At 36.8% G+C, this 66,363-nt stretch overlaps 4 protein-coding genes and 1 long non-coding RNA gene across 16 annotated transcripts; 1 reads left to right on the plus strand and 4 right to left on the minus strand.

Moving 5' to 3' along the window:
* Window positions 1-1,545: 1,545 nt before the first annotated feature.
* LOC135649332 (kinesin-like protein KIN-4C) lies at window positions 1,546-15,345 on the minus strand. Its single transcript, XM_065167594.1, has 28 exons — window positions 15,229-15,345; window positions 14,984-15,154; window positions 14,442-14,588; window positions 14,198-14,350; window positions 13,710-13,948; window positions 12,459-12,643; window positions 12,245-12,369; window positions 11,595-11,631; window positions 11,412-11,503; window positions 11,210-11,323; window positions 11,037-11,150; window positions 10,656-10,742; window positions 10,412-10,574; window positions 9,041-9,141; window positions 8,476-8,574; window positions 8,297-8,410; window positions 8,108-8,224; window positions 7,947-8,027; window positions 6,823-6,894; window positions 6,647-6,737; window positions 6,532-6,563; window positions 6,288-6,373; window positions 5,157-5,228; window positions 4,841-5,068; window positions 4,512-4,653; window positions 4,009-4,107; window positions 3,047-3,670; window positions 1,546-2,183 (listed from the first exon to the last, which is right to left on the minus strand). The coding sequence occupies exons 2-28, from the start codon at window positions 15,119-15,121 to the stop codon at window positions 1,875-1,877; spliced, it is 3,861 nt and encodes a 1,286-aa protein (XP_065023666.1). The 5' UTR covers window positions 15,122-15,154; window positions 15,229-15,345; the 3' UTR covers window positions 1,546-1,874.
* A 3,534-nt stretch (window positions 15,346-18,879) lies between these two features.
* On the plus strand, window positions 18,880-21,162 carry LOC103999266 (uncharacterized). Its single transcript, XM_009420967.3, has 2 exons — window positions 18,880-19,814; window positions 20,672-21,162. The coding sequence occupies exons 1-2, from the start codon at window positions 19,355-19,357 to the stop codon at window positions 20,719-20,721; spliced, it is 510 nt and encodes a 169-aa protein (XP_009419242.2). The 5' UTR covers window positions 18,880-19,354; the 3' UTR covers window positions 20,722-21,162.
* A 2,582-nt stretch (window positions 21,163-23,744) lies between these two features.
* LOC135580939 (RNA-binding motif protein 25-like) lies at window positions 23,745-30,233 on the minus strand. Of its 7 annotated transcripts, none has more exons than XM_065167447.1 (8): window positions 28,933-29,072; window positions 28,727-28,804; window positions 28,211-28,467; window positions 27,921-28,073; window positions 26,158-26,560; window positions 25,361-26,047; window positions 24,685-25,280; window positions 23,745-24,184 (listed from the first exon to the last, which is right to left on the minus strand). In XM_065167447.1, exons 3-8 carry the CDS (start codon window positions 28,463-28,465, stop codon window positions 23,933-23,935), a joined length of 2,346 nt encoding a protein of 781 aa, XP_065023519.1. In that variant the 5' UTR covers window positions 28,466-28,467; window positions 28,727-28,804; window positions 28,933-29,072; the 3' UTR covers window positions 23,745-23,932. The 7 variants fall into 7 exon arrangements, with proteins under 7 accessions (XP_065023519.1, XP_065023520.1, XP_065023518.1 ...); XM_065167448.1 differs by having other exon boundaries at window positions 28,211-28,488; XM_065167446.1 differs by lacking the exons at window positions 28,727-28,804; window positions 28,933-29,072 and adding an exon at window positions 29,672-30,233 and having other exon boundaries at window positions 24,685-25,229.
* A 6,902-nt stretch (window positions 30,234-37,135) lies between these two features.
* Window positions 37,136-52,048, minus strand: LOC135648895 (diacylglycerol O-acyltransferase 1-like). 4 transcript variants are annotated; one of them, XM_065166902.1, is made up of 16 exons: window positions 51,710-52,047; window positions 51,214-51,294; window positions 50,999-51,072; window positions 50,857-50,932; window positions 50,272-50,339; window positions 46,381-46,504; window positions 44,364-44,462; window positions 42,988-43,089; window positions 42,771-42,907; window positions 42,511-42,592; window positions 42,356-42,376; window positions 39,887-39,949; window positions 39,291-39,338; window positions 38,382-38,444; window positions 37,409-37,462; window positions 37,136-37,296 (listed from the first exon to the last, which is right to left on the minus strand). In XM_065166902.1, the coding sequence occupies exons 1-16, from the start codon at window positions 51,941-51,943 to the stop codon at window positions 37,195-37,197; spliced, it is 1,428 nt and encodes a 475-aa protein (XP_065022974.1). In that variant the 5' UTR covers window positions 51,944-52,047; the 3' UTR covers window positions 37,136-37,194. The 4 variants fall into 4 exon arrangements, with proteins under 4 accessions (XP_065022974.1, XP_065022975.1, XP_065022976.1 ...); XM_065166903.1 differs by lacking the exon at window positions 42,356-42,376 and having other exon boundaries at window positions 51,710-52,048; XM_065166904.1 differs by lacking the exon at window positions 39,887-39,949.
* Window positions 52,049-53,547: 1,499 nt separating this feature from the next.
* Window positions 53,548-60,584, minus strand: LOC135648376 (uncharacterized). Of its 3 annotated transcripts, XR_010500944.1 has the most exons (10): window positions 60,299-60,584; window positions 60,046-60,202; window positions 56,828-56,967; window positions 56,661-56,724; window positions 55,248-55,309; window positions 54,918-55,004; window positions 54,472-54,708; window positions 54,135-54,385; window positions 53,768-54,043; window positions 53,553-53,691 (listed from the first exon to the last, which is right to left on the minus strand). It is a non-coding gene; the product is annotated as an uncharacterized LOC135648376 (long non-coding RNA). The 3 variants fall into 3 exon arrangements; XR_010500945.1 differs by having other exon boundaries at window positions 53,548-53,691; window positions 54,135-54,708; window positions 56,828-59,964; XR_010500943.1 differs by having other exon boundaries at window positions 54,135-54,708.
* Window positions 60,585-66,363: the final 5,779 nt, after the last annotated feature.

The following is a 66,363-nucleotide window of genomic DNA, read 5'->3' on the forward strand; positions in this document are numbered from 1 at the left end:
CCGTGAACCCGAGAGATTACACATCTTTTTTTCATCTTCTCTCGTATCAACACATGTGTGTATGGTCGCACGATGGGACGAACCATCGACGACACTCAATCACCAACACACGGACGAGGTATTCCATCGGTGATGGTTGACCCAAATCTTAACGAGCCTTATTAGGTGAATGATTGGCCTAAATTTATGAGCCCCAATTTTAGGCTTATCCAATTAAATAAGATTGACTAATCTAATTAAGGTTACATGCGAAATTTTAAAAAATATATAAATTATGATTTTCTTTGATAGTTTCTCATTTGACATATTGATAAATTTTTTATATGATAAATAAAAATATAATTATTGTTCTTGCATATTTGTTTGATTATTCACATACATATGTTTGAAATTATGAATAATATTTATTTTTCATGTAAAGATATGATTTATGTTTCATCATGATTACAGTTATTATTATTGGACAATAATTATTGATTAATGCTCAATAATTATTATGATTATTATTATTATTGAACAATAAAAAGAAAGTTCAATTATGATATGATTCCTTTGATTTTGATGGAAGAAATTCTCCTAATTATTTATCTTATATCTTCTGCTCTCATTTATAAGAGATATGCATATATGTGGATACATAAATACGTAGATAAGATGATATAGGGATATGTAATTTTGAGATATTACGTATCTTCTCTCATCTCCCTTTCGTCATGTAAATCAATTAATACGAGATTATATATGTTCTTTCATCTCCGTTTATCTCTGATCCATATCTAGTCTTATAATTTTTCTTGTAGATCGACATCATTATAATTTTTAGATTCTGACAACGGTGCACTCATAGATCAGAGCTTTTTGAATGACATCGAAAGGTATTTATCAGAAATTTAATATATTATTATTTGATTTCAAATTTTAACATTAAAATTTTTTATATAATAAAAACATAGGAATGATTTTTATGCTGACAATGTCATGTGCTATTACTTTTTTTTTTTTTTGTACATTACATATCTATTATATGTGAACAAGCATACAGTTAGACTCATCTTTCTCCTTACCACAGCCGACCTTTTTGTTTTCACCCTTGTACACATGTACAGTACAATGTACGATATGATCATTTGATTGTATTGGTATAAACTACAGATTAGCCAAGATCTAATTTATCCTTCATCGAAGAATCTATTAATGAGATTACCGAATCATAATCTTCTCATGCTTATCATAATGAGTTTTTCACTTGAAAATTAAATAAGATTCTAGCATGTCATAGAGTAAAATAAGAAAAATTAAATAACTTAATTTACACTCCTAATTCAATTAAGATTTTATTTAAACTTTCGCCTTCACTTTTAATCAAAATATATTCCGAACCTAATTAGAAGGGATATCATGTCTAAGTTGAATTACCAAAATGTTCATAATAAATTTTAATCTAGATTTAATTTCAAAATTCTCAAATTCTAGCAATCAATTGCATTATGTAAGAGATCAATGTCAAAAAGATTTCCAGGTCAAATACATATGAAAATGATCCATACAGTTAACCAAAAGAATATTTGTATTTTTTTTACAAATTACATTTTGCAAGGATCAAACATCTTGGTCTTGCAATCAATGATATTTGGATTGGACAACCTATATAGATGGGGCATTATAGATTGTGCTCGTCACGAATGTTTTGATTATTGAGAAGTTTGAATGCCACTGGGAACTAATTACAGGATCCAAAACAATCATTACAATCCATTATATTTCTTGAACCACGAGATCCATGAAATTGGCAGTATTCGGATTTAATCAGTACAAGGTTTTGAAAGGACTGGAAGGAAGCACAGGAGAGCCAAGCCAGAAACTCACCAGCCTGATTATATCATATGGTTCTCCTTCTCTTTAGATGCTTTCTTACGCAACCCCTGGGAAATAAGACCTCTGATCTCCTTGTTGGTGCTCACAGATTCATCAGCTCTGATGGAATTCCTATCCACGAAAGGAGGATTATTATCTAGGGCCATAGAATCCATTGCTCGAGGCAGTCTTAGGGGAACATCCTCCCTGATGGTTGTAGCTTCATTGTTTTGTAGCATTGAGGGCGGAGAAGGTCCAGTTGGAACAAGCTGAAATGTTGATTTACGCCATTTTCTCCTCCTGCCTGGTTTCATTGCATTTCGGTTCATCTGGTTGACAATGCTAAAATTAGTACTTCGGAGGCATTATGTATGATTGAAACATGAAAGATAGCAATCGAGAGAATGCATGAACTTGCACACTTGTTTGCAGATTTCACACCTGGAGTTAACTACCAAATAATCTTTAGGAAGCCTAGTAGCAGTAACTCACGATAAAACATAAAATGATACCTGATATTCTTTTATTGTCTGTTGAAATGATAAAAATACAAGTACAAAAGAATGACAGCTCTTGTCCTTCTACTTAATAAACAATAGTCTTTGATAGGAATCCAAAGAATCTGAGTAGATAACAGTGGCATAAAATGAGATTTTCTTATAGAAGATAAACTCATCATCGTTAATATTTCATACATTAATATCCATGTTTCTAGACACACTACAGATAAACCAAAATATTTAATAGGATTCATATCTCATACATTAATACCCATGTTTTCAGACACCACAGACAACCAAAATATTTAATAGGTTTCTGATGGAGAATATTAAAGACAGAAGAAATCAAAGAAAGCCTTCTTACAGTCGAAGTGCCTAATACTGTCTAAGAAGAAAAGTAAAGAAAATAGAGACAGATAAGCAATAATTTGGACAGAAGAATAAGTTCACAAATAAGTATGATTTTGTAAATATAATAAATCTGGATAAGTGAATTGTGTTTACTGCCATTATTTTAAGAAATTAAGTTCATTAGATAAAAAAGTGTCAAGCTTATTGTTTCAAACAAGCAGAAATATTATATTGGGTCGAGACAAAATGGAAAATAACGTTAGTTATTACTCGAGTGCAAACACAAGGATTAGTTATGGGCCATCCTAACCAAAGAAAGAAATTTGAAGAAACATACATACCGCAGTATTCCCAATATTAGATAAGGGCTTTCTTGGTTGTACATCATTCTCTACAGTTTTCTTGCTCAGTGCACTCTGCAGAAGCATTGTGCCCTCAGATACCAATTTTCTATTCACATCATCCGCATGATCTAACGAAGAATGACTTCCACCACTTCCTGCTGCTTCTGAGTTGGTTATTTCATCCATATCAGTATTAATCAATCCACCTTTTCTGTTAGTACATTTTGAAGGAATACACCCACAATTAGTGCTGCAACCACTGCCAAGAGCTAGGCACTCACATCTCATGGTCTTACAAGATGATCCCTTTGAACAAGAGCAGCAATGATCAAGCCCATCCTTTTCAACCTCGATCCTTCCCTTTTCATTTGGTACCTCCGACAATAAGTTCTCCACAGTATGACTTTCTTCTGTTGTAGACTTTCCATTTTGATGGTTTCTAAATCGCTTCTTTATGTTCTTTTTTCCAGATTGTACCCAGTCTTCATCATTCAAATCAGAATGAGACTCCTCTGATGCCTCATCATCTGACTTGAACACATCTGACATGTCAGATTCTGATGTATCCATATCATCTAGATTATCAACACCTTGACTGGAACACTGGGTTTCTCTTGGATCCTTTGCCAAATAAGACATTTTTTCAGACAAGAAAAATTATGTAAAAGGACAGCTTATTAGATTAAAGAAAAGTGCATCAATACTAATAGGACAGCTTATTAGCCATAACATGTTAGAATAAGATTACAAAATCTGCTAGGCAAATGCAGGGTGCCATATAATTTCAATATAACTTTGACAATAGAAAAAGGTAGTAAATGACAATGTCAACCATGTTAATTTAAACTTTCTCAACAATTACTAATAGGAGACAAGCATCATAAATGAAAAACCACTGGAAAATACCATAACACCGCAAAACAAGTGACAGATGAGAGCTGTTCAGTAGAAGCAAGCACCTTATGCATAGCATTGGAAGGTCCATCTTCCTCATAAACACAGATATCAGTTCCAGAACTTCCAGCAGGATCCTCATTACGTCTCTTGGCAGTTAACCTCTATTTACATCATAAAAATGAAAATGTCATCAAACATGGAAACAATCTATGAAGGACTTGAAGTCGTGAATCAGAAAGCCTAAACATCAACAATAAACAAAAATATATTAACAAAAAGCCAGTCCAATCTATAAAGTGAACAAAAGTTCACCTTAAGAGATTCGGGAACTATACAATATTAAATGTACAAGCGAAATTTCTGATTGTCTGGTGTGGGGAAAAGCTTACTCTAAAAACTTAGCCATGTCAAAGGTTTATATAAATCAGCATAAGCTAACTTCTTCCATGTAATGCTTGTCATCCAAGCATTCCTAAGTTGCACAAAAAAAACTTACACCAACTAGAAAAAAATGTTATATAAACAAAGTGCATTGTTCACCAATAAAAAGAAATAACTTATTAACCTGCAAATTCTGGTTACGTGCTTCCATCAATTGTTCTTCCAATTGTCTCTTTGAGATATTGAGTGCCACCAACTTGTTCTTGAGTTCAGTTATCTCAGAATCCTGTTCTCTGCATTTCACTTCTTTATCGTGCAAGTGGCACCTACAGAAGAGCCGATACATTTGGTAAGCAAAGGTGGTTTATGTCTTTGAATAGCTTGCATAGTAAACAACACCTGACTGGATCTAACTAACATATGACACATGCATTAGCATTCAGTTTTCCTCTTACAAAGATTTTGCATCGAATTCATATTATGTTAATCAGTGTACTACAGACACTTGAGTACCTTGATGATGATGCCAAATTAAACAAATAGTTCATTAAATTTTTTGCTTCAGCAAGTGATCTGACTTGATTCCATCGTCCTCTGCCACTAAAAACTCGTTCACGCTCCTCAGCTTCTGACAATTGTGAAGCCATGGAAACCAAGGCACCAGATGAAGTTTTCAACATAGTTTCAAGAGCTAAAATTCTTGAATTTCGGGCACTTGGAGACATTGTCTGAGGACTTTCACTAAGATGTGCAATTAAGTCAGGTTAAATTCAAGTACAAAAATTAGGAAAATTAAGTACAAGGTCATATACAACTAACCAAAACAGACCTTATAATTTTCCGCTTAAGCATTTCAGATTCTTCCTTAAGCCTTGATACCTCTTTAGCCATGGCAGCTCTCCTGCACAAAGAAAAATAAATAGAAGTTAATGATGACGGTGAACTACAAATTACATCTTACAGCTTATCTAGTTTCAGGTTAACTTAAATGAATGAGAAAGTTTAACCAAACGACAGACAAAGAACTTAAACCAAACTTCTGACAAATTCCAGGAGTAAAATTTGAATTCTTCTTGGTTAGAGACCAACCTTGTCAAAGCCAAATGTTAGATTCTCCAAAAAAGACATATATATACACATATAATGTATATATATAATGTGTGTGTGTGTGTGTGTGTGTGTATATATATATATATATATATATATATATATATATATATATATATACACATATATATATATATATGTATGTATGTCTGTATGTATGTATATGTATATATATATGTATATATGTATATGTGTGTGTGTATATATATATATATCTGTGTGTGTGTGTGTGTGCGCGCGCACGCCAGCTCCGCACTACTCATATCCCTTCTTTTGTCTCTCTTCTCTTACGATCTCACCCAGTTCACCTAATTATTTAGTAGTTTCTCGTTAAAAAAAATATTGAAAACCTACTGTCTTCATTAATAGTTGGCACACCTACAAAATTATTGGGTGATGGTAATTCTGGTCGGTTGCCCAAATTCAAATGACAACAGGACCACTGAGAACAACAGTGTCTGGTGGGCTCTCAAGATGGACAGTTATGGAGCTACAACTAATTGGAGAGGATCAAAATTATGAACAAAAGCAGTGTCTTGAACTCAACCGACGTAAAATGATGTTGTTTCTTATCAAGCAAAATCATATAAGCTTCTGGTTTTCAGTATAAACAGACTCTATTTCTTCATATCAGCAATCTACACCATATTTTGCAGCCTCTTCTTTTCTCAGGACTACAAAAAACCCATAATGAATAGCATCATAAACCCTGGCTGTACTTTTGAAACCAAAAGTAAATCAGCAGTAAATAAGTGCAACATCTGAACTTATTAGCTTATGGATTCGACATACTAACCCTGATGCAGATGCAGGATGAGCATAAAAATAAAATAATATAGGACTCGAGCCTTACTCTTGCATCTGCCTGTCATACTCCGATCTTACTTCATGAACCCTTAATGTTACTTCAAGTTCGTGCTCTATAGCATGCACCAATGCCTTCACCAAAACAATATGTAAGAGCTCATGAATATAGCATCAAATTAGTGTTATTAGGAGGCTGCACATTACGAATGATAGAAAGACCATTAACTTCCACAAAAGAGGGGGAAAAAAGAAAGAAAGAGAAAACACCTTATTCTTCTATTATATATTACCTGAATACCTGGACCATTTGCATTGCCAGTTGCTGAATATGATAATGAGAAGAGTTCAGTCAGATAAGAAATAGACAAGAAATGGTAATAACAGTTCGTGAATGGACAAACCTACCAGATGCCTCACGAGAGGACTTCTTCACTTCAAGTAGCTCCTTGAGTCTTTTAGTTGCCAAAGCAGCTTCTTCAGTCTTTCTTTGCAAAACCTTCCAGCGGTTACAAATAACTTAGAATTTTTTACTTAAATAAGAAAACTAAATTCATGAATCACTAATAAATGTGCACCATTACCATTTTTTGCCTCTGATTCAAAGCCAAGAGCTTGTGCATTTCATATTCATTCCTTCGACCTTCTTTCTTAAGCTAGTTAAAGATCACATTAGATTTTGTCAACAAAGACATTATATGGCAAAATCTATCAGAATAAATAGCTTACTAAGCTCCAGTAGTTTGAAATAAGACCATCATAGAGAATATATATATATATATATATATATATATATATATATATATATATATATATATATATATATATATATAGAGAGAGAGAGAGAGAGAGAGAGAGAGAGAGAAAAGAACATTGGCAATGTCATGTTCAAGATGTAGATATTAATAATATATAGTCAAACAAGAAAAAGAAAATGAAATGTACTATGTTCAAAAAACTAGAAGACATGTTTCTTTCAATGCCCGTGCAGTAGAGGGAAGAAAAATATCCTAGAACCTACAATCATCAGTATTAACAAGAGCATCACAAGAAAAAAGGAACACAATTTAAGGTATCAAGAAAATTGATGGAAGAAACATTAGCAGATTGTTCAAACTTCTCTTGCTGTTTAAGCTTTAGACAACACAGAGGAATGATTGCAAAGTTGAAGCGTCTCCAATGTCTATGTTGAACTCAACATATATGACATTCTCACAGGACAATATTAAAAAGGTCTTCTGAGCGAAACAAATCATGAAAAATTTTCTAATCCATTCCTTCAAATATAATAAGAACCATAGACTTCCATTTAAACAGACAAGACATAGGACAGAACAGACTACACAAAAAAACAAACTGATAATATCCTAGTTTGTTGTTCTAAGTGTAATCCAACAATAGGGAAGATGTTTACTCCCAGATGACAACATTACAAAATAAAGTAATTCGCCACAACAACACCATGTAGCTCGTGGATAAGAAATTTACCAGCTACACAAAGTCAGGCATTTAAATACATTAAAAGATTTCAGCTCATCACAGCTCAAGCAATCAGCTGGAAAATGCATTCCACTTAAATACTTTTCTATACAGTATATTTCTCTTCCTAGGAAGTGAATAATTTATGCCAGGAAGAATCTGCCTGACAAACCAAATGTAGCAAGCTCAACAAAATTGGAGATAAAATGCATCAAAATCCAGAAAGTACCTGAAGAACTTCTTTTTCTCGTGAAGCCTTCCAAGACCTAAACTGTTCAGAATCTTGCTTCATTTTATGTTGCAATTGAACCTATTTAATCAATCCAATAAAAATTAGCATTCAATTTATTTGGAATATATTTGTGCAGCTTACATGTATCGGAAACAGACCTTTTGAGACTTTATCCTCTGAATTTCTTCCTGTAACCTTTTAGATGCTTCATCACTCTTCTGCTTTTGCCTCAGCAACTGAGCTTGTGCCTCTTGCTTCTTCTTCAACTCAGATACCTTCATATGTTATTTAGATTGACGCATAAGTAACTGAATGAACCGCTCACAAGTAATCTACCAACAGCAAACCTGAGTTTCAAGCATGTTCAGTTTTTGAATATAGTCTGCCTTCAGCTTTTCAGCACTCTCATCAGAAGTATATGACAGACTTGAAAGGTTGAACCGAAGATCTTCAATCTCCTTCTGCGATTACAAAAAGTGTATGAAAAGGCATGATAAAAGCCACCAAGTAAAAAATAAAATTTTACCATCAATAATTTCTTTTCCTGCTCCAGCTCCAATAATTTCTTCTCATAATGTTGTTTAAGAAATGCTGTATCAGATTTTGCAAATTGCTTCATTTCCGCCTTCAATGAGAAAAAAAAAAGGCTAACAGGCATGAGAACTTTACCCGTCCTAACAATCTTTTAGAAGCAAGAATCAGAACTAGAGATTGTCAAGAATACTTGAACCAAGGTACTCACAGAAGTTGCGAATACATTACAACGTTAGTAAACTAGATTTGGAACATAAAAGATACAGAAACCTTGACTCTGCTGGCTATGATCATCCATTCACTTAAAGTAAAAAACTTGAGATATATAAAAAAAAAGTTACTTTTCCTCATAATCTAATGTAAATATTGCATTCAAAATAATTAACAATAAGAATAGAGATTTATTTCTCAGATTCTTCATAATACTAAGTCTTCCTGCACATATGATGTTTGAAAAATGTATGTTTAGCAGCTAAATTGTAGGACTTAAAAGAACATTGTGAAGTCCATCATAATAATTACACAATCATCAACATTGGCATCATCAAATTACGTACCTCCTTTTGTTCCAGCCGTTTGTCCAACTCCCGAAGCTCCTTATCAATTTGATCTTGTAACATGGAGTGTTCCCTCTCTTTTTCATCTTCTTCCACTTCCACTGCAGCATTTGTGACAGAGAAAATTAACTATGCTGAAATCCTAGACTTAGAGTAAATGATATGAGCAAAAACATATTTTGGTAGAAACAACATTATTCTTCTATACCTAATATTCCATTTTAGTCATAAAAAGTAGTTCCATGAATTTTTTTTTTATACAAATGCAATTGCACAACCAGTCCACCAGGTAGCAGTAAATATAAATAAAACAAAATATATAATGCCAGTCCAGGTATAGAACTGAACTGCTTCTTCGACAAATAATTCTGGCATTCTTATGCATCAGCAAATGGTATAAAAAATAACAATAGTATTTTTGTCGTAGGAAAATTGAATTTCAAACACATCTAAAAGACTAAAACAAAGATCCAATCATTTTAACATCACCCACAAGCTTGTCAAAGTATTCCCTCTCCATCAGATAACTCGTAGAAATATCTAAGGGATGAAGCTCTTTACTAGAAAGATTCAGAATGATCTTTAATCCATCATTTATCCAATACTCGGAAATCTTGTTCATTAGACTGCATTGATGTCAACATATGCATATAAAGTACAGTCATATGACCACATCACATAGGGCTTTTATGGCCTCTATATGGGGTTTGGCTTCATATTGCCATCCTATGAGGGACCACATATATGGTCACATATGTCTATGGAGCCACCTACATGATCTGGTAAGACTGCATATACAGCCACAACATATTCACATATAGGTATACTGCTATGCCAGATATGCAGTCCATGTATGCAAGAATATGCAGCCATCATATGTGCTATACATTTTTTTCACTAGTGCTATTAATACTTCTGCTTAATAAAAATTGCATTACCTGTTAATATTATCTTAGAAGTATCGAACATGTTCATTATAATACTGCAATCTCATATATTTTTGTGTCTACCTTACAACTTATCACTCAATGTCATTCCGCATTTTAATCACATACACCTTTGATTATCTTTTCTTGAATGATTTAAAATCTACTGTATATGCTTCTACATATCCACCTACATACCACATTTTCACAATGCAGTACCTTGATCACCTGCATACCACTTTTTAAATCAATGCATCTATACCTCATTTTAAAGAAAAAAAAATGTATAGTACAATTGGACAGATTAAATAAACAGTGTTTAATAACACAAGGAACATCAGCGGCAAACAATTAGAGAACCATGCTAAAAGTTTATTTGTTGGAACCTGATGTTACCGTGTTTAACATGTAAAAATCTGATGAGGATGGTATTCAGCTACTTAACTGGAAAAATCAAGAGTCCTCTCAATGCAACCTGAGGCCATATCAACCAAAGCAGGGCAATTCATCAAATAATTTCCACAAGGACGAGAAGAACTTCGAACCCGTAGTAACTCTGCTTCCAACTCTTGAATCTTTTTTATATAACCATTTGTAAGATCTAAGTCCTGTTCAAACACATTTTGCATTAATTTAAGCAGGATGTCGAACATTTAACAATATAATCACTAGAAACTTTCATTGTGGACCTTAATTTTTTCCATTTCATCAATCTCATCCCAGGACGTTCCACTACGGGCTGATTCGATCTTCAAAATCAACTTATCTTTTTCCACCTGATCAAATGATGTGCATTTCCATGAGATAACAGAATACAAGCACCTCAACTTATAAACTGAAGACGCAACAGATCAGTATCTGCTGTGTATGTCTCAATATTATGATATCCTACTGAAAGAGTTCAATTTCAATTTCCAGATAGCATAATATTTGTTTGAACATGCAACTTGAAAAACCTTGAGCATTCATTGATATTATAAAATCTATCACAATTGCAGTCATAGGTTTCACAATCCTAATTTCACAATTTTTTATAACTACAAATGTAATAAATCGAATCCACTGGTCACCTGTGCATCAAAAGCACATTGTTTTAAGTGCTCACAGATATCTTGGCGCTCCTTTAGCTCCTGGCGGAGATCAGCATTGCTTGCTTCAAGCAATGATATTTTATGCCGGAGAACCTAAAAGAGATCATTATTATTTCTATGGACAATTAGGCAGTATCAATAAGATTTTGTACCTGAAGTTCCTCAAAAGGCGCACCTCCACCACGACAAAACTGTAATTCGGCCTGCAATTGCTCTAATTGACTACGCATTCTTTGCATCTCAGCAGCCACTGGGTCACGGTTTATCTATAATTTGATAAATGCAGTGAATTATTATTTCCAGTGACTATGCAGTTTAAATTGACAAATTTTTTACGCTTATGAGGAAGCATACCACTGCTTTGTTCTGGATATTGCGTGCACGATTGGCATATTTAAGAGTATTAATGGTCTCTTCTGCATTTGAATCAGCAGGGCTAATGCAAGCTATCCACAGATATAATTAACGGCAGATCAGATGCAAAGGAACACAAAAAAAACTTTAACCGAAAAGGAAAAGGACAATTTGGATACTCACCTATCATAACTGTTTTGCTATTACCACCAAGAGAATCCTACAGATCAGCGACCAATAAGAACCCACAAGAAGGCTTTCATAGACACGCATTAATACACACATTCATATATCCTAAATGAAAACTTGGATAATGAGTATCAATATCTCAACTTGAAAGTTGGAACATCATAGACTCCTAAGCTTATTGAAGCCTGTTCACTGGTATGCTTGATGTTAACTTTAGCAAACATAATGAAGATGATAAATCTTAAACAAAGACAAGCAACTGTCATGTCATCTACTGTTTCCCAGTGTTCAACTATAGGTGAAGTAGAACAAATCATGAAACAGAGCCACAACTATATAAATACAAAAAAAGTCCACATACTAATAGAAGTAATTTTATTCTACTTTCTAAGGTTCAATCATCATAGCCGCCCAGAGTTCGCAAAGCATTCCAACTGATTACCATAATTTCTTTAAACAGCTCCCACAATTTATTCAAGACTAGGGCAAAATCTAGATTAATATGACTATTTTCCAAAACTAATATACGAGAAAGGTCGTTGAGAAACCATGAACTATTCCAAAGCCAGAATCCCTCACTCAACAAAAATATCATTCACCTAGTAGTCACTGAAGAAGGAAAACAAAAGGCTAAAGTTTCATGCCTGCAAGAGACGAGTCAACTTGCTATCACGATATGGGACATGTCCCCCATCTTTTCGCTTTTTCTCATCTCCAAGTGCACTGATAACGTTGCCAAGAGCTAACAAACCCCTATTAATGTGTATGCCTGTGTAGGATGTTACATAGTTAATCACCCACAACCATTGGCTAAAAATTAAAATGAAAAATCATCAGCAAAGAGTAATTTTCCATCACCTTCTTTCAGTCGGATTCCATCAGCTCCAGTTCGTTTTGCTCGTTCAGAACCAGCAAGATCCACTAGGTGAAACTTTGCAAACAATATGTCCTCCCCAGCTACTTCATTGTTACCCATCCCACTACAAGATCCATTATTGGCTTTCTTTTGCTCCACATATATTGTGAAAATGGCATGTGAACGACTACATAACAGAAACACAGCAAAAGGAAAATTAATATAAAATTGTATACAAAACAAATAGGAGCAATAGGATAAAGATTTCAACATAAATCCATAAGGAACACAATGTCCCTAATAACCAACCAGGTCCTCGATGAGCTTACGACTACATGAGAAGTTCAAGATAAATGTATGTATGTATATATGTAGTTTAATCACTTCCATACATTCAGCCACGAATTTCCTATTATTTTATTCCTGATAAGGTATCATAAGATGAACAACTATTGATGTGCTAGTCCAAATGGCACCATGTATTATGGAATTACATTATAATGATTGGCTCTTGAATAAAAGTAGTAATTTCTAGAAAAAATTTCTTATGCTATTGGGTATCTTATAAAACATCAAGATGAATGTTAGCAAGCAATGTTGAAATGATATGTTAAAATCATCTTACAACATGCGAAGCTTAGATGAGAATCTCAAAAGGTAGGACCTCTAAACAAAGCACACAACAATATGAAGTCATCCTCCTCATAATGTTCTACTGCTAATTCATTGCATCAAGCATAAAATTGCCACCACAAGTTGACAAAGAAGCATGAACCATGCATAGATGACGAAGGAAAAAATCATCACCCTATTTACAAATTTCAGATGGATTAATGGAAATCCTATGAAGTTGTACATGACTAGATTCACCAAAGCAATGCTTAAGTCAATTATTATAGTTCTTGACAGTATATAGATTTTGTCAACCAAGAGGTAAGACAAACTATACAGCATTGCTTCGAAAATCATCTGATATTTAAATTTTTAAAAAATGCATATTGGATGTGTCAACTAATATTTACAAATTGGTATTAAGTATGGATTGTTGTACCAAGCATACTGTATCGGCTGACCCGTATGCCATTATGGTGGGTCTTGTACCATCCCAATGGTGCACTGATACAATTTTGGCAATATTACTGGCTTGTACCAGCCAGTACAGTCTCATGCATAACACAAGTCCAACCAAGAATGGTCTGACTGATACATGAAATGGAAATGATTGGTCATAAAGTTGTTTAATAAAATCCAACCTTGATTGATTATTCATATTTGTACTTCCGGTTGCACGGCAAATGGACCCACGAGTTAGATAAGATGCCATCTCCTCCTTCGACTTCACTTCAGCTTCAGTAACACCAGCAAGGGTTATCCCACCATTTGCTGTCTCTCTAATTTGTATCGGAGCTCTAGGCACTGCTGGTTTGACTACAGAAGTACCATCAGTTCGAGATTGTGGATCTAACAAATCAAAGACTTCCTCCTTAAATATCTGCATAGTGAAAAATAAAATTTTAGAAAATAATTCGGTGAGAAGACTAATCAGGCATCTTCCCTATTTGAAGAAAGCACTGCAAATGAGGTGCAACAGGTCACAATATTACATGAAACCAAATAAACCAATACTGTTTTTTGTTCGTAATTGGTAGACAAATCATGGCTGAGACTGGTGCAAGGTCAAGTTAACCAATACATGGAGGAGAAATCAAATGGTGAAAGAAAAGGACCAACACTGACATACCTCAATAAAAGATACTCGAACTAAAAATTCTGTTGTGTCCTTCATGGCATCAATCTTTCTAAATATCATGTCCATTACTTCTGGTATAATACCCCCACTATCACCTTCGCCTGTATAGTTAGTTCCCATTGTGTAGGTCTTGCCTGAACCTGTCTGTAGACAAAACAATCAAATCACATGTTAGAACAAGGTGAAGAAACATCAAAAATGGATCAAAAGTGAAATTAGATATATAACAAACTACCTGTCCATATGCAAAAATGGTGGCGTTATATCCATGAAATAGTGCATCAATCAAAGGTAGAACACACTCTTCAAAAATGGAGGAATAGAGAGATCCTGAACTCCCATAAACATGATCGAATGTAAATGCATGTGCTCCTATATGAACCTGTATGTTGCACATAGTAGGATCAGCAGTTATTGATGTTATCATGAAACTTGATCATACAATCCTAAAGAAGCTCTGCTGCTAGGATTAAAAATTAGGATTAGAATCAGCGCCAGTTAAAACCACCTCTACCTAGTGGAAAAGGTGAAACCTTTATCGGAAGTGTAGCACAGACCAACTAAAAAGAACATAGAGGGAGGAGGACCACCATTAGAAAACCACAAAATATTCTGGAAATACAGCGGTCTATCACAAAGCTACTTATTCACCACTAGAACTTGGGGAAAAAAACACATCCTTCATATTTTTCTCAGGCAATGACACAAACAAACAAAAAAAACAATAGAACTTTTCTCTCGCAAGGACGTAAAGTTCATGGTTTGCGAAATCAAGACCTGGGGTTCCCCAGGAACGACGGTGACGCAATCGGTGCAGCCCATGAGGAGCTCCGTGGTGACGAGCGGCCGGACGTTGACGGCTACCTTGACGCAGTCCTTGTGCAACGCCTTGGCCTCCTCCGAGCTCTCCATCATTGGCAGGATCACGAGCCAAGAAACCTCGAACACCTACGAGCGAAGAGGCAGGATATCAGACCAGAAGAGGAACCACAGGGACGAAAACGTTAGGGGTTGATCGTCACCTTCGAAGGAGTGGGAGAAGAGGGGGAATGAGACTGGGAATTAGGGCTTCGCGTGTTCGCCCCTCTTCACTTCCCGACCGGAATGTAAGAGCGAACGCTTAACGAATTCGAAAATTAGGACCGGAACGGGCGGCAGGTCAGTCGTCGGTCTCCATTTAGTTCGTGTTCGAAGGAACCAAATGACGATAATACCCCTAATACGAATTAATATTTAATTGGCGTTTTCCCACTAAATGCAAATTCAAATGAGATGAAATTATCTCAATGCCCGTCGAATGAGGATTTGCTTATTTGCATGCTTGAGGGCGGAATGGTAATTTGAAAAATCATGTGTTATTCTTTAAACTAATAAATTATTTTTTAGGTTCTTCACATCAAATCGATAGAGGAATTATTAATAGGAAGGTATTGAAGAACATAAGGAGGAGAATTCTAAAAACAAAGTATGTTGCTCATATGTTTTGTCATTAAAACTAAATAAAATATAATCCCATAGTAGTTATCATCATTTATTTTATTGCTTGTTTTGAAATATAAAAGCAAAAAATAAAAAACTCTTTGCATTATCCATACGCGAAAATTCTAGTTTCATCCATCATGCCAAAATAGATCCTGACAAATTTTCAAGAAATTTCTATGCATGTAGATACTTTGTTCACTGTTTTTTAATACTCCAGCATGTTGTTTTATGAGTGCAATGGATAGTGGGAGGTGGAGTCTGCAAATTCTGGTTCTCATGAATCACATACCTTTTTTTATAAAGACTTTAGAAACCTATATTAAGTTTATTTTGACTAATTTCTTGATTTAAAAAAATACCTCCGGTATAGTTTTGTAGGATTCATTAGCTAAAAAAAAAGTTTGGAAAAGTGACTCAATTTTCAAATGTGACAATAGATCGGATTGAGGATTATTTTGTTGTTAGCGAACCTTTAGGCCATGAGCAAAGTGCCAACACGGCTTAATCTAAATCTAGGATGTACAAGATTACCAATGTGGATGCTCAAGTGGTAGAATCGAATGTCGAGTTGAGTTAAGTTTGATTATTATCTCTCGAGTGTGGTCTTCTCTATTGGTGAGTGGCCTGTTTTTTCGTCGTCAGCCCCTTGCACACAGGTCGAGATTGGAAGAGGAGATTTTCTGACGTCGATCAGAGGTTTGACTTTTATACCTGGAGGATCGATCGTATTTGATATGTTAATGACAACCAACTCCTCGGACGACCGACTTGTACCTCCTGTGTGAGCACCGATTGACCTGCACTAATCTGCGTCGCACGACACTATTTCAAACTTTTCGGATTAGCTTTGTGCTATGCGCTCATCATCACATATGACCTCGGACGATATCGATGCAATGCATGGAGGCTACTCGTTAGCACTGACATGGCTGCTAATTGTTACAATAAGAGTTGTACCAGAATATACCATATCATTTCCAACACTAATAATTTATATTCTAAATGCGACATCTAATCTTTCAATTTTCATTTCTTTCTAAATGCCATTATCTTCTAAATGCCATTATTAACACGTTAAAAATAGATTCGGTGAAATGTTTGACACTGGATGAGATCAGGGCTGCAAAACTTATAAGCTTCGGTTGCTTAATATTCTAATCCTCCATCAGGATAGCAAACATGGATCATCCTATCAAGCTGGGCTGAGAATTATGTTCTTCGCTTGGGAATGACAGAAACATAACAAATGGAAGAATCATGGATGGATAGGACAAGTGTTTTCTTTCCTTTCTCCATCATCCTTTCAGCGATGGTGAGAGAGCTACAGGAAGAGAGACTGACTGAATTCTCCATGCATCTAGCATGATGAAAAGTGGGTCAAACGACAGCTCTTGCACGCAGTAGATGGAGACATGGCTTGCATTGAGTTGGAAAGCAATGAGAGGATCACATCATAAGAAATCTGCCTGCAGCATTAATCCGCAGGCATCCACAGATTGGAGGCCTCGAGGTAACTTGGCGTATCAAACTCATTCCACTCAATGCATTGATAAATACATAGAAAACAAGAAAAAAATTTCCTCGTAGAAAAGAAAATTTAGGATAATCATATCAGAGCAAATCATATTTTCATTGACCAACATAAACATAAAGTTATTATTGATATTATCATTGTCAATTTCTTTTCCACTGCAACTTTCTCCCTGCTACTAACACAGGAGAAGGCTTTTAGCTACCAAAAACACAAAGTTTAAGTTACTGAAAAAGCAATAGAAAAACCCACAAATTCCATAAAAATACTAAAACAGTGAGTCAAACACACTCTAGTTTGCAAAGAAATGTGCCTTACTCTTTTGATTTGGTCATTGACGTGTGTAGATGCTGATAAGAATCCATAACGTACAAGCTACAACAATGTTGAGTTATATTGATTTATATTCACCACAAGTTCTGAACAAAGGAAAAAAAGATTTTGTGAACCAATTCAAGTGCAAAGCAATTGATTGCCAGTAATTAAGATCAGTGGGGTGTCATCTTGTGCTATTTATTCAAATATATTCATATACTATTTTATCGTGCTATATACCTCGCTGGCTAATGTGGGTCCCATAGGCGAAGCCAGGTGGGCGGGTCAGACGGGTGAACAGAAACTGGGTAAGCAAAGCGTTGATCTTGTTCTTAGGTGGGACCGGGTATTCAAACACTCACTTACCGTCGGCTTTACCTGGCTTGCTCCCTGTGCAGGCCCCACACGAGAAGCTATTTCTTTGACCAATCAAAAGGCGGGCACGTGTGACGGTGACCGAGAAATGAATAGCTAAAGAGTTCCATCTTATTCTCGGGTGAAACGTATGAGCCGAAAACTGACTCATCCTCCACGTTTCCGTGATTGCTTCGTATGGGCCCCATAGACCAAGCCACGCTACTGTGTAAGACAAAGGCGGGTAACGGAACGGGTAACGGGGAAAAAAGTAGCGAAAATATTGATCTTATTTTTGTATTAACGTCAGGCGAGGCGCCGACGTGGCAGTTCCTTGCGTCGCAATTCTAAGCCGTGATTGGACGGGCAATCAACTAAAATATTAGCTACATCGGTCCCACCACAGTGAACCGTTGATCTCAAAAATCAAACGGTCGAAAAATCGTCGCATATGGTCGTATATGCGCGACCTTTCGTGTGCTCTACATGCGACCCGCTGATTGGACGGGACAGATCACCGGGGGAGCGCGTTTTCTGGGATAAGCTCGCGGTCAGAAAGCCATACTAATTTCCTTACCTGGATTGCTTTATGTGGGTCCCCCGAAAAAAGCATCGTGGCTTCCAATCAAAAGTTGGGCGGCTGTTTGGCTAATCTAAAAATTGGTAATTGATCTTAATTTTGAATTAACGTTCGGCGAGGCGCCGACGTGGCAGTTCCTTGCGTCGCAATCATACGCAGTGATTGGACCGGTAATCCTGCCTTCAAAAAATACGTTGAGTCGGCCTCATCACATATCTACCGTCGATCTCAATATCGGACGGATGAAAAAGCGTCGCATATGGTCGCATATGCGCGACTCCACGGGAAACGACATAGTCCACCTTCCAGATTCGTGCAGCCTTGACGGGGCCCGCTGATTCGACGGGAGCGATCACCGAGGGCAGCGCGTTCTCGGGGAAAAGCCACGGTCAGAGAGCTATAAACCAGCGGACAGACGACGACGCGGTGGGGAGTCGCACCCCACCTCAATCGCTAGCCTCTCTCTCTCTCCCTCTCTCGCCTAATCACTCTTCGTCCGAGGCTCTTATCCTCATGTGGGATTGTGACTCTAATCAGCACACAATAAAGCTTGCTTTTTGATTTGGATTTCTTTTCCGAGACGCATCTCTCGCGGTTTCTTTAGGAGTTCTATTTCCAATACTTGTGGATTTATATTTATTCTTGTTCTATTCGGAAGAAGATCTTTTGTGGATTCATATTTATTCTTGTTTCGATTCGTATCGTTCAGAAGATTTCGATTTTGTTGATGGTTAGCGTGAGAAAAAATTCAGATTTTTCTGATCCTAACGAAGTGATTTTGTTGGAAAGTCATTGATTTTGATCTTTCTTCGGCAAAAAATTGGTCTTTTGATGGTCGAGTTCTCCAAAAGGTGTCTTCTCTTAGTTTGGGCAAGCCAAGAAAAAAATGTCGGTGTCTTTTACGAGTTTCGCCTTCTGGATTTGGGGTGGGAAAGATCAGGAATCCCCAAATCCGTCCCTAATTTCCTCTCCCGAATTGCCTTGGGGATTTAAGGAGCAGGATTACTTAAGATTTCCATCAGCTAATGGTGCCGGAATAAGAACCAGTTCGAGGAGAGTTAAGAAGAAGCGGCAGAGCCGGGAGGAGCGGCGGATCGATAAAGAGTATGACATCGTCCTTGTGCCCTCGGATGGCGGATGCATGTCGGGGTCCGACTCTGATGACTCGGATTGGTCGATTGGGTGGTTGGAACCTCATGACCCCGAGTTCCAGAGCGACAGCGACTCGGAGAACTGCAGCTTCGCCGTCTTGGTCCCGTGTTATGGCCGTGGTCGTAGTGAGCAGGCGGAGAGCTCCAAGTCCCGTTTCTTGGGAGCGGTCGATCGCATGGATGATCGTCATTCTGGTGAGTCAAAATGCTGATCTCATTCGAAGATCTTAGACCAATCCAGGAACCATTTGGTTGCACAAACAGCATTCCTTTCCCTCTGTTACATTGCATCAAAGACAACATTTTTTTTTGGTGCTGATGAAGTTACTGCATCCTTTCTTGTTGTTTCTGCCCTTAGTTTATGTTGGTCTTTTTCTCCTAACAATGCTCAACTGCATCACTATTGCAGTCTATGCCCTCTTTGCATGTCGAAATTAGATTGGAATTTCCACATAGTCTCACTACATCCAATACACCACTAGTACAATCATTGTAGTTCAACTTTTTCTTGTAAGAACTATTTGATTTTTTCTTCTTCTTGCGAAGTTTTTTTGTGAATGGCATCTAATATTTTTCTATTTGGTACAATGTTGATTTATCCCTGTATATCTTTATTTTTCTTTGAATTTAATGAAAATCTTGCTTATTCTAAATGCATGGGATCTTGCTGTAGGCTTTTGGGAGTTAATAACTCATGACTAAAATTTTATTCCTAGCTTAAGTAGTTAGATATTTTACTAGTGGATTTCAATTGAAAATGATATATGTTATTGATGGTTATTCTAATGCTGTTTCCAATTTAGTTGTTGCAGATGGCAAGAAGTGCATAGAAGAATGTCTTTCTTCTCTCCAAAGCAACTGACTTTGTGGAAACTAATCATGACTAATCTTTTTCTTCTTCGCTTGAATTAGATAGATTTTTGCTAGATTTGTAGCAGAAATGCGTATTGATCGCTTTCTTCTGTCCCTGATGCATACTAGATGATTTCCATTGAAGATGCTATATGTTATTGGTTCTTATTCTGATGCTGTTTCCAATTTAAATGTTGCAGATGGCAAGAATTACATAGAAGAATGGCTTTCTTCTCTCCAAAGCAACTGACTTTGCGGAAATTTACTGATAGCTTCGCCTTATAAGGTGTGTCGCCTTATAAGGTGTGTCGAAGACCATAAGCTGTGATTAACCTATAGTTAAACCGAGCGAAAAAAAAGGAAAAGTTTCATGGCAAACAAAAATTCTGCTGGAATCGATTCGCGATGTTGTTTATTACGGCGTGGTAGAACATCCCAAAGGTTCAGATCATTTTGAATTTGGTTTATTCTTTATCATCCCCTTGCTCGCGATATCTAGATTGGTGATTTTCACTATTGCATCATGTACATATGGGTGTAAATAATGTAAATACTGCTGTAAATATGGAACCATCCTTTGCCAATTTTGCTGTGAATGTAATGCTTTAGGAAGGCCAAACTGGTTGAATTCCTGTTGCTGAGATGGTTCATTTGTCTGTAAAATAAAGAACGTTTATTATCATCTTTTGTACCTTTTCTTTGCACGTAATTGGTTGTGATGACGGTCAAATTTGTTCTGCTAGTGTTGAATCTATTGTTTGCACAGCCTCTTGAATTGGACATGGTCAACTTGTTTGGTGCAGTGCTACGTTTCTTATGTGCTGAAATCAGAAATTTCAATCAGCTTTATGGCCAGTTTTTATAGTTACGACGATGAAAACATGAAAATGATAGATAAAAAGATAATTTTATTATCATAATTATATTTTTGGTGATTGCATATTATGATGTCGTTGGGAGTTATGGGTGATTGCTGTAGATGAGAAGGGATGAGAGATGACAAAAATGACAATATAGATGTCGATGCTATGTTTCTATCTCGGCACCGGATACTAAGCAATGTCGTCCTTCCCCACATTGTTGTCGGCACAAATATAAATGTAGAATGATGCCACTCTACATCTGCATCAGTGTCGATATAATTATCGAGTGACGTTGATGTATATGTAGAGCATGTCGTCCTTTTCCTTTTTTCCATTTGTCTCACCTCTCGTGATTATTCTGATTTCTTATTTATCCGTATATTCCAATAGTATTATTGTCTGATCATGATCAAAAATATAATTAGGACGTTGAAATTATCTTTTTATCAATCGTTTTTATTATTCTATCAGTAAAACCGATCATTCGGTCAAACAAGTGCTACGCTGTCCAAGAGGATTTGAATCTATAGCCTCTTTAAAGAGACTCGAATGCTTTAATCGTCCAATCTAATCGACGTCAGCTTACAATCCATCACGATTGACCAGATATGCTATTCTAAGGTGGCGTTCATTACTTGTGGGGCATTTTGTATTATGAGATATGATGGTTTGACTTGTTATAAGTGTTCGATGAATATATCTTGGAATAAATATTTCGATGAATATGTTCATCGATTAGAATAAGCATTCCGATGAGATGAATAAGCTATAATGATGTGTCTTCAACTATTGTCGATGTGAAACTGTATTTTGGAAGTTAAGCTCGAGTACAAAATCAAACTCAAACTCTGCTTGAGTACAAAATCAAAGATGACACCTAACTCAGATGAGGCTAATTATATATTACCATTTACGGTTAGTTACCTTTAGTATTTCGATTTCTATATTTTAAAAAATTATATTTGTATCTCTATAGTTATAAAAATAAAATATTTAAATTTATTTATTTTAATATCATAAATTTTACTAATAAAAATATAAAAAAATAAAAGATAAAAAAGATAATTTTAATATTTCAATTAGTGATGGTAGATAGCATTGGTGGAGGTAGACACGATACCACTGGGAGCTACAGATGATTGTTGTGGATGAAGAGAACGACGACAAGAGATAAGAGCCATCGATAATTATATTAGAGTCGACATAGATGTAGAACGACTCTCACCTCTTATCATCACTCTCATTATCAATAACAATCACTCGCGGTCCTTGATATCATCATCCACCACTATCAACATCATTCATTATCATCAAATAGCATGTTAAAATTATCTTATTTTTTTATTTTTTATTTTTTTATTTTTTTATTTTTATTGATAAAATCAATAATATTATAATATATATATATATATTCATATTTATACGGATATCAATATAACTTTTCAAAATATAGAGATTGAGATATTAAGGTTAACTAACTAAATGAGATGATATATAATTAATCCCTCAAATCAGAGAGAGAAAGACTACTATAGGGCCGGGAGCAACGGAGGAGAGAGAGAGAGAGAGAGAGAGAGAGAGAGGAAACAGAGGAGAGAGAAAGACCGAGCGCCAGCTGATCCGACGACAGCGTACGGATTTCCGGTTCTCACAAGCCAGGAACAATAACCAAGTTGGATTCTGATTTGATTTGAAACCAACGAATAGTTTGGTTCCCATTTGAATCGAACTGTAGTGATCAAGAATTAGGAATCCACAACGAGGAAGTTAGTACAATGAAAAACTGCAATGATAAATCAAGGCTGAACCAATTACTTCCTCCAACAAGTGAATTCAAGAGCTTGCTGAAGTCGCAAGAACTGGGAAGCTCCTTTTGTTAGATAGGATCTAAATTGAAAGCCGAGTAAAAGCTCCTACTTCTGCGACATCATCTACAGAAATACTATTTGTTTCTACCCAACAAAATTCACAGTTGTGCATAGAATTGCATGTTCATATTTACCAAACACTACATACATACAACCTTTTCTATGGAATACAAACTGATTCGCTAAGAGACATGAATAGGTTTGTCAATTTAGCATCTCTTTTTCACAACTACTGATCACAACAATACCACGAGGAGACATCACAACCATGTTGCAAGAGATGAACAAGATGATAAATTCACCAGCAACACCAAAGTTACACCGATGAAAATGATTGTGCAAGTGAGACCCCAATACAGAAGATTTGAAAGATGGTCACTATCAAGCCATGCACTAATGTTTAATTGCACAATGCCGCTATAGTTTCTGACCTCATTATATGACTACAATCACAAACTACTGCATTTTTTTTAAATGAATAGGCATCAGAAACACACTAAAACTTGCTTTGTGAGATGACGACTGGAAACATATCGTCCAGAGAAAAAAAATGAAAACCCCTTTTAATTAGAGGCATAAATCCTTGTTTGATTGCCGTACAAAGTGATTAGTACCGGATACGCAATAACTCGGAGAATATTGTTGTCTACAGACACAGAATCTAAGGCTACTGAAGAAGATTTGACAAACATTAACAATTTACGAAACTGAGAGAGATATAACCTGCAGCCTAGGATTTTGATTTCACAGATAAACCGGTTTCGACTTTCTTGATTTCGAATATCAACATTCTCCACATTTTGAGGACGAACATTTCTGCCTCGTCATCCAGAATAGACTGAAGCATTTCTAGCATTGTCGATGCTTGTATGTGATCTTTGATACAAGAAACAATATAGTCCACCAAAGTAGCTTCCTCCTCTCCAAGAAACTCGGTTATCTTCTTTGAAATCCATGGTCTCATCCTCTCATGCAACTCATGCTGTGGAGATCAAGGTATATATCATTAACAATGAAAAAAACCAAGCAGCTAGAGAACTGCATAATGAAGACAAACAAAGGATCGTCCGAGTTCATCTATGATAGGCATAAGTTCCCTTTAACTCCAAATATTTTTTGCTCCATCTATTTCAAACAAAATATTGTAGTACTGAAACAGGCCAGCAACCAATATGCACCAAACTTTCACTCACCTACTTAATCATATTCTAGACAAGTGAAGCATAAAGATCTTTTGCTATATCTATTTCAAACAAAATACTATAGTACTGAAACAGGTCAACAACGAAGAAGCACCAAAACTCACTCACTGACCTAATCATATTCTAGATTAGAGAAGCATAAAGACCATGTAATCCCCTTATCACCATGAATTAAAAAAGATAATCTAATAAGAATTTACATTCACAACATCCGAGAGGCACGCAAAATCTCTTCAGCAAGAGCAATTCTATTAGGATATCATATAAGATAACATCTTACCTTGTCGTACACATCCCAATTAATTTCATAGACAAACAGCTCTTCCTTAGTCTTCGGGATCATGTCGATCAACTGCTTCGCATCCAAAAGCTTCTTGTTTTCAGTTTTTTGCTTATCTTCTCGACCCTTTTCCCGATCAACATTCTTTTCATGCATCTTCTCCCTGCTTTCATCTTTGAAACGACTACTGTCATCATCATTACGATCTCGCTCTCTCAGGCTCAGTTTGTCACTAGAACGTCTATTTCTTTCCCTATCCACATCAGACTTCTCCTCTTTTGGGTTGACACCAGAGATGCGCTTTGCGAATTCAGAAGCAGCCACCAAATTTGGTTGTGGTGCAGATGCATTTATCTGGACAGCCTGTAGTTCCTCGGTGGAGTAATCAATTGGCACAAGTGGTCTCATTTTTTTCTCATCCACATCCTCATCATCCTCCTCATGGAAAACAGAGGGAACAGTTGTTCGTTTTCCTGAGCCTATTAGACCAAACCCAAGTTTCCGAGCTGGAATATTGTTGTTCTGCTTGGTGTCTGAGGTTGCAACTGGCACCATATTAAGGTCATCAGCACTGCTGTTTCTAAAAATTCCATCTACTGTCATAAAAAATAATTTTGTAATTATAAAGGACATACAACAGTAAAACAACCATAATAAATAAAATTCAAAAACTAACCATTATTAATAGTGTTTCCAGAAACCTCAGTAGCTTGGACTGAAGCAATTTGCTTTATTTCAACAAAATTCTCTTCTTCTTGCACAATAGGATTTTCATCCTCAATAATCATCTGATCAGGAGACCTTGAGTCAAGTTTTAATTGCTGCTCCTCCAATGCCCTCCTCTTAGCCTCAGCAATTTCCTCCTCTTCTTTCGATCTATCATCCAAATCCTCTTCCTTCTCCCGCTGCCTCTTTCTCCTTCTCTCCTCAAGTATAACACTCCTGCGTCTTCTTTTCCTTGAGTCATCATCGTCATCACCACTACTTTCCTCTTCCTGCCTCAAAATCTCTCTCCGACGTTCCCGTTCTCTTTCCTTCTCCCGTTCCTTCTCATACTGACGCTGGTACTCTTTTTCTCGCTCTCTAGATTCCCACTCCTTCAGACGGTCCTTGTACAATCGCTCAGCCTCCCTTACCTTCAATTCCCTTTCCCTCTCCCTTCTAACTCTCTCTCTTTCTCGTTCTCGCTCAACTCTCTCTAGCTCCCTTTCCTTATCCCGTTTCAAGTCACGCTCTCTATCTCTTTCTCTGCTCCTATCATGCCTCCTGGATTTATCAGGTGAACTGGTTTCAGGCTTGTCACTTTCAGTTCCAGGCTTGTTTTCACTTGTGGTTTCATCATCATTTTTATCTTCAGCAGCATCTGCATTAACACGTTTTCTTATTTGTTGCTAAAAGAATACCAACAAGGATAGCAAGTAACAGGAAATTCTCCAATTATACCAGCAAAACTACACATTAAACTAAACTTACCACTTCTGACAACATCAATATCAGAATCCCCATCCCTCGATTTGGAACCTACTTCACATGTCGACTTAGCAGACCCATCTATAGGCGGGGGAGGCAATGGTTTGTTCTTTAATCTCTCCTCTATCATATTTGTTAGCTTCTCTAGAGCTTCTCTGTCAGCCTCACGGTCTTCATCTGTGACGATACCAAATTTCTTGCTGCTATCCTGGTTTTCGTTATCCCCAGAATCTTCTGAATCTTTCTTGGTTCCTTCTTCAACTGGTTTTGCAGGATCTTGTGTTTCAGAACCTTCTTTACTATTACTTTCCTTTGTAGGACCTCCAGTTTCTGCTTCTTTAATCTTCTCCCTTTTCTTTTCAACATATCGCTCAAGATATTCCCTGGTGGCTTGGTTTATATTCAGCTGAACATGTAAGAGATCACGTTAATCAATCAAACCAGGATTTAAATTATGGAGAACTAGAATGCATGAAAAATGCAAATCATGGGTATGAATGCGACAAGTCATGTATAAATCTTTGTAACTCATCCAGCACAACTCACACCACTTTAATAGTAAAGCACTGTAAATCCAACAAATCAACTACTAGTTTACTTCACGGCCACAAACTAAGCTCAAAAGTTATCATAATTTTAATCTCATACTAAATACTCAGCAACCTCTAACGAAGTTATACAAATCCATCCAAGTGAATGGACTCCAGCATGGAAGCAAATTCGCCATCTAAAACATAAATAGAATAAGACGCCATGACCATGTGCATGCTAGTTTGTTTTTTCAAGACCTTGAAAGAATTATAGAATTTAATCTAATTCGTGGATATTCTATAAAGATGCTAGAACCAAAACAAAACAAGGGAATATAAAGCAGCACACACATAAACACTAGCTTATATATTGCTTTTAACCTTCTTCATTTACTTTAGCACTCACGCAAGAAACTGCTCCAGGAATTCAACAGGTCGGTTATAATAAAACAAGGGTCATCAAGTATTAGCTTATATGGAAGAATATATACACCAACAAATTCAAAATATCACATGTAGCTTTCAAATACAACAAAATAGTCCATCAAGCTAATTTCACTAAGAACATACATTTCTGGTGTACTAACATGTCGAATACAAAATCAGTTCAAAAGGTCAGTAACTTTTGTAGTGAAAAGACAATCTCCAAGTGATAACACCCAAAGTATATGGAAACTAGAAAACTAAAAACATTATCTTCTGCTAATGGATAATCAAAACACATAATAGCAAGAAAATTGTATTTCTTTTTTCCTGTTTTCTTTTTTATAAATTTATAAACACTGAGCAATATTTGCAGAATTTTCCACTAAAGCAACCAAACATCTACAAAGAAAATTCAGATGCAATAAGAGGAGCAAACAGACAATGTTATCTTGTTAAATTAGGTTTCAAGGACTATCCTTTGGAAGGGTGAGTAGATCCCCAGAAAACTTGATCACAAAAATAAAAGAAACAAATGGTGTCAGCAAGGAAGATAATGCATGGACATGATTAGAAAATAATCAATTATAAAACCTCCTGACAGTCATGATGAGCCTTGTCATGCATTTGCCTCAAAATTATATTACAAGGGAAGCAAGGATGTAAACTTCGACTTGCATCCCAATTAAAATATCAGATAAATTGAAAAGTCAATAACAAGTGCCACCAGAGTTGAAAGAACAAGAAAGGGAAAGGATAACATTCCTAAAGGTATATTCATCTGAAAAAGGAACACGCAGGGTCAAATCATACCACCAATTCTTGCCCATCAATGTTCAATTTACTAAGCAAGCGTAATGAACGAAGAACTCCTTCAGCAGACTCAAATTCGCAAAATCCAAAACCTTTAGGAGTACCATCAGAAGGATCTTGAGCACGTTTCCAACTCTTCACAGGTCCACAAAGCTTCAAAGACACATCAAACAAAAGAAGAAAGTAAAGAACATCAAGCATTAGAAAATTTTGACAGATCCACATCTTGGTTCTAATTTCATTGCAAAATATGTCATATCTACAAATGCAGTTATGGACACATAACGTACCGTGAGAATTGAAAGGAGAAATTCATTTTCTACTGTGGAAGCAATCTTGCCAACATAAACAGTGGTTTGTGGCTTCTCTGCAGGTGCAACAATAGGTATAAAGGGCCGGATAATAGGAGTTACTACAGGTGGTACACCACGAATACTTGGAATAGGAGGCCTTGGTATTTGTGGAATCACGCCGGCTGGTGGAATTGGACGTGGAGGAAATCCAGGACGAATCATTGTTGGGTAAGGTGCAGGGTACCGGGGCATTCCTGCAGAATAGCAGAAAATATCTATGCAAACTTATCAGATAGAATCCTTAAATTTATAAACAGCAACTAAAATTTCACAACATGAGAGCAAAATAAACAAGAAAACTTAAAAACATTTTTACCACACAATAAAAGTATACAAAGGATCACACCACAAAGATAGCATATACGACCAGCTGTAAGAGAAACCTGGGGGGGGGACATGCAAATAAATGTAATCTATCTCAAGTAAACTGGAGATTTGTGAAGACGGCCTTACCTTATCTACATCCTCGAAAACAATCTTCAGAAGTTACACCAGGAACTATATTTGCTGATCTCAGACCATGGCATTGTGCTATTCAATTTAGAAGCACTATGAACACATTGCTATAACTTAACTTATTTAAGAAAAAGTAAAACTAGTTCATTTCCAAAAAAATAAGAAAAATAATAAGGCCAAATGCACAAAGAAGATCAGTGTACCTTAGGAAAATGATGCAACCATCACTCAGATGCTAACAAGATCCACTGTTGAAACATTTAGGAATCCATGACAAGCGGAAGGGAGAGGACACCGTTTCATCCAACAAAGCGAAAGTATGTAACATGAAAAAGCACAAACACTAACCAAAATTTATATTTTTTGTATTAACCTAAATAACAACCTCTAAGCAGAAAATAATACTTAATAGACAATCTGGTGCTGTAAATCCAACGTAACTAGAAGTATTTAAGCATACCAACATAACTGGAAGTGATCTTTTAAGAACCGCAAGAGGAAGCCTGCCAGTCTTTTCACCAATAACCTTTGGATGAGGCTGTAGGAGAAAATAAGATCATTGGTATCGGATGCAGCCAGTTTCTAACCCACCAATGGGTTCTTTTTTTCCATTCCCATTTTATTCTTCTAATTACCAACACCACTAACCCCAATGATCAACTCAGTATAGCACATCCACTCGTTAATATCCTAGAGAAAATGCTAGTGCAAGCAAAACTACGAAGCTCCACCATTTACATAATGCACTAAATATACTGACTATGTCAAAACAAACCCCAGGAAACATTTTTTCCTCAAAGAAAAGAATTATCAAGCCAAAAATGAATTATTACTACCAATGCTAGATTTCACATAAGGCGATGGAATCTAGCCAGATCAAAGAATAACCAAAGATGACGTTCAAACCAAATAGTGAGCTTTGTGATGATCAAGACAACCCACCCGGAGGAGGCATCCCCATCGGACCCTGTGGTGTAGGCATCGCCATATAACCATTTCCGACTTGACCGTAGGGCATAGGCGCCGCCCCCGGAGGCTGGCCGTGCACCTGGTAAGGAACACCTGGCCGAGCTGGCAGCCCTCCGCTCGCTGCACCGGGAGGCATCATCAAGGCCGGGGCTGGGACCCCCGGCGGCTGGATGCCAGGAGCCTGGAAAGTAGGGTTCTGCGCCATCGGATTCGGGACCGCGGAGTAATGAGGGACGGGAGGGGCGCCCAGGGGCCGGAAGGACGGCGCGAAGGACGGGACCGCCGGCGGCGGAGGAGCCACGGGGGAGGGGCTAGGGATGGGGTTGGACGGATTCGAGGCGGGGGTTTCTCCGGGAGCGCGAGGAGGTGCGGAGGAGGGATCGGCGGGGGCCGAGGAAGGGACGTTTCCAGCGTCGGAACTGTCGGCGTTAGGGTCTAGGGTTTGGGGGGAGGAAGGGGAAGCGACCGCCATGGTAGCAACCTTTCTTGAGGAGGACGGTGAGCAAATCGGGCGAAGAGCGGATGCAGGAATCGAACGAGAGGGGTTTCTTTTATTGAGCCCTCACGGAAGCACCCAACTTGGTCTCGAGCTTCGGGTTGTGCGGATCCGAAAAGAGATGAGTGTTGTCCGGATCCGAAGCCCAAATTCCAATATAACATATGGCGAGTAACTTGACAAAATAGAGGAATCTTGTTCGGATCCGAAGCCCGAAATCCAATAAACCTTCGTTTAATTATTTATTGCTTTGACATTTAAGCGTAGAATATTATCTGCCTTGCGGATCTATCTATCGACTTGCAAATATATCATTGATATTAAACTGATAATTAATTTAAACTTTAATTTTTAATAATAATTGATGGGGGAATATTTAGACCCGAGTTGGATAGGACGAGAATAATTGAGTTGAAGTGAGCTCAATAGATCAAAGAGTAGGTACAGAGGCATGTTTCGACTAATCTAACTCGATTAGAGCGAGCTAAGGTGCGAATCGTCCAACCCAACAAGTTAGTTCGATTGGATTAGACATATATCCTTGAAAATAAAAAAATAAAAAAATAAATTATGAGCGAGTGAGTAAAATAAAGGGGTTATTAGGGGCATGTTATGATCAATTCGATTAGGTTAAACCGAGCTAGAGATGAGTCGTCCAACCAAACTAAACAATAAACTAAGCAGTGTAAGTTGACCCAATCGAACTAGGCATATATCCTTGAAAATAAAAAAATAAAAAGTTATTGTCCGTAGTAACGTAATATATCAAATTGTGCTTTAGCCAATCTAACTCGTTCAGATCGAGCTATAGATGCGAATCGTCCAACCCAACGAAGCAATCGAGTTAGCCCGATTGAGTTAGGCATATATAGTTTGTATTGTCTATCAAGTATTTACTAAAATATCTATTTATGAGATCCTGAGTTAATTTTTTTTTAAATTTTTTTTCTATTTTATAGGTTTTCAAAGGATCATAAAATGTTTTAAATAGATTGACTGAGCTTCCCTAATGAATAGATTTCATAAGGTGCCAATTGGTGCGATGGTCAATCTCCAGAGGCAATAATAATGATGGCATATGTTATATTCTTAGGCACTAAGGTAACTCTCCATGACATTAACTATGTTGTCGGCTTCTTTTTCTTCATTAGTTGATGCTATATCCTTCAAAACTTATTCATGTGACACATATTTAGCTAATTTTGTTGGTTATCAGTCTTGGGATCTGATTTCTCCCAACACCGTAATGGGCTCAATCATGGTTCATGGATATGAGGTCCAATGAGAGTACGTATGAAGTGTAAAGAATTAATCCCAAACTAATGCAACTTAATTGGGATATTGCAATCTAATAGGTTCCCATGTTTCCATAATAATCATAACAGGATCTATTTTCTCCATGCAAATCTTATGCACAAACAGCAAATCCACGTTAATACGGAGACCGAGTCAACTATGTGTTTATAGACGATCTATATGTGGAGGACAACCTGATGTAGTTGCTGTTTTCTTCCTCCTCCTGTCAATTTAATGTCTTCTCTTCGCTCATATAAACCCTACTTTAGTGAATTCCAGTTGGAAGAGAAGCCCAACTTACCTATAACCATCAGAACTGGCCCAAAACCATTTCCACCCCATTGCTCCTCTCTCTCTCTCTTCTCTTACCTTCACCGTTCAAGAAAGAGAGGTAACTTTTCTTATCGAAGCGTAAGAATTAATCGTTTGATCGGAATGAAGATTTCGCTTTGTTCATAAGGAGGCGATGGGAAGGAGAATAGCATTTCCATCGGAAGCCAACACCTCACTCCACCCGTCACTCGTCGTCTGCCTCGTAGTTGCATGGATCGCAGCCGTCATGGCCGTCGTCCTCTCCTTTTGCGCCACATGCAACCGCAAGTCCTCGAGCAAGCAGTCTTCTCCGCGGTCGTCACCGTCGAACGAATCCGTCGCGAAGCCTGCAGCTGAAACTACGCCTGCGGCTGCTGCGCAAGAACAAGACGAAAGCCCGGCACAAGAGATGCAGCAGCAGAAGCAGGAGGAGAAGGAAGAGGAGCAAGTGACAGTCATCGAGATGGCGCCCGACGTCGCGACGCATGGGCCCCTCCCTCCGACGGTGCTGCCGGCGTCGGCCTCGAAGCGGAAGCTTTCACTAAGCTTCGGAAAGGTGCCGGAGCGGCTGAGGACCAGCAGGAGGGAGCGGCACGGGAAGGGGAACGACTCGGAGGACTCGTTATGGAAGAAAACCATCATCCTGGGCGAGAAGAACAGGATCTCCACCGACGACGAGGAAGAGGTGGTGGACGAGAACGGGAACCGGCAGAGACACTACCACCCGAAGACGCCACGGTCGCGGCAGACTTCTCGGAACAACTCCTTCGCGCACCCCGACGAGACGCCGTCGTGAGCCACGGTCACCCGACGGAGAGTAGCCGGCGGCGATCGTTTTGGAGGCGCAACCTCCTGGGAGATGGGTGACCCATGCAAAACGTTGAATTGGTATAATCTCGTACGTGACGTACTTTTTGTATCGGTTTCTCTTCAACGAGTCAAGAATGGATTGTGCAAGCGTTCGTCAATTACAATACGAGTCGATGACACCTTTTGGTCGATTACTATAATCATCGAGTGAGAGTGAACCAAAATAAACAAAAACTTGTGATTTGATGTTAATAATACAACAAAAAGGAAAAATCTAGTAGGAAGTAAGCTAATCATCATTCGATATCTAATCCTCATATGATGTACAAAATATAAAATGAAGATGAAGGTCATCCTCCACCCGTGAATAAGGGTTCAAGGCAGATGGTTATAGATTGTTCCTCCTTTGTCGCTCATATGGATAAGAGGCAAAAAGAAAACTATTGAAAGTAATTAAATATTACCTCTCCACATAATATTTCATGAAATATTTTATTCCTTTACAATAAGATATAAAAGCTCACCTATAATACAAAGAAAAAAAGAGGGCTTGACCTTTTCTGATAACTCACGTTTGCACTCTTAAACTTTGGATTATTAACTTGGGTGCTGGAAGGATCAGATCGAGAAACTTCTCCCGACCTTAGTCTTCGTGTGGATGGCATCTCGGGAGCTTAGCGTTTCTACGTTGGAGGCACCTCGGGCAACTTTGCATATATGAATCTGAACTACTTTGGGCTGACTAGGATGTCAATAACTTTTTCCCCTAATAGGAGGGCTCAATGTTATAGTAACAGACCCGTCCATTGACTCTCTCAATGAATACTCGATAGAGGAGGCTCTGCCCCTAACTCATAGTACTTTCACTCAAGCGGGACAGCAACCACCCTTTTCGCACATGAACACATTCACCTTGGCGCAAACGTCAATGTGATACTAACGTCTATTTAATGACCCAAGTCTCTCACCCCCGGGGGTGACCCCGAGCCACTTGCTCGTCCTTGTTGAGGTGTTCTTGAATCTCACCTAATAAGTAGGCATGTGAGTTGGGAAAACCCAACCTGCGTGAGAAGAAATTCGTCACAACGGAAGGACAAGACAAGATATACTTGAGGCACGAAAGTTGAGCAAACTCGACCTACAATAAGAGAAATAATGTAAAAGACAAAATGTGTCCAAGACACATGAGTTAGAAAAACCTGACTTGTATGAGGAGAAATCTATCACGATGGAAGTACAAGGTAAAATGTGCCCGAGGCATGTGAGTTGGGAAAACCCAACCCACATGAGGAGAAATCCGTCAAGATGGAGACACAAGACAAAATGTGCTCGAGGTACGTGAGTCGAGAAAACATGACCCACGTGAGGAGAAATTTGCTACAATAGAGGCACAAGACAAAATGTACTTGAGGTGCGTGTGTTAAGAAAACCCAATTTGTGTAAGAAGAAACTCGTCATGACGGGAGGTATGAGGCGAAATTTGCTCGAGGTATGTGAATCGGGAAAACCTGACTCACGTAAGAAGAAACCTGTCATGGTAGGAGACACAAAATAAAATATGCCCGAGGCACGTGTGCCGAGAAAACCCAACTTGCGTAGAAAAAAAGCTTATCATGGTGGGAAGCATAAGATAAAATATGCTCAAGATGCGTGAGTCAGGAAAACTCGACCTATGAAGAAGAAACTCGCAACGGTATGAGGCACAAGACAAAATGTGCTCGAGTCACATGAGTCGGGAAAACCCAACCCGCATAAGAAGAAACCCGTCATGGCGGGAGGCATAAGACAACATGTTCTCGATGCACGTATGTCAAAAAAACCCGACTTATGTAAGAAGAAATCTACCATGATAGAGGCACAAGTCAAAATGTGGTTGAGGCGCGTATGTCGAGAAGACCCGACCCACGTAAGAAGAAATCTGTCACAGCAGGAAGCACAAGATTAAATTTGTCCGAGGTGCATGAGTCAAGAAAACCTAACTCGTGTAAGAAGAAATCAGCTATAACGGGAGGCACAAGACAAAATATGCTCGAGACGTGTGTGTCGGAAAAACTTAACCCATATAAGAGGAAACTCATCACAGCAGGAGGCACAAGACAAAATGTGCATAAGGTGTGTGAGTCGGGAAATTTGACCTGCGTAAAAAGAAACTCGTCATGGTAGGAGGCACACGATAAAATATACTCGAGACATATATGTCAAGAAAACCTGACTTATGTAACAAGAGATCTGCTACATGATAGAAGGCATAAGACCAAATGTGTCCAAGACGTGTAAGTCAAAAAAATCCGACCCGCATGAGAGTAAATCCACCATGGAGAAAGAATCTTGAAGTAGAGAGGTTGAGTGCTGGCTCATCCTTTACTCGAGATGGGTAGACCACTACACAACATAGCCCATTGGCCTCAATGTTCATTAGTAAACTATTTAAGAAAAAAAAAAGGAAGAAGAAGAAGAAAGAAAGAAAAGGGACATGATCACATTAAGCAGAGACGAGCCTCCACCACCTAAGGTGGGTTCCTCATGGACTAGAAAAGGAGGAACCCACCTCTACAACCCACCATAGCTCCTTTTATAGTCGAGGTGAAGAGGAGCAAGTCGGCGATAGGGGAACGAGCAAAGAAGGAACCTACCTTCGCACCGCCTGTTGCCCACCTCATCTCCTCTACCCTGATGGCATGTGTTGGGAAGCCTAACCCCCACCTCTGCTCGAGGTACAGAGGTCGGGAAACTCAACCCTCTCCTCACCTGCGATCATCGTCATGCCATAGAGGTCAAGAAGCTCGACCCTCACTTGCGCCAGAGGCATGTTGGTCGGGAGGCCCGAGCCCCGCCTCCATCCAAGGCATGGAGGTCGGGAAGCCCTAGCCACGTCTTCGGCCAAGTTGCAGAAATCGAGGGGCCTGACCTTGCCTTTGGTCAAGGCATGGAAATCAGATCCGACCCCCACCTTCGCTCAAGACAAGGGGTCAAGAAGCCCGATCCCCATCTCCACCTAAGGCGTGGAGATCGGGATCACCTCTATTCGAGACATGGGAGGTCAGGAAGCTCGATTATTGCCTCCACCAGAAGATGAGGAGGTCAGAAAACCTGACCTCGTTTGACCAATGTGAATCCTTCGATGATACGAGGGACATATCGATAATGGAGCGCCACTAGCAACGCCGGGGGAAGCGATCCCGAACGGACATGCCGAACGAACTCATGTCGGACGAACTAAGCATGCCACTAATGCACCAATGGATTGAAGATGTATAATCTTGATGTGCCAAATAAACTAGACGTTGCACTTTGAACCCCTCTCACAAGAGCCTTGAAACATGCCTTTGAGGGGGCGACAAATAGTGGAGAGTACACTGTTAGCTAATTATTATTTGACACGTAATCGTCATGTGATGTTCAGGGTAGAAGGGGAAGATGAAGGTCACCTTCCATTTGTTTACCCACATAAACAAGGGTCTAAGGCAAGCGATTACAAACTGGCCCCCCTTGTCGCTCATGTGGACAAGAGGCCAAGGAGAGATTGTCGAAGACGATTAGAGACTACCTTCCCACAAAATATTTCATGAGATATTTTGCCCATTTACGATCTAAGTATAAAAGCTCGCTTTAAACAAAAAAAAAGAGGAGGCTTGACCTTTTTTTACCACCAACGTCTACACTCTCAAACTTCGGATTACTAACTTTGACGTTGATGGTATAATGAGTACCGTCGATCGGTGAATCGGCACAGTTGGTCCATTACCGAAGGTGCAAGCTCACCCAGGTGTCTCTTCCTTACTAACGTAGGAAACTTGGTGAGGTGAGACTGCGTAAGCGGTCTGGTCGAAAGCCATTCTATTGGCGAGGACTTAGTTCTAGATAAGTAGATAGGCGGTCTGAGATCTTCCTGGTTGCAATGTTCCTCCCTAAGGTTGGGTTGTCCGAGTGTCCTCAGGTGAAGGGTTGTCTTGTGGCTACGTCTTGATAATAGGGTCGCCTCCTGACCGTCGACGATCTTGTATGATAGGCTAGCGTCGAGAGTTGCCCGCTATGTCCCCTCCGATGCTTAAGTCAACAAATGGGAAAAGACAGTAGTATAAGCTATATGATTGAGTTAGTGTGCGGAGAGTCCCCCCCTTCAACATGAACTGATGGGTACTTTTTTATACTTGATCCCTGGGCTTCTTATTGGCGGGCCTTGGATAAGATTATGTGAACCGTCTAAGCATTCTTTGATCTTGATAAGATACGACGATTATTGCCAATCATCGATGCGGGACACATTGGGATGTAATGCAACGTCATATTGGGGCTGATGACCTGGAGCCTTGTTTAGGTATTACCCTTTATGATAAATGAGCTGACATGAGACAAAATCGTCCATATTAGACATCAAAGGGATCGAATCGAAAAATCCTCTACCGATATTAGCCTTCATGTAGGTGATACCTTGTGCATTGAGGTTTAAACTACGTTGGACTAACCAAGACGTCAACGACTTTTCCCCTAATAAGAAGTAACCTATAATTACCTTAAGGTCAGGTGCATAAGGATGCTATGCATTGCATTCAATGGTTATCAATTTAGCAACTATAAGTGATTACAATTTCACTTTCCTGTTCATCACATCATGGTAATACAAGAGGATACACATTGGTTGTCCCAGAATGCAGAAGAATAGCCAAAAAATCATGTTTCCGACCTGGCCGATTAACATCAAAACAAAATTGTAGATTAGGTTTCTTAAAGTTCAACATTACAAAAATAAGATACAGAAAACCGATTTATCGACGAGTATTATGAACTCAACATACCTTGGTGTTTTTGAATTTATTCTGGAGATATTTTGTCAACACGATCAAGGGAATCTGGCAAGCAATGACAGAAGAAAAAAAAAGATCATTATGAATAAGAAGCCATGGTGTGGATCTCTGGCCATCTTTTACAATATCTCTTATGATACCAACAATAGTCACGCATTTGTTTTCTTTTCGTTTCAAATTATTTTCTTAGGTCTTTTCCTTTTGCATCTTAATTGATTCAATTTATCTAACCATGGGATCAATAGACAACTCACTATTTACTAACCCAAATGAATTTACAGTCCCTACCTAAATTTGGAAGTGTATGGTTCAAATAGCTGGAGCATGAATCTTTTCTAAGGTCCATTATCTTGAATTAATCCAGGATTTTATATACCGTGTTATGCCCTCAAAGGATTTTATAATACCAAAGGGAATAAAAGGTCTATAGTTATCTATCATGTGTTTTCTCTATCAAAGTTGGAACTAGTAGAGCGAAAGCATGAAATTTAATATGAATGGGAATAAAAGGTCTATAGTTATCTATCATGTGTTTTCTCTATCAAAGTTGGAACTAGTAAGCGAAAGCAAGAAATTTAATCATTTTAACAATTGGCATGAAACTATAGATGCTAAATAATATAGTCAAGTTGAGGAAGACAATGACAAGGTTATGAACTGAAAGGTGAAACTAAACAACGGTTGGCGGGTTTTGGTAGAGATTCCTAATCACATGGTGCTTGATAAAGCCTACATGAAAAGAATAACTTAAGAGTCTGTTTGCAGCCACACGTCGTGATAACATGTGAGTACCGAGTCAATGAAATCAAAATTCGGTATTGTATCTCCAAGAAGTTATGCAAGTTTGAACTTGTTTTTCAATGCTGGTCAAGTTCTTGTGCATGTCAGCTAATTATAGCATCTTCTAAGAAAAGGATAGTTCAAATTCAACATGCTGTCAAAAAGTTGACTTGATGGATGTTACCTGAAACATGATTCCTATGAATGCCCAGAACTTGAATATTTGGCAGGGAACAGCAACACATATCTGTATACGATTTAAATTTTGTCATAGAATTTAAAATAGCAACTAAACTGAAAAATGAAAAAAAAAAGACAAGAAGACGAGCAATAAACATACAGCATGAGTGCTACAACTTAATTCCAACAGCTATTTTTGCCATATATTTTGATTTTTTGAGACCAACATTATATAAGGCCTAAAAGTGCAAGTAATAAAATAAACAAAAGGTTGCAAAATAAAGAAAACAGAGGAAGCAAAGAGTAGGAATTATGCATCTTCAGAACAATACTAGTGCTACAAATTATATGAAAAAAAAGCAAACTAACGTAATCTAAAGATACCAATCTGTTCCATCCAAGATGTGAGAAGGAAAGGAAAAAAACAGATCATATCCCTGTTTATTCAAGAATTGATCAATAGTTTAAGTTGCTGGCTCAGGCATTTGCTAACTTTGCCACCACCACAAATACATTCTACTGACTCACCACGGGTTAAAACTCCAGCTCACCAACCACATCAGTTCATCGATCATCATTTGCCATTAAGCGGGTTGGATTCCTCACCATCCATAAATGATCGAAAATGTGTGTTGGCAAAGTGAACTCATATATAGTGACAAAACCTAACATCGTTATTCAAATAGTTCAACCATATACTCAGTAGTCACAAATTATACATTAGCCTGTGCCTATGTGTCATAGCTTCCTATGTGTTGGTTAGCTCAATTAATTCCACCAAAGTAGCATAACCAACACATTTTCCATTTCACAAAGCTAAAAAGCTCCTTTGGTAGAATAACAGAGCTACTAAACATATGAGATACTAATCCAAAGCTTCTAAGAGGCAAAATCATGTAAGATAACAATTTACCTCGTGGAATATGGCAGATAAAAAGAAGGCTATCATAAGAGCAACACCCTGCAAGGAGACATTTGAATAAAAGATAAGATCCAGCACTCTGGCAAGAACAGTGTGAAAACAATAACAAAGCTTATCCAGTCATATAATGCAAATGCCTCAAAGCAAAGGACCTAAAAGCGATTCCAGCTCAAATAAAGTATTTAAGGCATTTATCCTTTTTTTCACAAAGGATTACAATTGCAAAGAAGTCTGTTCAGTAAAATGTAAGCAATGCAATCCTCATTAAATGAAAAGGTCTATAAATATAATCTACTAAATCAAATTATTCTTTGACCTCCCCAGATATGGATTAGTATTCAACATATAATTTTGAGGAATGGCTCAGAAGGATTTTGAGAGATGTTTTTTTAAGTCTTCTGTCTTTCAAATGGTGTATTGTCAATTCAATTGACTTTTCACCTCTAACATACACATGATCAAACTCTTACATAGTGTTGAGTTGAGACATGTATGGATCAAAGTTTCTTGGTAGAGAAAACACCTTAAGAAGATGTTCATCTAGGAATAACTATATCAAAGGCCAATGAATATAACAGAAACCTTACCTTTGGTAAGCCATTCTGCAAGCAGGGAAAATATATATGACGAATCATCCATTTGTGGACAGGCTGGGAATGATCAATTTTCATCAATGACCAGAAAAATGATAGACTTCATAAATCATTGTCATCAGTCAAAGATGTAAAATTCCAGAGGGAAATAAATAAGTAATGATAGTAAAAGATATAATACATTTGATTTTTGTCAAATATTAAAATTATGAGAATTAACAACCACAAATTCAAATGTACCAATGAGTTATCAGCCATAATTTTGTGGAAAATCATTTCTTTCATAAGCATTGCCCCAACCCCAATGAACCAGTATATACAAAGTATCTAATCATACAATTTGATTAATGGTTAAAACATACGAGAGTTAAAAAAAGTTGAATCTTAAACTAGTTAACCTAAATCAACAATAATCTTGAAGGACATGATGGATAAAAAATGAAGCATAATTTAATAAACTATAACCCAAGTGGACGAAGAAAAAGATGGGCATTTTATGGAATTCTGTCATATGACATTATCAAAAGATGGACATAAATCATTGTATATACACATTATGGAATTCTGTCATATGACATTATCAAAATATGCATTTTGAAGCTTAATGCAACTAATAATTGATGAGTTACTTGTTAGCGAGAGGTTTGGAAGGAAAAAACCATCTCGTTGCCAAAGCCAATTTTCAAATTGTGACTTTTTGAAGTTAAACAAAAGGGACATATATGTTACACTGACCAAATAATAATCAAACAGATCTAAATATTATTGATATTGATGGATTTTCACATAGGATATCTTTGGTTTTGTTTCTTAGCTAAAAATCAGATTTTACAGTGGATTGTCAAATGAGGGGATTTAATCTCAGCTAAGTTCTGAAATAGTTAAATTTTGCACAATCCTCTAGCATACTTGTGATGAAATATTTGCATGCAGTTCTTCATTCTTCTACCAAAACTTTTTCAGTATATCTATAACATAAATGGAGAACTTCGACTGTACAGTTGAAACAAGTTGGCTGACAGTCTTTGGCAGTTAAAGTTGGCCATTAAAGTCCAACACTGTCATTTTAATATTAGCTAATCATATGGTCTAATTGTTTTGTCTATGGATAGAACTGTCTGAAGCATTAGGATTGTCTTAAACTCATCTAGCCATCTTCGAGTAGGTCCTTCAGAAGCACTACTGACATAGTAAGTTCTCATGCACAAGTAGGCTTGAAGCATCCAGAACCTAATTCACATTATTACTACTAACTAATGTAGAAAAGAATCTTATTACTTAATTGACATTGTTTAAGAAGCCAAATAACAGTATTCAAGTCGTTGGTGGGGTACCATATTTCTTTGACACAGTGATTTAAAAAGCGCTAGGCGCCAAGGTCCAAAAACGCCCGAGGCGCTAGGCGCTCGCCCAAGCGCTCGCCCGAGTGAAGTGAGGCGCTAAAATATAAAAATATATAATATAATTAATAAATATAATTATTTAAAAATTTAAATAAAAATATGCTATTAAATTAAGAAAATATAAGATACAAAATCACAATATCACATTAACAAAAAGTTTCAAAATTCAAAACAATAAAATTTTACATCAAAATAAAAATTAACAACATTAAAATCAAAATAATATATTATTAATCTATTAACAGTATTAAAAATTAATCATTTCAAAATTCAAATAAACTTAATATTAAGAGTATACTGTATACTGAGCCTGACGGAGAAACGGGGAAGCAGCGGCGAGCGACGGCAGCGGGAAAGGGAAAGGGAAAGGGAGCGGGAGGTGCGAGCAGCGGGAGGGCTCGCGGGAGGCGCGAGCAGCGGCAGCGGGAGCAGGAGCGACGAGCAGCGAGATCGGGAGCGGCAGTGGCAGCGGCAGCGGGTTAGGGTTGGGTAAGGGTTATATCGGTTTAGTTGGTTCGATTGAACCAACTAACAACCGAATCAGGACCGAACCAGACCTAAAATCTTGGTTCGGTCACTTGGTTTACCCAGGCGCTCGCCCGAAGCGCCCAGCGCCTGGGCTCGGGCGAGCGCCCAGGCGGCGCTTGTTTGAAGCGCGCCGCCTGGGACATTAGCGAGGCGTTCGGGCCTCGCCTCGCCTCGCCCGAGCGCCTAAGCGAGCGGCCGAGCGCCTCTTTCAATCACTGCTTTGACATAAAAGCAGGATGAAGAAATGAAGACTTAAATGCATCTTTTAAAGCATGCGAATTGGCATGATTACAAAACGACATCTACCATTTTTCTTCAGTTTACAGAGAAGGAAAAATTATACTAAAAGAAGAGAGTAATAGTCTCATAGCGAAACCAAAGAATATTGGTAATATAGAAAAAAAAACTGCAGCTTCAAAAAAAGAAGCAACTAAATTGATTTTATTGTGAACAAAGCATTTATTTTCAATTTAGCTATCATGTAAGAAGGCACATGGAAAAAAAAAGTTGAGTCAAGGTTAAAGAGATATACCATGTTCCACATTCTCCAATACTAATGTAGTCCAGTAGTGCACAGACAAAAAATAAGATAGAGCGGAGAAAGTAAGTCCTCGCTTGTATATAGTACAAGCTATAAAATCATCATGAAAGGAAACAAATTGACAGTAAGTCCACATGTCTAACTACCTCATCAATTGTTTTCGCATTCCACCAATCTTTGTAGAACTCACGATCACCAAAACGAAGGAGCTCAGCAAGAATATTTAACCTATATTCACACAGAAGACACTCCATTTAATCCAAAAGAAATGAATCTATGCTTTTATTCCATGCTCAGAAGCTCAGACTCAGGAGAACTCTTCAAAATTTTTTAGTGTGTGAAAGAAATGAAATAATAAAAGGCAGCATGTACTGGTTCTCTTAAATGGATATGCACCTTGACTTACCATAAATGAAAAAAGCAATAGAACATGCAAAGCCAAACATACAAAGTTGGAATTGACAGCTTTAGAACTCTCTCTATAGCATACAGAAGGTTCCCTCTCAAAGGATGTTGAGAATTCTTGATGATAGGATTGATATACTGCAAAAAAGAATTTCCAGCAAATTATTTTTTAACAATTACCTCACTGTAGGACATAAAACAAGGAAACAACTGCTTACTTGCTCGATTATGAAGCCCATCAAACCTGTAAATATCACCAACTTAACAATTTGATGGATCACCCAACCCTTTCTAATGGATGTTGTACGAGGATAGTTTAGCTACATATAACATGGGTAATATGTCAGAGTGAGCTCTTAGGTGATCAACCTTGATGGTTAAACTAGAAAAAGTTAGAATAAATTATAAAAAAGTCCAATTAGAAAAACCATATAGTCAATTGCATAGCATTGTTATTCATGACTTTTACAAAATTAACATTGATCTCTAACCATGACATGGCATACATTTTGATGGTAATAGAGGCCGGCCATAATAAGGTATGATATGTATCATACAAAACTTGTGCATTTACAAGTTTTCCAGTTGTACATTTGTTATGTATGGATTATAATGTCTCCAACACATGTTGAATCATTACTGAGACGAGTATACAAGCAAAAGAGTAGGCCTTCGAAGATAAAAAAAATTAAAATCGGCAAGACCAGCCAATAACAACATGTAACATCACTTGGTATGGTAAGGTAATCGTATCATACTAGTATAAACAAGGACCAGCATCATTACCAGACCTAGATTTGATATGTTGATTTCACATAAGACCAAACTAAACCGAAGGGGTTCTAATTAGTTTCTGACAAATAATCAGTAAGCAAACTTTTATGTCCTTTAGTGGGGCGAAAAGCAGTTGTTATTGGTCCAATAGTGTGTTATAAGCATCTATTTAAGATTTTATTGTAGGAATATACATCAAATTTCTGCATACTGATATTTCTAGTAACCAGTATTAAGCTCAATTCAAGCAGGTTAGAGCTCGGGTAAAATTTTCCATTGCTTCATTTTTTCCGTAGTTTTCAACTTATATATCCATCATTTTGTGTTGCTATGAATAATATGCTGTTTCCAGAATGATAATACACACACACACACATGATATGTGATGTTAATGCATTGCATATCATATGTAACTTACCAATCATTTCACACATGAAAAACCCTGTATATGTGTCTCTAAAATTCATGATTCAAAAATTGTTTTATAATTTCTACGTGTCATCTATACTTCTTATTTTCAGATAAATAAAAAAATATTCTTCTCTCTTGTTATTTATATCTATGTTCTTCTCAGAAGAATAGGGATCTTTAGAGAACTAGATTTGCTGACTGCTGCAAATTTTTAGTGTTTGATGATTTGGGACCCTTCTCATGTTTTTAGTAAAGGACCAAGATGAATGATGAAATTGATACACATAGAGCAGATATTTGCCAATCAGAAGCAGGCGAATAACTAAATAAATTACCTTAGCATGAACAGAGAATACCCATGAATGAATATCGTGTAAATCTTGGGAGCAAAAATGAATGTTAGCAGTACCTGATAACAAAGTGTGGGAGCCACCATAAAGTATACTAAACTTTTGAAGCTGACCCATTTTAAATCATCGAGTTCTGGAAAATGGGAATGTATATCATCCTGATGATGCGTCAAACAGATTAGAAATTATTATAGTGTAAAATAATGTTGAATACCACATTGATTAATAGAAACTTCACTTTGGTTTGAAGAAACAGAAAAATCTAACCAAATGTAACAACAAGAAGTGAGATCCGCATCTTCATTAGTCACATATGGTATGGACCAATTTTTTTCGTTCGATCAAGTACCAGTGTCGAAACATATACCTTAATATTAATACAATATATTTTAATTTTGTTTTTGTGATTTTATTCTATGATAGCGAGCAGTGCAGGTTGGTATATCGGGAATATATGTAGCAATCAGTCCAATAGATTACAAAAACTGATATCTGACAGAGACTTAAATCCATGATCATGGTTCGCCTTTTGGGTCTGCTCCTTTGGAATGATAGTAATTCTTTTTACACTTTGGGAGTTGTATAACCTTCACCAATCAATCCAACAATAGACACTGACAGGGATCAACTTATCAACTTCATTATATAGATCAATATATGCATACACCTATGTACTATAAAGCAGGGAATATGATTTTGCTCGGAGCCTCAGACACCTATGTACCGGCTGGTATTTATCTGTCCTATCATAAAGCAATATAAGGACCACCCTTTCAGGCAGTTCAGGTGTGGTACAAGTCTTACAGCCCTGCTGCACCCTTCTCTCTCCTTCACGGTCCTCATCTTCCTCCTATTATGCCTCATCTTCTTCTCCTTCTCTTCCCCTCTGGTACTGTGACATATACCAGCATATCATGTGCCGATACACTGGTGCATAGTGTACCCATACTGATTCAGCTAGTGATGGGTATGGGTCCAATAACCGAAATTGCAGCCCTTGTTATATATATTCATCCATGAAGAGATAGAGAAGATAGAATTGCATTCCCTCTCTTTGAACAAACAAATTAACAGGAATTTTCATGAATTATGGCATGAACATAATGAGTACTAGTGTGCTACTGAGTCACTGACAGTTGAAAAGTATCATTCTTTAAAATTCAGGTCACAATTCTCCAAACCACAGATATATAAAATTAGCACCATTTGCATTACTCTATATCAACTTGTATGTCAGCAGGTTGCTCTGACACCCTACTCTCTCAATCACCTTGTTGTATGAATAACCCTCACTAAATGCCTCCAAAGATTCTCATGATTTAGATTTATGTTAATAATATTGCATAACAACTACAATGGCTCTGTTTATAGAGTTGAACTAGAAAATATGATATATATTGCATTTGCTTGAGGCCTAAGACTTGTATGCCTACAGTACAAGATACACCTGCATGTAAAAACATTGGTGGTTGTTGCATCTATAAAAGAATGACAGATTAGGCATTTTCTTATCTATGAACCAAATTAATCACAAATTCAAGAATTTGGTACATTACAATGCTTTCATAGGAGATATAGCAACTGTGAATCATAGTCAAATGTCTTTGGTTTAGCATCTAGATGAAGACAAATAATTTTGATTCTCAAAATCTATGGCACTCATGTTTTGCATACGACTCTAACTTCTTGATGATATCACCATTTTTCCTTCAATAAAATGCATAAGCATCTCATTGTCCTCAATAACAGGTTATTGACCTTCCACATGATCTATAAAGGAGTCCTGTAATAGAGTTTCTGGCCATTATTGTCATGAATGAACCTTTTCCACAAATAAAGCATAATTAGACAAGAAGCCTTTTTCATTCCTTAGCATATAACAAACTGCTTCTTGGCCAACATGCATATCGTGCTTTAAAGTTTCAACATGTACCAAGCTGTTTCAAAAGCTGATTGTTTAAGCCATTCATTTATCTTTTTCATTAAAAGATCCATTCTTGTAACCAATCATCAGTTCCACCAACTAACCAAGAAGAAAATTACTACCTAAGCACCAAAGCTATCTATGATGAGTACCTTATGAATAGATTTGGAGAGTACTCTTCTATCATAGTTCGTATGTGCATATGATACAAGCTTGGACCAAACTATGATTGCAAAGAACATCAATGTGAAGCCAGACAAAACAGCAGAGTCAAACCTGAAATGGTTCCAATTAAGAAATCAGTAAAATACTACAAATGAAATTACTATAGTAAAATAAAGGTTTCTGGTAAATTATTGCATGGACAATTTAAAATCTGTTTTTATTCTCTTTATTGAGATTGCATCACAGCCTTCAGAAACTAATAAAGAATCATTTAAAGTGTCCAAGGTCAAACTAATTCTGATCATGGTTCTATAATTATAAGATAGTTTTGGTAAGTATCATGAAGATTTTGAAACACTAGAGACATACAAGAAATTTCAGAAGAGTAAAAATTCATTCTAGTGTACAGCATGTACAGTTCTGGGTCCACTATGAAATAAGTGTTATGTTCTGTATGTGCAATGATAAATTCCTAAACTGCTTGTTGATTTATATTTATATCATACTTATAATCATGCATTGTTTTTCACAGGTATTATTTTCCTTTATATGTTTGTGGATGGCTTATCAAATCTGTTTACATGTAGGAATAATTGCACAAGGCTTTTTTTTTTCTGACAACAAAACCTAAAAATTTAATCAACATACTACAAGAACAGGGACAAATCACTTTAATAGTCTTCTATTCATATTTTTCCCTCTTTTGGTTTATCCATTGGTATTTTGATTGGTGATGCAGGTAATCTATATTCTACATACACCCAGTCACAAATTTCTGATTGAAAACAATATGGGGATGTCTGGAGAAGATCAAGGATATTATCATCAACCAGGACAACACATTCTACAGAGAGAGGCCAAAGGAGAATGAATTTAGTGGGAAAAGAATGCTAAATGAACCTTGCCAAGGAACATATTTGCAGTATCTATCTCAATGTGATAGGCCAGCACTATCTATCTTTTAACTGAAACATTAGTCTTGTCCCAACCTTTGTATTAAAGCAGCCTGAGCTTATAATAACTGCGATTCTGCAGACCAGCCTCAGGTTAAAGCCTAATTTCTCTAAGAACTTCCTCTGTATGCTCAGCTTCAAAGAATTAAAGTTTGGCTGCACTGGCCAGTATGGACTGATATTTACCAGTCTGAAGACTGACCCGTACGTATGGAGCAATTTTCACCCAGTTCGACCTGAAACCAAGCTTATTGCCTGATAAGATCACTGTCCCAACCAGGCTTATTGGGTGGTAAGCAGATAAGCATCAGCCTATGCCAGGCAATAAACCTACTGTCTGATACTGCTATCTTTTTTAATTATGATAGTACCATCAGGAAGTTCTTGGAGAAATGTTCTAGGCTCTTATGGCCCAGGTGAAAAAAGATGCACTATCTCAGGTATTATATGTCCAATACTGCTGTCTTTCTTTCTACTTTTTTTCCTTCTTCTTCTGTACCTTTGCCTCCTTCTATTATGCTCTCTCTTCTTCCTCATCTCCACCCCATTTCCCTGTCACCTCATCTTCTCTCTGTCTCTCTCTCTGTGGTCTATGTATTATCGGCCGGTACTAATCCATAATGAGCACCAGTGCACCACCCTATACTGGTCCAATCTGCTGGCCGATATGGTACTGAGATTTTAATCCATGGTCTGCTTAACCCAAATCAGATTCATGAGCTGATAAGGAGCATTTACTCATTGCCCAATCTACACCCAACTTTCTGGGCAAAATCACAAGTCACCCTGACCTGACATGCTACAGTTTATCAATCAACATGTAGTAGTCTAAAGACTCTAAACAGTCATCTCATTTAGGATCCAATCATAGACACAAGTCAGGTAGTTAAATGGAGTCTAAGTAGCTCGCTTATAAGGTTGATATCCAAATGTAGCTGGCAATGGATCAATTTTCTTGTGCTTAGGATCAAATATTTCCATAGCATGTATCATGCCCAAACAAATTCCCTTTTGGTACCCTACCATATCTACTGTTGGTATGCTCAGTGCAATATTAAACCAATTTAAAAGATATTTTATTGAGTTGTTATGTATTTTTTATTTTTTATTTTTGAAAAATAATGTGTCATCTATGATACATATGATAATTATACATATCATCTAGGACCATGATAATGAATAATGAGCATAATCAACAAAGGGAAAAATGTGACACCATAATACATGAAACCAAAGAATCAAGTCTCAGTCCATTACTGATTTTGGTAACCCACCAGATTGGTACACAATACTGGTATAACAACCCACATCATCGTATATCATTGAAAAAAACAATAAAATAATAAAAATGAATAATATTATATGTTGGTATTGAGTTATATTTTTTATACTAATACTCAATCAAACTAGTAAACACCAGCCAGTACGATCAAGATTTGAAACTTCGGTGAAACAGATACATTACGATATATCATCTCTCTTTGAAAAATACATGTTAGCCCAATATGTAAACACATTGTATCAAGTTTCGAAAAGCCAAACAATGCCACTGAATAAACCTAAAATCATATTGGATATCAAGTGGTATAGAGAATCCAAGACAATACTGTCATTAATATTGAACTTATAACTTGGTCTATTACATTATTGACATTGTTCTCATGTCATAGTCTGGCTTAGACTCTTAGGTTTAATAAACTGAGCAGACTATCAAAAACATGGACAAAGCCAGCATTCCTAATTAAAAATGAGCTGTCTATAATTGGATGACTAAAAATATATATATACTTATAGTGGATCTGTATGGACATGTAGTAGAACGAACCATACTATCCTACATCGGTCGGTATAACATGGTCCAGTTTGACTTGGGTTATACCACCAATGTGGGTCAGTCTGCATCTTAATAGTTCATCAAATCATTATTTATAAATTGTACCAAAGCAGTATATACCATTACAATACTTCATCATCAAGTTATTCTGGCATTTAAGGAGTCAGATGAGCCTAAATTAACAACATCTATTGGCACGTCAAATGCAACTAAAAAGTTTCACCATGTCTTTAGTTGTCATTCTCAAAGCTTGTACAGTCTGCCCATCATTTAACTAAAGCACAGTATGCAACCGCTTAAAAGTTACATGGGGAAATTGCAATTGACTCTGATGTCAATTTCCATAAGAGTTGTCTTTGATTGTTACTAAAAAATAATTAAAGAAATCATAACAGATGTATGTTAATGCATCTTCAGATGAAGATGCAAAGGTACATTCTTCAGATGAAGATTACATACAATGACAAGATCACCAAAATTATAGTCTAATTATGCAATTAGAAAAGAGAAAATTTTGCACCATGTAAAAAACTAAAAATATGTACATTTGTATATCCTTTCAAAAGAAAAGATAAACAAATTTCTTTATATTATTTAACTTTTTTATCTACATACTCATCTGCAAATTACATAGGAAACAATTTTGTTCTTGAAGGCAGCAGAAGAATTATTATCCACTTTGAACTTGCATAAAATTGGAAAGGAAATACAGAAAAGCAGTTCAAAAGAGACTGTGCCTTCAGCTTGCTGATTTACATAGAACCAGCATTCTTTCAAATGTATATACAAGGAAACACCTAGGAAGTACACATAAATAGCGGAATGCACACAGTAAACAGGTATTTTGGGCCTTTAGTATATAGGGTTCAGCAGACATTTCTTGGTTTATATTTCTAAACCTTAATTTGAAAGTCAACATAGAATAAAGTCTTATAAAAGTTTTACATTGTTGTTTATGGTTATTCTTGGATCAGTCAAATCCAATCCATGTTATTATTTATCAAAGAGAATATCAATGAAAAATATTTTTAAAGATGATCTAAGCCTAACCAAACTGTATGCACAAAACTGAGGAAGAGAGAAGGATTTACCTGATGATTACATAAACTGGATACAAGATTGAAGCCATTGTAACTACCACATGAAGACAGATAACAAGCTGAAAATAATGGAATGATATAAATGAGTATTGGAAAGACTGAAAGACATCTACAGAAGAATTGAAGGGCTTTTGCAGAATAAGCTAATGACTAAAAGACGATTTACTCTCAAGTTAAGCATAAATAGAACATAAGTGCACCATAGTTTTTGAGGGACTAGCAACACAAAACCAGGCATCACCTCCATGGATATCATTTATTAATTTCTCTTGTTCTCTTTATAACTGACGCTATCTTCATCAGCTTGAATTTAACATTTAGCATCAACAATCACATAAAATTAAAGGGCTAAGCACAGCTTGAAGGCCCGAGAGGTAACACAGATATTTTTAAATTGTTCCACAATTATATAAATTCAGCATTAGCATGCATGTCGCCTTCCATACATCAAGCACATAATTTGTCAGAATATCATTCTGTATGAGCATATACCCAAAAATCCCACAGATCCAAATTATCTTGACGAACGCACAGGGTATTTACAAAAGTTAGAGATATATCAGGAACTATACTTACTGGTTCAGAAATGAACTTGTGCTGAGCCATCTTTTCGGTCGTAAAAGCACCAAGAGGAAAAACAGGTAAAGTGACACTGAAAGTTTCAGATGTTAGGATGTGTTGCTAGACATCATGCATTTTGGCTATTCAGAAACATTACCAACATATCAGAAGTGGCCAATCTCTCAATGATTTTGAACTGAACCAAAACCCAGCTCTTATCAGTAGACCATACTGGAAAAATAAAAGAAAAAGAAAAACACATGATATCAACTGAGGAATCATATCTTTGTAGATGTGTATATGCACAAAAAAATATAGCATAGAGAGGACCAATAAAACATTGCTTGTATTAGGAGAAGGAACAAGGAAAACCTTCATCAAGTTTTCAATGATGAGCCGTCCATTAACTGCAATTAGCACTACGATACAGAGGTTCAAAAGACCCGCATGGCTCTGTCAAAAAGCAGACTTCAGCTGTAGGAAACAGCGTAAGTATGAAGAGAAAAAAAAAACGCATAAGCACACGAAGGTTGTTTGATAGGAGTCATAATTGCCATCGGTAGGACCGGAATTGCACAAATTCGTCAACGCCATCAGAAAGGACAAGAAATGGTATTGATGTTTTCCACCTGAATAACGTTTTCGCTATGATGCAACGTCAACACTAAATAGGAATTCACTAAAATATAAGGTTAATGACGTGAAAGGGAAGGGGGAAAAGAATAAAATTTTCGGCTTTATTATCACCAAGTTTTCAGCAAGGGTTTCATGGATGACTCCTCTGCTTCCTTACACCAAGATTAGCGACGAATCAAAGGATCCTCGGAGAAAAAACCCAAGAAAAGATCGGGTCGATAGCACGATTCACCTGCTTAAAGACCGCGTCCGAGCTCAAGGGGCTCTCCCTCACCCTCCGATGCACCGGCGCCGAAGCCCGGCGCGAGAAGTCGGCCCAGACACTGCCTCCCGCACCCTGGTTCTCGCCCCGCCGGACGCCTCCCCGCCCGTCGTCCCCTTCGGCCGCGACGGGCGGGCGGCGGCGGAGCGGCGAGTGCGGCTCCGGCGATCGCGCCAGGGCCTCTCCGCCACGCGAGCTCGCCATGACAGAGCAAAGCGTAGCAAGACACTGGCATTCACGTCTCTCCCTTCCGACGGGTATTATTAGGTCTATAAGTACTGGTAATCAACTACCTGCTTATTGCACGTAACGCTGTCGCCGACTCTCTGTCCGTTTAGATCTGATTAAATATAAATAAATAAATAATATATATATATATATATATATAAATTGAGAGATAATAGAGACGTGCATAAAATAGTTTCTTACGGAATAAAGCTAAAAGAATCTTTCATGCATAAAATAGTTCTCTCTTATGATAGGAATAAAGCCAAGAGAATCTAGAGAATCTTTCATGCTTACGTTGGAATGAATAGAATGGGTTTACATCGAACTAGAAAGTGACATCTTAATCCATCGTAGTAACCGTGATTGACCAATTATATAAAAAAAAATATAAAAAATACTATAGATGGTAAGTAATTAATATATTGATAAGGTCATTTAGTCCAACATTGATTGAAGAGTATAAGAATCAAGAGTTAATAAATCCCTCATAAAAATCAATGGTTTATAAGTTTGTCAGATCTTCCTTATCCTTAGAAGTATTTTTAAAGTTTACATACTTTGAAAGGATAAAATCGTATGGATATTCTCATCCCTACGGGTTACACCAATAGTCTTATCGATCAAATGATTTATTATCATTATCATATACAAAGTGGGATCATAATTCAAAGTCCACTATGGTGAACAGCTGTGATCAGCTCAAGTGATTAGTTAACCAATCTTTTCTAAGCTATCATTCACTGACAAAGTAAGATATTTTGCATTCCTTTTTATCTAAGCAAGAAAACACAACTTCTATTGCTGAGGATGTGCAGTTCGGCTGAAGGGGGACTAATTGGAGAGACCATTTGATTGCATGAAAAGAACAAAGATGTGTCCGTCGATGATGGTGTTTTTTGGCTTTTCTTTTCTCCCAAAGAGGAAGATGATGAAGATGGAAGGAATGGCCGTGGCATAAAGGGACGAAGAAGAAAAGGAGGATAGATTCTTCAGGATGCCAGAATTGGTGGCATCGGTTCATCAAAACCATGGAATAAAGCTTCCACTCGCGAAGTTTCAGAAACAGTGGAGTTGTCCTTTCCTCACCTTGGAAAAGGAAGGCGCGGAAGGAGAGGAGAGGGTTCGAGTTGTTTAATGGTGGGGAGCAGTGGGAGAGGAGAGGGTTCGGTGTTTTGGGCAGGAAGCCTCACCGAGTAAAGAGCCATCCTCGGTGACCGCCGTCACATGATAGGTTAATTATATATTATTCTTAATAATTAATTATTTATAGTATTTTAATTTTTGTATTTTAAAAAATAATATTAAGATATTGATATTTATAAAAATAAAAAAAAATTATTTTTCTTCGTTTCATCGATTAAGTCGATGAAAATATATCACACGTGCTATTATTTTTACTGATATTAATTTCTATTTCAACAATCAAGAAACTAATAATTCTAAGATAGGGATGAGAAGGAGGTATGATCATAAGAGATCCTTTATCCTTTCTACCAAGTGATTCATTTTCTAATAAAATTTTTAAAAATATAGAGAAAAAAAAAAGAAATAATTGAATAGTATTTAAATACTCTTTCTAACAAAAAATAATAATTTAATTTTTTTCAACAAAATATTGCAGTGGATACGTTAGTGAAGGAGGCTCGCAGGGCTATTTTATCGCTCGTCTGCACGAAACCTGGACAAAGGAGGTTGAAGCAGCCTGTCGTCCTACCGGAGTCGGCCTGCTAGGTCAAACAGGTTTCAGGCATGCGAGGATCGACTGCAGCGCGGAAAACAAGGTGGAGGAAGAAGATTTACCGTCCAGTACGCAAAGATCCTTGACGTCCTATCATTAGAAACACTAGGGTTTTACCTATGAGCAGACAAACCGAAAAGAGAAAGATCAGAATAGAGTAAGACTGGGGAATTCCATATGCAGATCGACAAAAAGGATCATCATCCATCCAGCTTCGATGTTATTGGAACGGTCGGTCGGCCAGTTCCTGAGCCAGATCTTTGCACTGGAGAACTCGGAATCTTGCTGATAGCTTTGGCTCCGAGAATGTCGTCGCCAGTAGCAAGAAGACCACCATACTGAGCTCGGCAACCATGAAGCGACCTTAATAGTGTGGTAAAGGTGGACGAAACGTCGATATAGTAAGCAGGGAAGGGGGGAGGGGCATACCGCGTGCAAGTTTCAAGCATTGAGGTCGAACGTCTCGTTGTTGCTCAGACGAACCGCATGTTTCGTAACTCCATGCCATGGCTTCCTTCCATAGTTTTGGATGGAATGGAAGGAGTGTTCAACAAGTGATGCCTATATTTTCAGTGGTAAATGGATCTCAATATAATTTTTTAAAATATAATCAAAATTTTGAGAATATAATCAAAAGCGTCATCCTTCCCTTCTCGGCCATTGACGACCAACACCCCATACTGAAATCAACAGAATGAAATAATCGTTAATGTTGTGGTTAAAGTGGACATAATTAGACGCAGAGGAGTAGTGAGAAAGGACTGACAGCATGTGAGTTTAAAGCTCCATAACATAATGGTCCACTGTTGTTCAAACGAACCACCTGTCTCTTAACTCCAATCCATGGCTTCCTACCGTAGTTTTGGATCGAAGGAGCATTCAACAAGTGATGGCTTTGGACACGTACGATGGGTAATGGTTCCACAGGGGAAGTTGACTCTTCTACCACACTAGAGTGAGTAGCCCCATCTCTTTCTTCTGAGTGCTCATCATCGGGTCTCATCTACAATACAGCTTTTCCTTGGATCAGAATCAGATTAGCAATAGAAAAGACAACAGGAATTATTATCATTTCGAGCATATTTTATGAAGATTTAATTGTTTATTTTTAGGGCCAAGTTATGTTCTATGAAAAAAACGATATTATCTTCCTAACAAAAGTTTCAATACATTTCTGAAAATTATAATTAAAAAAAAGCCAAGAAATCAAACCTTAATGATATGATCTTTGAGTAGTGGACGATCCAAAGGTGGCTTCATGTAAATATCAACACAATCTATTATGTCACCATCTTCACTCTGCAGATTTGGACCAACATACAAATTAGTAATGTTAATTAATAGGTATATTTCTTATACAGTCTAAGCCTACATTTACAAAATATATTTTAGATCTTTGGAGCAAAGATTTTTCCTTCATTTATTCTCACAAAAACCCAAACATATACAAAGATCAACAAAAAACAAAGATGAAAACATAAACAACAGTAAAAATCTACAAAGAAGACCGATAAATTAGTACAGATGGAAGTCAAAGCCAACCTTAATGCTCTTCAATGCAGGCTTATTGAGAAGTTTTAACTTCTCAATTAACATTTCAACTTCTGCAAAACAAACAAGAAGGAAATAATAAGAGGTGGAGAATATTAAATCTCAGTGGACTCTACCTGGAAGTCCATAAGACAGATCTATAACATGACAGGTGAGATTTTGGATTGTGAAATAGATTCTTCCTTAATAAGAATGCCAATTAAACTACGGGAGAGCTGATTCTCATTTTTATAAATGATCAATTATTAAAAATAAAAAATAAATTATGAAGATGAGTTTGGAGCCAAGAATATTATAATAAATTGTCAAAATCCTTACCCGCTAAGCTAGCATGCAACTTCAACTGTTTTCAACGGTGAATAAAAAAAATTGATAAAACTTTTTTTTGGTAGATAATAGGAAATAGAGAAGCTTTTGTGATTTGAAAATAAGGCATGTATATAAAGTGTATAAGTGAGAATAAATGAAGAATTGATTAGATTTGGCATTCATATATTATGCATTGAAGATTTAGAGTTCTTGGTCACATTAGATTCTAAGTGTGATTCTTTCCATAGTCATGTCTATCATCAGATAGATGATAGATTTCAATAAATGGACCATAATAAAGAATCCATAGTCCATCAAATGACAAAGCCTTCGGTTTAAGCCAGTTCGATTCCTATGTGTCGCATCAGTGAAAGTCTAGTATAGGGTTATTAGGGGTAAGAAATATATTAGAAAAGGAACAGTGGTCAAATAGAAAGTTGATTAGTGATAAGAGATCTGTAGGAATTGCAAGATGGAAACTATGTGATTCAATCAATATGTTTTTAGGTTTTTATAGCTGATTGAACTGCCTCAGATTTCAGATGTCAGAGTTTGGGTTCATATGGATTAGAGAATAATGAAGTAAACAACAACTATGTTGTTTTCAAGTTGTAAATGCATGACAATCTGAGTGAATATATATATGTGAATGTATCAGGATTTATGACAGAGGACCAGGAAGCATACATAAATTGGAAATGCAAAAGAACACTTTCACTCAGAGAAGGAAGCAGATGACTGTCTGTAATTGGAAAATGAAAAGAAGATAAAAGATACAGTAGACAAGTTTCTTAGATGAAACTGATCAAAGGCCTTCTCATACTATTATTCTACTTTCCACTAAGAACTGGGAATTGTCCAGGATCCTTATCAAGGAACTGAAATAGATCTTACCACAAGGTACTGGGAATTTTCCAGGATCCTCGATAGAAGGAACTGAAACAGATCTAAGCACCCTGCGACCCAAATCACCACGGAATGATCCATGGTCACCTAGGCCTCCATAATGCTTATAGCATATAGTGTGGGAATAGAATATCATCATAATAGATCAGGATACTGTTTGATTCATATATTGTCAGGAAAACAAAATACCTTCTTGACCAGTCCCTGAGCATCACCAGTATCTTTCTTGTCTTCCCATAACCTCTTCAGAACCCTGTTAAGACCATCATCAAATATAAAGCAAATAACTAAGAATCTACATATACGGAGTATAAAGTGGCAATGTAACCAAGCTAAAAAATTTAATTAAAACATACATTATTTACTTTCCTGATAGACAGCTGTTGCATTGACTCGAAATCCTAGTCAAATTTGACTTTCCTCTCTTCAGAATTCATGGCAAGTAGCACTTTTAGTTTTCCGTCCTTTAATTTCTTGTGCTCTTCCGGAGTCATTTCTTACACCAACCAGTGTAACAAGTCAATCAGATGCATCCATGTCATCAAACAACAAAAAGGCAGGCCTTTTTTCCAAACAGAAAAAGAAACCCAAAATGTAAAAGAATCTGAAGAGGAATTTCAACAGGCAAAAAAGATACATTATGTTTTTTGTGATTCCTTTTTGTTTAATCATACTTCCTCTCAGTGGTGGATTTTCACTTATATTCCTTTTTACATATAGATATCTAAATTGATAAAGGAATAATATCACTCTAGTGAAGCAGCATATATAAGTAGATTCTGCTCTATATCCGAACTGAAAGCTTGGATTAAAACTGAGTCATTTATGATATGGAAATACCAGTAAGGTCCTTCCATAGTAGAGCAAATGATCAACTGAAAGCCACTTACCTCAATGTCTGGCAAACCTTCAATTGCAACTATAGACCACATGCGGAAAAAAATAACCATAATCTTGAGCATGAAAGTGATCAATTAGAATCTTAAATGGCTCCATGAGTCTGGTTTCTGTTTAGACTCAGTGGTTCTTTCATTCAGATTAACCTTCTCCATAGACAATGGTTAGAGGTTGAGGTTCCATGAAGTTTAATTTGCTAACAGATCAGTAGCATACATAGTCAACTAAAAGAGACAAATTTGGGAAATTCTTCTGATGTGTTTATTCAATTGCCCAGTTATAGGAATATTAATTTTAGTGCTATTCTTTGTTTACAAGAGTCTAATTAACTGAAATGTGTACTTATTTTTCATGAAAACAACAAATTTCTATGGTACCTACTTCTCTCTCTTTCTCTCTGTGTCAAACAATTAAGCAATATTTCAACATATTTTGATTAAATTCTCTTGTTTGAGAATATCTGAGCCCACCTTACCAGCAAAAAATCTGAGTAGAAGTGTTTCATCATAAATAAAAAGGACAAATAGATAATTCATAATCAAATGCATGTCCATGTAAGTAAGAACCCACAGAAACAGTACCCTCCAGAAAAAATTGCCAGAACACCTATTGCGCAACTGTCTCTTGAGCAGATTTAAAGAGTATAAGAATACCATGGCTAGAAACTTCTAGCTACTATATAAAAAGCACATATCTATTACCTCATAACCAAATGTTTATTACATGTATGGCAGCTTTCTGAATCACACATGACCAGGAAGACATGCCAAAACCTTGATGCTGCAACAAGCATACATTTTGACCAGGTGAAATGGAGCACTTGCATATGCTATCGGTTTTACACCATGCAAGACCCTTTGGATCGGCCATGGGCATAAAAAAGAGCAAATTTAGATATCTTAATCCCCAAAAGACATCACGAATGAAGGCTTACTGTGCTTTTGGTTTGACTAACTACGTGGACTTAATTAACAGTAAGTCACTGAATCCTGTTCTCCTACAAAGAAATAGGCAAGAAGTCTGATTGTGAAATATTTCCAAGGCCCTTCATGCAAACAACATTTTGTTGCTTAAAGAAATTTTCAAAGAAAGGGCCGTAAGTAAACTTTAGTATATGCCTGCAACGGAACTGAAGTGGCACATTACGAGCTTTAAAGCAAGCCACCTAGTTCTCTCAAAGGCAAAAATGAATATAGAGATATTTATCCATTTTTATGAAATGTGATGCACTTGAAAGAGTTAAAGAAGCAATAGGTCATGCCCATCCACCCTCAGGAGCAAGAAGTTTAAGTGCTGGAGTATGGTGCTTTCAACTTGTTCCTCATAGTTCTACACCATGCAAGGCCCTTTGGATCAGCCACAGACATAAAAGGAGGAAAGCTGGATATCTTAATGTGCCAAAAGGCATCACATATGAAAACTAATTGCATTTTTGGTTTTACTAACTACGTGGAATTCGTTAGCCGCAAGTCACTGAATCCTATTCTCCGACAAAGAAATAGACAAGAAAGCTGAACGCAATAGATTTCCAAGGCCCTTATTGCAAGCAACATGTTGCTCAAAGAAATTTTCAAAGAAAGGGCTGTAAGAATACTTTAGTATATGCCTGCAACGGAACCAAAGTGGCACATTAAGAGCTTAAAAGCAAGCCACCAAGTTCTCTCAAAGGCAAAATTGAATATAGAGAAGATTTACCCATTTCGATGTAATGTAAAAAAAGGCAATAGATTATGACCATCACCTCAGGAGTAAGAAGTTTGGTGCTGGAATAAGGTGCTTTGAACTTGTTCAAGAATTGTCATTCTTAAAAACTTCTAGCAACCACACAACAATCATATAACATTGTCATTCTTAAAAGCTTACAGCTACCACACAACAACCATATATTACCTCATGACCAAATGTTTATTACATGTATGGCAGCTTTCTGAATCATACATGACCTGGAAGACATGCCAAAACCTTGATGCTGCCACAAGCATACATTTTGGCCGGGTGAAATGGAGCACTTGCATATGCTCTTGGTTTTACACCATGCAAGACCCTTTGGATCGGCCATAAGCATAAATAAGAGCACATTAGATATATTAATGCATAAAAAGGCCTCATATTTGCAGACAAATTGTACTTTTGGTTTGTCCACCCAAATTCTATTTCCCAACAAAGAAATATGAAAAAATCTGAAAGCATGAGATTTCCAAGGCCCTTCTTGCAAGCAACGTTTGTTGCTTAAAGAAATTTTCAAAGAAAGGGCCGTAAGTATACTTTAATATATGCCTGCAACGGAACCAAAGTGGTACATTAAGAGCTTTATCGCAAGCCACCTAGTTCTCTCAAAGGCAAAAATGATATAGAGAATGTTTGCCCAATTTAATGTAACATGATGCAATTGAAAGAGTTCAAAAAAAAAAAAGGCAATAAGTCTTCAGCTTGTTCTGAAGATGGTGAAATAACGTGTATCTAATTTGTTCTGCAAGATCCTTCCCATGTCTTTTAGATTGTCGAACCACCGCAATCATCATGGACAAAAAAAAAAGACTTCATTGTGACTTAACTTCAAGAATCATCCAACCAAATTGCCCATTGTCTCTTTCTTCTATAAGAAAGACCAAGTAATTACACCTTAAAGTATATATGATATACCCATAGAGTCAAAGAGGACAGAATAGGGTGGTACCTTGACCTAAGGTGGTTCCTTTCCTTCGGTCTCGTTTGCTGAGGCCCCCTTCCGATTGTTGTTATTGTTCATCTTCCTTCTCGTCATTCTTTGCATCACCGCTCTCAAAATCAATATTCAAGACCGTTCCACACGAGAAGGTGGTGCGACAATGCTTCTGATACACACAAATAAATATCACAAATCTAGCTAGGAAACTTAATAAAGATCACATTTTTCAGTTGAAGACCGTTCTGATACTAAGTAATCTAACCAGAGAGAAAAGAATCTGGTGGCCGGCGGAGTGCCTGTAGGACCGGGTATCTTCTTGGCAGCGTCCATCTGCTGTTGAGCGGCGATGAAATGAGAAGGTTCGTCGTCGTTATCGTCGTCGTTGTCGTCGTCGGCTGAGAGATCGAACGGGTCAGTAACTTGGATCATTCGATCGAGACAGAGGAATCATAGGGCAGAGATAAGAATCCTGCGGCGGCGGCGGCGGCTACCGAACCCTACTTCGCTTTCTACTCACCGGAGTCGGTATATATAGCGAAATGACTACACGCTGTATGTATCTCTACCAAATAATAGCATGTCGATTAGGGTGTTGTATTTTAAGTCATCAAAATTTCCTACCTACATCCGACGGTCCTGTCGAGATCATGCGAATCACGTTTGCGATGATCCTGACCGTTGATATATGAAATTAATAATGTGTAATAATAAATCAAATAAAAATAACAAAATAATATTTTTATTTAATAATATAAAATAAAAATAATCATGTTTGCGAATTAATATTATGTAGTAATAATAATAATAATAATAATAGTATAAGTTATCAAATAAAAATAATAAAATGATATCAAATTAATTAAATAAAACATGAATTATATAGACATAATATAATATTTCAAATCATTTCATTTGTTGTGGTCATCCGAAAATTTGCATTCGCAAAAAGCATCTATATAGAAACAAACATTCAAATGAAGACAAATTAAATGTAAATCGAACATTTAGTGTTTATGGGCACTGAAACTCCTATTTACGATTACTACAAGTAATCAAACATTTTGATTGATTTGTTGATTTAAGGTCGTACCGAAAACCTTCTTTGTCTACAAATCTTATGCCATATTATCTGTCTTCCATGTTGAGAGAGAGAGAGAGAGAGAGAGAGAGAGAGAGAGAAATGTTCTTCAGCACCAATCCGATACGACAAAAGTTGATTTAAGGTCATACCAACAACCACATTTGTCTACAAATCTTATGCCATATTATCTGTCTTCCATGTTGAGATGAGAGAGAGAGAGAGAGAGATGTTCTTCAGCACCAATTCGATACCACAAAAGTCGACAGATTTGGATGTGTAGATCTGTGTTCGTAGAAGAATATCGATAGAATATTAGGTTTTGGAATCATGTGCTAATCGAGTCGATGCCTAAAAATACCTAATCGAATATATTTGAATGTGGGATCAACTTTTAACAAAGATAATTCATGATGATGAGAAAACAACAAAGAAAACATCGGATACCTTTTTGTGATAGTTATCACATCGAGATATATATTTTTATTTATTTATTTATTTTCTTCAATATTCTATTTTCAGTAGTCTTACTTTTTGTTTCACACGTCAAAGATTCAGGTCTTGCATCCAAGTTTGTTATTAGAATAAATAAAAGATTCCATAGGTAACCCTATGAAAGATTGTATCGAACACTTATGCGACAAAGACCCCTCCGATGATTATGAAGTTAGTAAAGATTCAAAAGATTTGAAAATAGAAATATATAGTTTCTTAGATATGTAGAGAGTTAATACGTGAGAGATGATTGATAGAAGATAAGATTTTCAGGAAATCTCTCTATTCTATTGAGGAAAATCTCTATATTCTGTTGAGGAAATCTTTCCTCGTATAAATAGGAGAGAGACATGTTAATGTATTTAAGCTTTTTTACTTTTTCAATAAAACTTCTTCAATAAAGCTTTATTGTTCTTATCTTCTATTATTTTCATCAATGGTTACATAAAATCATCGATCATTATTTAACTATGAAAACATACATCAAATCATTGAATATTATAATTATAATATGATGGTCGATGTTAGTGTCGATGTGAAGGATTCTCATCTAACATGTCGGGAAAGATGAGCATCCTTCTTGTTGACACTAATTTAACGTCAAGTCCACGGGGTAATGTGTTATCCGTTTTCCATATTTCACTTTTTCTTATCGAGGAGATTAAATTATTTTTAAAATTAAATTTATCGAGAATAGTAAATCGTTCTTAAAATCAAATCTATCCTTAAGAAGATAATTAAAAATAAGAGATATATTAACTAATAACTTTTATTTATTATAATTACTTAATAATCTCTCAAAACCTATAATTTTCCATTGAATTCATTCTCCTGAATTTTTAATATATTATATTATTTTAATTTATAAAAAATCAAATCGAAATTCTAACTTTAGTAAAAGGATAGGCTTCTGACTTTAGTAAAAAAATAGACTCCTTATCTAAATTTAAATTTCAGTGACTCATTTATAATTCAAATGTGTTGGGAATCAAATAACGATTATTTAGAATCAAGCTAATCGAAGTTAACATACATCATATTTACCACTAACTCAATTCAAAAGTTTAATTTGTTAGATTATTTATTCACTCTAATTTGATTCTCTTAAATTCTTACATATATGAATTAACCCGATATACATAGTCTAACTCTTTCAAATGAATATGAGCCAAATATCTTTCTTTTTTTATCAATGTGTGTGAATATTATATTATGTTTTGATAATAATTTAAGGTATAGAACAAATGAAAGGGTCAATTAGAATTATGCTTGGATTGATCATATTTAGTGATACGAGAAGAAAAAGATTTTAATCGAGTTCGATTTTTTGTATTCTCTCTTATGCTCCACCATAAGAGAAAAAGAAATCTTTATTTTTCTACGATCTAATACGATACATCTTCTTCTTTTTATGCATGCATTAATACATAATCCATCCAAAATCAAAATGTCATTTCATGATCGATCCAACCGAAAGCTAATCTAACCCCAAACGTGCCACATTGTCACCACCATAATACATTATACATATATATATATATATATATATATATATATATATATATATATATATGCCTAATTAAATAAAAGAACAAACAATTTGTATTCGATGGGGTCGGACATTATGTTAGTCTTCTGACACGATTTGCACCCTAATTAGCCCAACAGTTCATCACGTCACACAATCTTATCCCTTTCGTCGATCTTGGATAGTAATTAATGGTACGTCAGTCTTTTCATTTCTCTTCTCTCTCTACGATGATGAAGATGACACTACGATGCACAGTCTAATATGGCGTTGTCATCTTGAATAGACTCCTCAGTGGAACTGAAAACACGTATGTCCACGCCCATCAACTCAAAAAAGAAAAGAGAGAAAAGCATGCAAACGACATAAAGGTGGCCACTCGCAGTTGGATGTGGCATCACACACCGAAGAACATTTGACGAGGGCTTGAATGCTCGAGACACGTTTAAAGCTTAAGTTAGCGAGTCTTTTTCATTTTTAGGCTTTAAATTTCACCCATAACTTTTTTCTGATGTCATGTGATGGGTCACTTATCTGCAACCTTTGATTACCAAGCTTATTTCATTTTAGCTTAATTTTTTTGTTCTCATTTTATTCATCTAAATTAATTTTTTTTGGATATTTCATCGAAAAAAAAATTTCTATTCTTGATGATTTATCGGATTGTCACGGATGATTGTTGTACACCAACAATACTCTCATCAATGGATCATTTGTCACTTTTGTTTGCTTGTACATATATGTTTGGTATGTTTGATAATATGTTTTGTTTTATTTTATTTTTATATATTTTTGTTTGAAAAATATGAGTAGTAACTGTTTGTATGGTTATAGAATGATCGCTCATCAAAATGAGTAAAATTATCTAAGAATGACCTAATTTTTATGTGTCATGATCTATTTTCTTTAAAATATGAGACAAAATGTTAGTCATCACAGAATCATCCGGGTGGCACAGGATTTGATGTGCATTGAGGTAATATTAAGCATTGATTAGATTCACAAGTTCATATGTTAATTCTACGAAAACTTACCAACATACCCGACACCACTCACTTAAAGGAAAGAATATTAAAAATTAAACATAGGAGTATCGTGCCATAACCTATTCTAAGAAAATATATGACAATCTTTCTTTTACTTTAGATTTTTGGTCTCATCATTTTATTTAAGATTTTAATAGAAAAAGGAATGTAGAATTTTGACATAATTTAAATATCGAGCAAATCATGATAATGAGAAAAGAATATGTCCCCAAATGTTACTAAATCCTCTCTATAACAGGATGATGATTAGGATTTACATATGACCAAAGAAAATAGCAGGAAGTTGTATCGATATTATTTGTGTAAATTTTAATAGAAAGACTATAGGATGATTTCCATCAAAAAGTCTCCTTTTTTTTATTTTTTTGTCATAAAGTTTTCTTGTTTTCCATTTTTCTAGATGGTGCCTCTATTTGCTATAATTATGTAAATATCATTCCTTTCCCTTTCTTGTTCGTTGTCTCCATCACTTTCGTCCCATTGGTGTCGTCCACTCATCACCTCTATCACCTTTGCTCCCTATTTCCACTGTGAGGACTTATGCATCTATTTGATGCCTTCTTGATCTATTACACATGTTGTCTTTATTTAGTGGGTACATAATATCACTTTTGCCCCTTCCTTACCCTTCACATATTGTCCATCGCCACAAGGACTTTCCCATTCCAGTCACCTCTTCCTTTATGGGTCTTTTCTCGTCCGTTGTGCCCATCACATCCACGATTTTTTTTCTCTGTGGGGTGAAAGTGATGGGCATGACATACTGGTGAGGGCCTACAAACACAGAGGTGATAGGTATGACATTGAGGCAACAAGCGCAATGAGTAGAGAATGGATAGAGGTGGCACAATGAGAATAGGGGGAAAGGCATCATTGCGATAGGAGCATGATACGAAGATGACAAATGCATTACACATGCATTATGTCTCACAATGGGAGTAGGAGGCGACGGGTGAACGATGTCCGTGAGGCAAAGGTGATGAACGAAGAAGAGGAAGGGAAGGATATTTATGAAAATATAATTAATAAATATATTATTTGAGGAAAAATAAAATTAAATAATGCTTTCTAGAAAAAAAAATTATTTTTTCAAGAAACATCCAAGAATAGACTCTCAAAATGTGATAATCGTGGAACAAGTATTTTATTTTTATACAATTCATGTACCTTCTAAACATCAACTTGCATAGATTCAACATGTAGCTATGCACTTTCGCGTGGGGAGTACATCTCATCTCCCTCTCCTTTTAAGCTTTGTTTATTCATGGAGAACAAAAAAGGCAAAAAAAAGAAAGGGTGAAAACAGGACAGAACACTGACTGACATGGGAAATCGTGGCGAGCACTGCGAGTTTTCTGGGAATGGGTGGACGGCCGTAAGCGTGCATGAACACAGTGTGGACTGGCAGATGCCGTTGATCCCGATCTGTTTCCAGGTGAAGTGAATGAAATGAAAGCCTCGGAACTCTCTCGCTCTCTCTCTCGATCTGCTTGCTAGTGAAGTGAATGAAATGAAAGCCTCGGAACTCTCTCTCTCTCTCTCTGTGTGTGTCGCCTTATGGGCACTTCCAACCTCACCACAGTTACCACAAGGAGGGTGTAAGAGTCATGTAAGAAGAAGAAGAAGAAGAAGAAGAAGAAGAAGAAGAAGAGTCGTTCAATCATTCAGTTCTCATCTGAAGAAGAGGATGAGGAAGTGGTAGAATATGGCTTCAGGTCCAGTAATTACAAAGAATGAAAGAGAGAGGTATTCTATCATCTCCGGTTTATTCTTTTTATTCCAAAAATTATCTTTTGCCTTTGTTCTTGCCAATGCAATTAAAACTAAATACAAATCGACTTAATTACCTGAGTAAAATTTTAAGTTGGTTCTGAAGCTGTGTGTGTGTGTGTTTCAAAGAGGTTCTTAAATCACACTAGTAGTGCTTGATGGCTTGCAAACTCGCTTGAAACCTATATGGCAGCTTATGGATTTGCATGCATGCTTTATCTTATTTAAAATAAGATAAATATTTCCACAAAACTTCACCATTACTTGATAATCTATGCACGATCTTAATCTTACATAACCTATCTAAATGCAATCGCCATTTCCACATCATCTCGAGCATGTATTATTGCTCACCCTTACCATTCACTTAGTTTCCCACCAAAGCCCTGTGCGAAGCTTCACGTTCGATG

This window comes from Musa acuminata, chromosome BXJ3-9 (genome assembly GCF_036884655.1).
Source record: "Musa acuminata AAA Group cultivar baxijiao chromosome BXJ3-9, Cavendish_Baxijiao_AAA, whole genome shotgun sequence".
NCBI classification, from domain to species: Eukaryota; Viridiplantae; Streptophyta; class Magnoliopsida; order Zingiberales; family Musaceae; genus Musa; species Musa acuminata.

What these genes read in the sequence shown, in the direction of transcription:
- LOC135649332 (XM_065167594.1), bottom strand. Translation starts at nt 15,121, where the DNA reads ATGATGGAGAGCTCGGAGGAGGCCAAGGCGTTGCACAAGGACTGCGTC. An exon ending in TATGACAGGCAGATGCAAGA is followed by an intron (nt 5,229 to 6,287) that starts GTAAGGCTCGAG and finishes TTCTTTGTGCAG; the next exon opens with GAGAGCTGCCATGGCTAAAG. An exon ending in CTTAAGCGGAAAATTATAAG is followed by an intron (nt 5,069 to 5,156) that starts GTCTGTTTTGGT and finishes TGCACATCTTAG; the next exon opens with TGAAAGTCCTCAGACAATGT.
- LOC103999266 (XM_009420967.3), top strand. Translation starts at nt 19,355, where the DNA reads ATGTCGGTGTCTTTTACGAGTTTCGCCTTCTGGATTTGGGGTGGGAAA. An exon ending in CATGGATGATCGTCATTCTG is followed by an intron (nt 19,815 to 20,671) that starts GTGAGTCAAAAT and finishes TAAATGTTGCAG; the next exon opens with ATGGCAAGAATTACATAGAA.
- LOC135580939 (XM_065167441.1), bottom strand. Translation starts at nt 30,170, where the DNA reads ATGGCGGTCGCTTCCCCTTCCTCCCCCCAAACCCTAGACCCTAACGCC. An exon ending in TTCTCCTTTCAATTCTCACG is followed by an intron (nt 28,074 to 28,210) that starts GTACGTTATGTG and finishes GTGTCTTTGAAG; the next exon opens with CTTTGTGGACCTGTGAAGAG. An exon ending in TTGATGGGCAAGAATTGGTG is followed by an intron (nt 26,561 to 27,920) that starts GTATGATTTGAC and finishes TTACATGTTCAG; the next exon opens with CTGAATATAAACCAAGCCAC.
- LOC135648895 (XM_065166902.1), bottom strand. Translation starts at nt 51,943, where the DNA reads ATGGCGAGCTCGCGTGGCGGAGAGGCCCTGGCGCGATCGCCGGAGCCG. An exon ending in CGGACGCGGTCTTTAAGCAG is followed by an intron (nt 51,295 to 51,709) that starts GTGAATCGTGCT and finishes GCTTTTTGACAG; the next exon opens with AGCCATGCGGGTCTTTTGAA. An exon ending in ATGCGAAAACAATTGATGAG is followed by an intron (nt 42,377 to 42,510) that starts GTAGTTAGACAT and finishes GGACTACATTAG; the next exon opens with TATTGGAGAATGTGGAACAT.